This window comes from Vidua chalybeata, chromosome 2 (assembly GCF_026979565.1).
Source record: "Vidua chalybeata isolate OUT-0048 chromosome 2, bVidCha1 merged haplotype, whole genome shotgun sequence".
Lineage (NCBI taxonomy): Eukaryota > Metazoa > Chordata > Aves > Passeriformes > Viduidae > Vidua > Vidua chalybeata.
The window spans coordinates 13,512,731-13,583,087 of record NC_071531.1 but is presented as its reverse complement, the minus strand read 5'-3'; the positions used below and the strand labels follow the sequence as shown (position 1 = coordinate 13,583,087).

The 70,357-nt window shown below is 42.7% G+C and overlaps 3 protein-coding genes and 1 long non-coding RNA gene across 14 annotated transcripts; 2 read left to right on the top strand and 2 right to left on the bottom strand.

Annotated features, from left to right (window-relative positions):
* The first annotated feature begins 11,238 nt into the window (after positions 1–11,238).
* On the top strand, positions 11,239–19,187 carry PRDX4 (peroxiredoxin 4). Of its 2 annotated transcripts, XM_053936239.1 has the most exons (8): positions 11,239–11,502; positions 13,263–13,380; positions 14,329–14,445; positions 15,000–15,122; positions 15,738–15,868; positions 17,470–17,504; positions 18,694–18,740; positions 19,064–19,187. In XM_053936239.1, the coding sequence occupies exons 1-8, from the start codon at positions 11,286–11,288 to the stop codon at positions 19,065–19,067; spliced, it is 792 nt and encodes a 263-aa protein (XP_053792214.1). In that variant the 5' UTR covers positions 11,239–11,285; the 3' UTR covers positions 19,068–19,187. The 2 variants fall into 2 exon arrangements, with proteins under 2 accessions (XP_053792214.1, XP_053792213.1); XM_053936238.1 differs by lacking the exon at positions 18,694–18,740 and having other exon boundaries at positions 11,242–11,502.
* Positions 19,188–22,700: 3,513 nt separating this feature from the next.
* ACOT9 (acyl-CoA thioesterase 9) lies at positions 22,701–46,270 on the bottom strand. Of its 8 annotated transcripts, none has more exons than XM_053936231.1 (16): positions 45,931–46,270; positions 44,379–44,470; positions 42,789–42,815; positions 39,832–39,877; positions 36,080–36,250; positions 35,960–35,997; positions 33,817–33,900; positions 33,125–33,228; positions 32,246–32,319; positions 30,134–30,201; positions 29,089–29,200; positions 27,960–28,050; positions 26,757–26,842; positions 26,009–26,096; positions 25,671–25,821; positions 22,701–25,411 (listed from the first exon to the last, which is right to left on the bottom strand). In XM_053936231.1, exons 1-16 carry the CDS (start codon positions 45,942–45,944, stop codon positions 25,353–25,355), a joined length of 1,305 nt encoding a protein of 434 aa, XP_053792206.1. In that variant the 5' UTR covers positions 45,945–46,270; the 3' UTR covers positions 22,701–25,352. The 8 variants fall into 8 exon arrangements, with proteins under 8 accessions (XP_053792206.1, XP_053792207.1, XP_053792204.1 ...); XM_053936232.1 differs by lacking the exon at positions 45,931–46,270 and adding an exon at positions 45,276–45,493; XM_053936229.1 differs by lacking the exons at positions 42,789–42,815; positions 45,931–46,270 and adding exons at positions 40,310–40,394; positions 41,196–41,355 and having other exon boundaries at positions 44,379–44,412.
* A 1,926-nt stretch (positions 46,271–48,196) lies between these two features.
* Positions 48,197–51,338, bottom strand: LOC128784540 (uncharacterized). 2 transcript variants are annotated; one of them, XR_008429520.1, is made up of 2 exons: positions 50,759–51,338; positions 48,197–49,274 (listed from the first exon to the last, which is right to left on the bottom strand). It is a non-coding gene; the product is annotated as an uncharacterized LOC128784540 (long non-coding RNA). The 2 variants fall into 2 exon arrangements; XR_008429519.1 differs by having other exon boundaries at positions 50,967–51,338.
* Positions 51,339–51,520: 182 nt separating this feature from the next.
* Positions 51,521–54,237, top strand: SAT1 (spermidine/spermine N1-acetyltransferase 1). Of its 2 annotated transcripts, XM_053936243.1 has the most exons (6): positions 51,522–51,800; positions 51,911–51,962; positions 52,047–52,130; positions 53,294–53,395; positions 53,481–53,521; positions 53,725–54,237. In XM_053936243.1, the coding sequence occupies exons 1-6, from the start codon at positions 51,735–51,737 to the stop codon at positions 53,893–53,895; spliced, it is 516 nt and encodes a 171-aa protein (XP_053792218.1). In that variant the 5' UTR covers positions 51,522–51,734; the 3' UTR covers positions 53,896–54,237. The 2 variants fall into 2 exon arrangements, with proteins under 2 accessions (XP_053792217.1, XP_053792218.1); XM_053936242.1 differs by having other exon boundaries at positions 51,521–51,800; positions 51,911–52,130.
* The last annotated feature ends 16,120 nt before the right edge of the window (positions 54,238–70,357 follow it).

Sequence of the window (70,357 nt, the reverse complement as noted above, 5' to 3'; positions counted from 1 at the left end):
ATCCCTCTCATCATGACTCTCCGCTAACACTCCAGCTTTTTTCAGCAGCTGCTCGGTTCTGTGAATTACTTCCACACCTTTAGTGCCCAAAACACCCCTACAGAACAATCTTTCCCTCAGCAGCCAGACCTCTCCTGCAGCCAGGCTGCACCTTCCTTGTGAACTCAGGCCTTTCTGGAGCTCACGGAGGCGGCTGGGATCTGCTCTCACAGGGGAGAGGCCCTTGCCACGTTCAGCCATCCCTGATAGAACTATCTTTTAAGAAGGTTTAACTAAACTCCGAATTCAAATTCATGTGTGTTGCCTAGTGAGGAAAATTTTGAAGCCACAGAACTATACTGGGGCTTCCTGTTACAATCAGAGATTAATCATCTTAGTGTTATGGCTACTCATGTAAAGTCTGAGGCATTAATTAAATTAATGTAAGTGACAGAGTTTGCCTAATAACATTCAGCTATTTGACAACATATCTGGTAGTTATTTCAAATTATTGTGGTTATTCCAAATAAAATTTTACGATGCAAACACACTTGGTTTCTAATTTTACCTGATTTTATGTTAATAGGCTTATTCTTATCCTATTCTTATCCCTTTTCAGTTTTTTCATTTAATGCCTTGGAAAATATAAGCATGCACATTTCAGTGACAACTTAGCTTTTCAGAATATATCACAAGTTCTTAGAGATATATACATAAAATTAGTAAAAAATCCACCAGGATCTTAGGCACTGCTTTGCATGTATGAGGTGCTATCTGTAAAAGAATTCAATCAGAAAATTCATTACAAAATGTGAGAAATGGCCCAGAACTTTCAGTCTAGTGTATGTTGAAATTTATGAAATGGCGTTAAGGGAAAATTGTTTCCAGAAGGCATCAGATAAGACAGCAAAGATAAAGACTTCCAAATAAGGAATTTGAAAACAGACATACACAGTGATGCCCAAAATATGCCTTTTTAATTCCAGGTACCAATGCTCCAGTTAACAGATAGATCTGTATTCACTCATGTGAGGCGAGACCAGGGATTTAAAATTTCCTATCCCTGAAAACAGTTATTATGAAGTATGTTAATAGTAATGGAGTATTCTCAACTGAGGAGGTGAAACTTTTCAGTGGAAGAAAAATACTTAATTTGACACACTTAGGTGTCTGTGTGCATACATGTACATACAGAGACCACGTGAGCTCACGGAGCACTGTAAAAACACAGGCCCTGAGTTTCTCAGTCTTTTTAATACTGGAAGGTGAAACAGCTAAGGTGGCACTACTTTCCTGTTGTGAAAAACCCTCAAATGTTTCCTTTCACATGAAATGTCTTTTGAGCTGGACCACTTAAGTCCCTGGGGCCACAGTAAGTACCACTAGGTAGTAAATGGTATAATTTACTGCAAAATTTGTGTACAAAAAATCTCCCTCCACAGCAGCCCAGAAGCCAGAAGAACACATGCACAATGAATATTTCAGGACTTAGAACTCATAAAGAAAGGAAAATTCAGAAACTATAGATCCCAAACCAAGCACATTAGGACAATGACTGCACAGAAATCGAGCTTGAATGAACAGTTTCCAACTAATTAAAACCTAATAACCATAGTAATGTTTCCAGCTCTGCATGCTTCATTAAATGTTTAAGTTTTTCCAATGACTTTCATTTCATATATTTTAGCAATATTTGTGTCTCTTGATGCATTGCTGACACTCAGATTCAGTTCAGTTTTCCCAAGTCTTTATTCCACACTAATTTCTGAGTCAACCTTTCAGAGATGATGTTCCTCCAAACACAAGCCTGGTCCAGCTGTTTTGAGATATTTAACCAGGGCAGCAGCATCCTGTGGGCTGAGTGGGAGCAGGGTAAGGCCAGATTTCTCCTGGTGATGCCTGTAACCTCTTCTCCAACCAGCCTCTGAAAACAGCCCTGACCCTGCTGCATCACTCAGCAGCAGTTTTCTGCTGGGGAAGGGAGGGTGGAAGGAGCTGCTGGCCTCTCCCTCAGCCAGCCCACAGCAGGAGAAGCCTGCAGGCACAGCAGGGCAGACCCCACGTGCTCTGCCCTTACACAAACCTCGTGTAAGAACAACAACCAAATCTGACCCATGGCAAAAGGCTCCTCCTCACTCTTCTGCTTTCAGCCACCCAAAGGCTGGGCACAGTTGTTCAGGAACATCACGGTATTTGCTTGTTTCCCCAAAGTATTTTCTTCAAACGTCTCACAATTACATGGACACTCATCTTTCATTTAAAACAACATCCCTCTGGGGCCTCCATGGAAATCCAGACGTGAATCCTACATGCACACCAGGAACCAGACTGGTCCAAAGATCTCCAAGCCTCTTACTGCTACTGCTTTCCATCTTCCAGCCTCTCAGCATCTGGGTTTAGCAATGCTGCACAAAAGCACAGGACTCACCATTTCTTCCTTCCAGGCTTGGGGCTGTTATCTGGCTCACTGTGGGGAGTGAGGAAAGAGGGAGCATTTTGGCTGGTGTGCTGGGAAGCAATCACTGCTGCCCAGCAGAGCTCATGCCCTTCCATTATGGAAGCACTGCTGCCAACAGCAGGCTTCAAACCACCAAGGTTCAGGTGAAAAGCAAAACCTTTACAGCTTCTGAAAAACAGACAGCCCCTGGAGCTGCAGACAGGACAGACTTCTGTTTTCTTTGAGTGGGTGCAGAAGGATTTAGTACATTTACTGACCAGGCTATACATTCTGTCATCTGGAACCTTATGCCTGCTCTTTATTTGCAATTTTTCAAAGAAACCCCTCTGTGAGGCAGGACATACTGGTGACAGTCTATCCTTCCCTCCACAATAACAACCCTGCACAGCTCTCCTGCCTTTATCAGAAGCACCCAGGAGCAGCGAGTTGGGAACGGGAATGCACTGAAGCACAAAATAATTTGGGATTATAATGAACTACTGACCCTTAGCAAACAATTTGGTAAATATAAACAGTGGTTTGCTGTGGTGACCTACTCAAGTACGTCCAGGCAGCAGGCACAGCCAGCAGGTGACTCTCCAGGTGTACTGCTGCTGCCTGGGGAGGAGCAAAGCACAAAGCTCATGGCCCAGCCAAGCCTTTCAGTATCACTGCCAGCTTGCCACAACAGTTTCTAGATTGCTTTTTAGTAAGTAAATTGAACAAATAGGTAACAAAAATGAAATTAACAAAGATATTATATCAGGTATTTTTAATGAGGCATTTTTTAAATTAATTATTTCTTGCTAAACACTAAGAGGCTCCAGTCTGTTGGTAATGTGGCTGCAGACTCAACAGGACAAAAATCATCATGTCAGGCCTCTGAGAAATGGCAGCAAATGTTGCAAATGACCTTGAAGACTGCTTTCCTACAGGATGATCCGGAGATAAAGAATCTGACTTTGGTTGTTTGTTTTTTTTTTTAATGCTGCGTGTTTCATTTCCATTAAAAATACCATCTGGCAGAAAACTTATCTTAGAAATCAACACCCAGGTCTAAGAGAGGAACTCTGCTCCATGAACTATTCTGTGTTATCAGCTTTCTTAACTGGCAACTTCAGTTCACTCAATAGTTGCTCACAGCAACTATTTCAAAGCGTAGGCTTGAGGAATAATCCCTTGCAACAGCTATTTGTGCAGAAGGTCAACACATCATTTTATATATCTCAGCAACATTTACCATCTTCAAAATCTTAGAAAGTTTTAAAATCTTTTTTAAAATAGGGGGATTATTCGGCAGCACCTCCCACACAGTGAATGACAGAGATGACACAAATTTTGACAAGACAGATGCAGTTGTAGAGTGGTTCAGATATACCCATCCCTGTGTCCAGGGACAGGCTTTGGGTCATGCCTGGAGTGGCACAGGGAGCATTAACTGTGTTCATGCAGAAGTGTTATTTTATTTTCTGATTACACAATGGTGTGAACCAACCCATTCCCCTTTTCATCCCTTTAGACTCCATACTGAGGAAAACAGGCAGAGTATACTGGTTCTCATTCTTGTCTTATGATTTAAGTGTGCAAGTTGCACACTGTGCTTTATTTTGGGCTTCAAGAGCAGCAGAAAAAAGAAAAGCAGCTGCACCCAACTGTAGCAAGTATCAGTATTTTCTATACATTTTTGTCTATATTTTGATTCTCTAATGGTAAATATGATTGTAGGGTATAAACATATAAATGCTCAGCAGACAGGTAGCATACTTCTAGTGTAGTACCTATAGTACCTATAGTGTCTTGAAATCCCTATGCTTTCACTTAAGAATTTGTAAACTTGCAAACTTCTCCAAACTTTTAAGAATGATGCCTTTCTTTAAAATAAGTAAACATGTAATAATAAATAATACTCACATCTATGTATCACGGGCTTTTTTTCCTTTAATCATGGAAAAAAAACAGCACTTGATTTCAAGTTTAGTTATGGTTGACCAAATAGTCTTGCACAGCAGTATGGCTTCCCAAGGCTACTTGGAAAGTTGACAAATCAAAGCCGAGAAAGAGCTTTGCGTCCAGCAGGAGTTATTTCAGTATTAACTCAAAGTAATTTACAGTTTACCACACAACTTATATGCTATATTAGACTATTGGATTTATCTGAAGGAGACTTATGCCATATACCTATGGTCCAAGGAACACAAATATTGGGTTCATTTCACTTCCAATTACTAAGAAATGTTGCTTTGTAAGGAAATCTTTAGGTCCTTGCATTAGACCAAGCAGGCAAGCTGAAATAGTTGAACCTCTGAAATATTTGCAAAATTGAACTGGGATAGATGAGGATGTTACCATAAAAAATGTAAAGTCTTCATTTATTTACAGCAATTCTAAATGGAGCACAGAGATTTCTGAAAGAGCAGAGAAGAACCAGGGCCTGTGCACTCCAATTAAAGTAAAGATGACAGCTTTCTGGACTGCTTCTCCCAGAAACTGTGCATAGCTAGCAAAAAAGGAAGCAGAAACAAAAATCCAGTATTGATTTCAGTACTCCATAGTGACCAGGTTAAAACTCATTTTCTCTTACACACCTTCACCTCTTCCACCAGAACTTTTATGGGGTTTTTTTATTTTTTCTTCCTTTTAAGAGACTACTGTAGTATCACCAGCATCTTCACTCTCAGAGTTTGTTCAATAGAGTAAACTTTTTACTGGAAAATTATATAAGCTTGGTTGTTGTAACAAGTTCACAGGAACTGGGGTTGTTTGTGAGGACTGAATATAGATTTCAACTTACATTTCCTACACTTGTGAACCTTGTATTTTAGAGAAAAAAATACCAGATCCCAGATTTTAGGGAATTTCAGACTCTTGGAGACTATATGACTTCAGTTCTTGCCATCGGTATAACAAGCATCGTACTCGTACTGCCATCTAGTGAGCAATGTAAAAGCAACTGACACACCAAGGTGCATAAATACTTCTCATTACAAGACGTTTTTTTCTTTCATAAGTACAAATAGAAGATAAAAGCAATTTTAGGTATGGAACGCTGCTAGAAAATAGATAATATAAAAAGCTTTGCAAGAAAAAAGTGAAGAGGACAGGCAGGCCTGCATAACAAGAGGAGTTAGGAGTTCTTTATGACCATGTTATCCCACCATCCTGGGAACGCAGCCTTCTCTCCTACACAGACCAAGAGATCACCCATGCTTCAGACAGTAGGATCAATTTTTTGACAATAGCTAAATACTTCATTTTCCTTCACTGCCCAAATGCAAGGCATGTAGCACACCCATAAGCTTGAGCAAGGCTTTAGTGGCTACCCACAGAAGAAGCATCCCCCAGGTGCCACCAATAAACATTATCAACATCTGTTCCCATTCTGGTTTAAGAGAATAGGAAATTAGGTTGCCACAGGGCTTCTTTCCATCCATGAGGCTGTGGTTCAGACACCTGTGAGGACAAGACACAGCTTTGCTTTGTCTGAGCGGAGAGGTGACAAATTTTCCACCTTTTCCCAAAGGCTGACTGAGCTCAAGGCTCAGTTCAGATCTGAGAAGGCAGAGCCAAGGGTGGGACCCCGAGGGCAGGAGCCTGTGAATGTCACTGATGGAGATCACTGCACTTGACACAGTGGGGTTACTGCTCTGTGGGTGAAGGTCTGCCTTGGTCAGCATCACCAGACAAAGCTAGCAAGATGATTTTGGCTAGCAAGCCCCTGGCTGTGATGGCCTCAGGGCACAGCAGCAGCATGCTGCCAACAGCAGGTCCAGACGTCCAGCATTGGCTTTCCAGTGTAATTCCTCAACTGTCCTTCACAGTTCACTGACTTGCAGAGAACAGCATATGTCTAACAGGTGCTGTTCAGCACTGACTTATCAGTACAGCTGTCCAAAAATTGTGCTAGTGCACATAGGTGTTTTGGGCACTTTCTTTGAATACAGACTTGTTAAAGGAAGAAAAATGAGATAGAGCATACACTTGTAACCCATCCCCAGGTGACTGCCAAAGGAAAACTGATGAGATCCTGCAAGGACTACATGATTTGTCAACTCAAGAAGGTGGTTTCACAATGTTTGTTTTTATTCACAAACTTGCAGATTCTGTCAGCCCTTACAGAGGCAGAAGAAAGCTTGGAACACAGGTGCTTTAGAAACCTTACTTCCCTCTCACCCAGTGACTAGCAGTACCAACCACCCTTTGTTGCCATGCTCAGTCAAACACATCAGTAACCTGCTCTGCCCTGCTCCTGTCCCACAGGCCCTGCAGGGTTTCTGACACCAATGACATAGGAAGCAGAGCTGGCTGGAGGAGAAAGAAAAGAAGTAGAACTTTTCTATGGCAGGTGGGTCTGCAGAGGAAAAACATAAATTCATCTCTAAACATTAATGCATTCTCCAAAGAGAGGCTGCAGGAATAAACATATCTATGATGCTTCTATAGTATAAAGGGGCAGATTTTACACAGTCTATGTTTATGTTTACTCAGTCATACTGCTTCCACTAGCTGACAACACAAGCAGCAGTCAGAAGTCAGGATGTGTTGCCACAGCTCTCTCCACAGAGAGCAGCAGGCATTGTCCTGGTGAAGGCTGTGAGAAGATCAGAGAAAAGAATGAGAAACAATTCTTATCTTCACTTGCTGCACCAGTTGTTGTGCACATGTGGAATGTGTTATGGAGATTTGTTTATCAAAGGGTGATTTCTTAATCACAACTGGTGATAGTGTTTGGATTTCAAGGACCAATCTGGTCTGTCTGTATCAGACTGTCTGCAAGGGTCATGGGTTTTTCTTAATAAGGGATGGAAAGGGAAAGGGAAAGGGAAAGGGAAAGGGAACAGGAACAGCCTTCTGGTATCATGGAGTCAATGCTAATTATTACCCGGTGGGGGACCCCTGCTATGATAAGGAGGCAGCTCTGTTAAAGCAAATGGCACCACCTAACACTTCCCAGCTTGATACATTTTTTCTTCAAGGCCCCTTTGCAGCCAACACACACACAGCTGACCCCACCAGTCTGGCCTTAGCAAGAGCCAAAGAAAAGTGTTCTCTAATTGTTAATTTTAATGATGATCATTCTGTTCCAATCCCTCTCACAAAACAGATGTTTTCTACCCGCCTTTCTCCAGCAAAGTTTCCTATGCTATAGATTTTTTGTCATGCACTATGAGCAATGCAATATATTTGTTAAAATGTCCCTGTAAACCATGAAGAGGATAAAACCAACTGCTAGTTTCAGCAGCACAATATTGAACATCTGCTCCATCTGTTCCAGGAAATGGTGACGGGTATCTTGCTACAATATATTACACTAATTTTTCCAAGATATTTTTATGTTTGGTCATTTAAATTGCAGTGAGGTATTTTATTACCACACAGAACCTCCATAACCACTTCTAAACTGCTTCAGTAACCTAAATCACTCCTTGCTTACATAACTTCAGTGCCACTGTGGCAATGACATCCTGCCACTATCAAGCCCTTTGCCAAAACTGAACCTTCCTCATGGGGCTGGATAGGGCATGACAGGAGGAATGCTGCCTGGGTGCAGTGGGAGAAAGGAAGGATTTAAGAGATTTCCCCTTACATGTGCTGAGCCTTCCCAGCTTCAGAAGAGCTGTGTAACAGGATGAATGTAGCAGTGTTTCTCTAACCACATTTTAACAGCATCACTTAATATCACCAATTCAAATACAACAATCAGCATGTAGTCAAGTATTTAATCACTGGGAAAAGAAATACTGCTGCTCATCTTCTCCATTTAGACTCTGAAGAGTGATATATATTTGGATTTCATCATGGATTCCATTTATGAATTGCTTTCATTTTTTAATCCTTGCAGAAATCTTGAGAGTATAGCATCAGCCAGAAAGTCTTTCTTGTTGCTCTTTTGAACTCTGTTCCATGCCTATATATACACTTAATCACATATGAACCTCAAATTAGTACTATTAAACTAACATTATATTCTGCAGATAAAACCTTTTTTCGTCCTTCAGCATTTTCTCCACTCACCAGAGGCTTGCTTTTTTTCTATTTTTACTGCATTGATTTTACTGGTTTTCTCTCACATTTAGAAATACATAGGAATATCTTTCAACTGAAGGGTGTTAATATTATGCAAAGTCCATACCTTGCAACTGCTCTTTTTTTTGCAACCTTACTGTATGTATACCTTTCAAATAATTGCCCTATCCTACAGCTCAAAACACCAGCACAAAGAAAAGAGCAGGGTCAACCAAAATAACTTTCTCTGTGAACTCACAGAGGCCAAGACTGTCACTTTTCTTATGAGCACTGAGACTGAGGAAAACTTGATATTAAATTCAGTGCTACTAGAGTTAAATCATGTAAGACAGTAATCTATCAAAACATTTTAGCAAGCTTAAATATAAAGCTTGTCTGATTCTGAGATCAGTGGGAACACACAGATTAAGTGCTTTTTTCCACCACAACCAGAGTGCTTAACATGAGCAAACATGTTTCTTCATCCCTCTTTTAATGACATGACCTTGATAGGGGTGGGGTGTCAAACAGTAGCACTGAAAAGAACAGGTTTTATCCTGCTTTCAACACTTGGGGAGGTATAAACAGAGAATGGCCACCACCAACTCCCTGTGAAAAAAACAGGACAAGGGAACCTCGTGTGCCACCAGGTTAATTTCCTCTTTAGGCAGACATTTGATACATTTTTTTTTATAATTCCACACATGCTGATCAAGCCTGGCAAATATGCAGGTGTTTTGCTCCTGTATTCATGAGAAGGCTCTTCCAGAGCCTTACACTTCTGACCCTCAGTAATCTTCAATCCCTTCCTTCAGGTGGGCAAATGTGCCCAAGGAAGATTTTTACTGTGGCAGTAAGGATATGAGTGGTGTGACCCTAACTTGTATAATCTAGACTGGAATTTAAAGGCAAATACCACAAGAGACAGGAAAGAAAAGGAGACCTGTCTGGAGAGAATTCCAAGCTTTGGGAGAAAGGAACACTTAAATCATAGGTTAAGAAGTCCATGCCCGTAAAATCTTGTTTCTCCCACTCCTGTGAATTTAATTTTGTGAAGTATCTTTCTAAAGAGTGAAATCTGTTACAAGAAACCACAAAAATATTAGGATTTTTTCAAGACACAATGTATAATCACAAGTGCCTTGCTAATGCTTTTCTTCTTTTACAAAGCCTTTATTCTTTGAAAATGGCCCTCAGCATATTCTTTTCCCTTTGCTCTTTACGTGCCTGTTCTGTATCATTTGAGGGAAAAGGGGAAAAAAAGATAAATTGTATTGTCCATTCTGGCACAGGTACCACAGCATCCTGAAGCATTTATCACACATCATCTGCAGAGACAGGCTTCAATGCAGACATTCCTGACATCATCAGTCTGGAGAGCTTTTACTGGACCACCAGTTTTCCCAGAGGATGGCATCCACAGTGCTCAAAGCACAAAAGGTCAACACTTCTGATAAGGGACAGCTCCAGCTCTTTCACACCCTTATTTTTAAGGATCCTGGGTACAATTTAATTGATACACTTGACAGATGACCTGACCTGTCCCTGTCCAATAGGTATGCCTAGTTCAACCAGAAATTGTGCTGCAAAGCCTTACCAACTGCTTGTCAAAGCCTACTTATGTCTTCAAAATCTTGTTATTAAATGCACTGTGGAATTACATTCAATCTATGCTTATCTGTGACATACGTAATTTTTTTGTGATATGAGCCACAAAGCCACTGAGAAAAATGACCTCTCATTGGGCAAACTTGAACCAAGGCATCTGGGTTACAGAAATTATCGCAGTGCTGGAGCATCTCTTCTGCAAATGTTGAGGTTGTTCAGCCTGGAGAAGAGAAGGCTCCAGAGAGACCTTAGAGCAGCCTTCCAGTACCTAAAGGAAGGAAGATGGGCCTAATGTGATAAGACAAGGAGTAATAGTTTAGAATTACAAAACAGTAGTTTAACACTACATAAAAAGAAGACATTTTTTACAATGAGGGTGGCAAAATACTAGCACAGGTGCATGCCCCAACTCTGAAAACATTCAAGGTCGGGCTGGACAGGGCTCTGAGCAACCTGGTCTAGCTGAAAATGACACTGCCATTGGAGGCGTATTAGAATAGATTATCTTTAAAGGTCCCTTCCAACCCAAACCATTTTGTGATTCTGTGAATTAAGGCACTTAGTATTTCATTTCTGTCTAACCACACTCTTAAACAGTCACCACGTGCACTACATGCACTACATGGGCACCACGTGTCCATTCATGAGCTGCTGCACATCTGGCAACATTCAAGGGTTTGGGCCTGAGGCAATACCCTCTTCTGCATTTCCTGTACTCATGAGGCCAGAATGCACAATCTGCATTTGGCATAGCTGGCTATGGCCGCGAGTGGTGCCGTGCCCACAGAACCCACGCTGCCACAGATGAGATGACAGCAGATAGGGAGCCTCTCACAATCATCGTTTCCTCCTGCAATCCGGATACGTGCGCGCTCTCTCTCCACACACACGCGTTCCGTTCCCCTCTTTCTCTACACACGTCCATCACTCCCGTTTCCTCCGAGCCCGGAACACGAGCTCGCAGCCCCGCCGGCACTGCCCGCTCTGAGCGCCCGGGGCAGCTGTGCCGGACCCGGGCTGGCTGTGCTGTGTCCCGGGGCGGCTGTGCCGGGCTGGGGTTCCTATACCGGACCCGGGGTAGCTGTGCAGGGCCCGGGGCTGGCACAGCCCCAGCCCCTCGAGCCGCCGCCCGCCCCCCTGAGCCCCGGCCCGGCCCGGCCCGGCCAGGCCATGCGGCGGGAGGGTGTGCGGGCCAAGCTCCTCCCCGCCGCTGCCGCCCCTCGCCGCCCCGCGGGGACGTGCAGTCGCTCGGCGGGACATGGAGGCGGGCGGCGGGGCCGGGGCCCGGCGTCCCGCGCTGCTGCTGCTCCTGCTGGCGGCGGCGCTGGGAGGCGAAGCGGAGGCGGAGGAGCCGCGCCCGGCGCGGCAGCGCGGGGACGAGCAGTGCCATTACTACGCGGGCGGGCAGGTGTACCCCGGGGAGGCGGCCCGGCTGCCCGTCTCCGACCACTCGCTGCACCTCAGCCAGGCCAAGAGTAGGTGCCGGGCGCGGCCGGGGCTGCGGGGAGCGCCGGGGCCGGGCGGGGATGTGCCCGCAGTGCGCCTCGGGGCTGCGGAGCGGGGCGGCGGCAGCGCCACGTCAGGCGGAGCGCGGGGGCTCCCCCAGCCCTTCCCGCCCCACGCCGGCTCTGCCTGCGGCCTCCGGGCCGGCCTCGGCCGGCGGGGGAGAGGGAAGGAAGGGGAGGGCGGACCGGCTCCTTGCAGAGCTACATTTCATCGTGGTCCCCGCCGCCGTCTCACGGCCGTCCAGCGAGGTCCGTGGTTCCAGAAATGGCGAACGAGTTCAGGGAAGCGCTTCAAGGGATCCACAGGAATGTTTTGCGCTCGCACTGCGATCAGAAACAATGAACGGGCGCCGCTCGTAACCCGCCGCCACCGCGCTGGGTTTGGCGCTGCTTTCGTGCCTGGGCTCTGACGCGGTTTAAATGCTTTACATGACAGACGTGGGGACAAACACCGTAAATCGCATCGCTGTGAGATGTTCAGGGACACCTGCTCAAAGTCCTGTCCTGCAGGACGGAGAGTACAGAGAAATCACACAGATATTACCTTTTACCTTCCCTGTGAGAATTTAAAATCCTTTTCCTTTACGGAGCCAGGGCATACATTCTGTTTTAAACGTTTGCAAGCAGATGCTACAAAAAAAAAAAAAAAAAAAAAGAAAGAAAGAAAAGCAGCCAAGATATTTGTAACCGATACTGTTTGGGTTTTTCTCCCTTTGCAATGTAAGTTATTACAGCCAGATGTTTATAACTGCAAAAACAACTACCTTAATTTAGAAGGGGGTCAAGATAAACAGTATTTCGTTTAATATCTTTTCCTTCTCCCTCCTAATCTGAAGGTCCTTATTGTACATCCTTGCAGCTGTGGGTTGTCGTAAGGAAAGGAGAGCCAAACAATCCAGGCATCGTCCAGATAATATTTAAGATTCCATATATTTTTCTCAGAAGCTTTTCCCTAATTTGTTGGAGATATGTGTCAATGTCCTTGACATGGCAAGTGTATTCACAGCACCTTGTAATTCCAGCATATCCTATCCTTTGTCTCAGAATTCACAGTGGTATGAAAGTAGTACCTGGCAGATTAATTTTTAATATTTTAAATTCACGGTTAATCCCTTCTGATAGGAATAGTAAATATATTTCATGCTTTTCAACTGGATATTTTTTAAAAACATAGCTGTCTTCAAGTTAAAGTTTGCTTAGGAGTTGTAACAATAAACATATGCTGCATTTTTAGGCATTTGTCTTTAACCACGTTGTGGCATATATTTTTTGTGGACCAGAATTCCAGACAGGTTTCCATGGCTAAAAAGTAAAGTGAATTTGAACTATTTTGTGCTTCTGGTTCCCAACAGCTATTTTTAACAGAACAGTGAGAGTACCTGAAGTATTAAAGAGCTTTCCCCTGCAGTCTAGCAGGTGCCTTGAGCTGGCAGTGCACACAGGGTTTGTTCAGTCGGCCCAGATAAGGTTTGTGTGGCCTTGATCATCAGTGATCAGCAGGGCTCATGTATGAGCACAAGTTGGTCAAACTATTTACTTTGTATGTGTACTAAAGCCTTCATTTCTTCATCATTCTGTACCCTCCTGTTTAGAGCTGGAAAGCAGTTTCATCTTGGAACTGTGCTGCAGGTTGTTTTTCAAGCAAAAGGAAGAACAGCTGTCCTTGGGCAGCTTGGTTTGAACACAGGTGTTATATTCTGACTTTTAATTCAACGTTCTTTGCATTTCAGTCTCCAAGCCAGCACCTTACTGGGAAGGAACAGCAGTCATTAATGGAGAGTTTAAAGAGCTGAAGCTAACAGATTATGAAGGAAAATATCTTGTCTTCTTCTTCTATCCTCTTGACTTGTAAGTAGGAGCACTGTAGGCATACAACTGAGTGCAGCTACACTAGATTCATAATTCATTAATTCTTGTCTTTTTTTGAGGTCTTGTATTTTTTGTTTGGTTGAAATTTGGGAGAGAAGAAAGGACTAACAGAAGAAAATATATTCTTGGCATTTGTTTTCTTATCATGCATTGGTAAAATTGCAACACAGTCTTTGTCCTAGTAACTGTGTCCACTGATTTGTATCTCCACAAAAAACAAATGACTGCCTAACCTAGTTAGGCAGACTCTATGTTCTGTTTCATGGTGTAAATCAGTGCTGCAAGTAGAAGAAAGCACCCTTTCTAGAGTGTATACAATATATCCAAGAGGTAGCATTTTCTCTTTAAGCTCATCCCATAACATCCTGTGAGCACTTAGCATTAACCTCCTTTATTTAGAATGCAGTAACTTCACTGATTGAGTGATAACATCTCTGCTTTTTAAAGGACAATCCCATTCTTTTCCACAAAATGAAGAGGACAGAGATGCATAACTACTTTTAATATGATAACATCATTAGCTTTACTACTTCAGTTCTTCTGTAATAGAAAATGTTGAAGACAAATCAGTTAAAACTTGCAGATTTGCACAGTAACAACAAATTATGATCCTCTGAAAGAATCGGTTTATGGTGCTTAAATTCAGCCACATTCGTAAAGTCTAAAAGAAAGTAACTGTACAAGCTCTGAATGCAGAATGTAAAATAACCGTAGATTTATAGTCTTCAGAAATAATCCATTAGTAACTAAGCTGGAGTCTGAGGGTGGAGGATTTGTCAGGCAGCATTTTGGTTAAATACTTGAAGGAGCAATAAAAATAAGCAAAAGCTGAAATAATTTATGATAAATACACCATTTTAAGTTAGACAGAGAATTTACTGGCTTTGTCATGAAATTTTGACTTTTATCTTGTCTTAAATCATCTAGTACATTTGTCTGTCCAACTGAGATCATTGCCTTCAGTGACCGAATTGAAGAATTCAGAGCGATAAATACTGAAGTAGTAGCATGTTCTGTGGATTCAAAATTCACTCACTTAGCATGGTACGTATCTTTCTCTTGTCTTTCACCAAACATTATTCATTATTCCAACTTAGCAAAAGAACAGTACTCCCCAGATTTTTAGCCTGTGGAGGTATATCATAATGTGTGAAAGTGTGATGCTATTGACATAAATGTTTAAAGTAAATTTTAATCCTAGTGTATGAAAGTACTTTTATTTTTAAGCTTGTTTAATGTGTATTGCTTGCAATATGTCATGTCTCAGTCCAAAAAATACTACTAATAGAAAAAGAAAATACTAATGAAACTATCAGTAAATGCTTCACTTGTCCCAGTTCATGAGCGTGTTGGCATAAAGCAAATGGAACTGATAAGAAAAAGGTCATCATTAACAGATGTGGCCAAAACCTGCAAAAGATCTACTGAACATTTTGTTCAAGCCACAAATACTGTTCCATCTCCTTTGTGTGCAGAACAGAAAAAATGTCACTTGCACTAGATCCTTCTGTCCATACTGATGTAGCTTGTGATTTCTGACTTGTGTAGGGAATAAATATCTGTATGAGAAATACATCTATATTTCCTTTCCTTCAAAGGATTAATACTCCTCGTAAACAAGGAGGACTTGGACCAATGAAGATTCCCCTTCTTTCTGATCTGACACACCAGATTTCAAAGGATTATGGAGTGTATCTGGAAGATCAAGGACATACACTTAGGTATTTCAAAGGGTTACAGTTTGGTTGGGTTTTTGCTGAATACTTACTGTTTCATATTTAAAGAAGCATTTGAAATTTTTCTTTTAGAGCAGCATTTACTTGGGGGTTCATGGTGAGTAGCAAATATTGAAGAACACAAAAAATTTAGTCATAATGAGTCAGAAGAGGGATCAAGGTTAATACCCTGTTTAACAGAAGGCATCAGTAGATAGCTAGAGCAGGGCAAGTGAGCAGGATTCCCCAAAACTGCAGTTGCTCAGGGACCTCCCAAGTCCAGGCAGAGTCAAGACTAAGGTTACCTGAAGAGATACATTTGCCTAAAACTGAGTCGTTTCTTTTGTGATCCCTGTGATGCCCTAGCATCTGCAGCATCCCCTGGCAGGGCCTGTGAGAGCTTAGTTCTGTGTTCTGCAAAGAAGTATATCTTTTTGGTTTTAACTGGAGCTCAGCTCATGTCCTCTGATACCCAGGAAAAGAGTGGTAGGTTACTGGTAGTATTATACGATGTTTGCAGAGATCAAATTCCTCCCATCCAGCAGACATAAAATAGTGCATGAAAACACCACTATTATTAATTCTGTTTCCTAACACAAACTCATTTTTTTTTACCCACAGAGGCCTTTTCATTATTGATAATAAGAGAATCCTTCGACAGATCACAATGAATGACCTTCCTGTTGGGAGATCAGTGGATGAAACACTTCGTTTAGTACAAGCATTCCAGTACACAGACAAACATGGAGAAGGTGCTCTTTTAAGTATTGCCATATTGAGGATTGTTTTACTTAGCCTGGAAGCTGTGTTAGCTTTTTTTTGAGGAAGGATGTTCAGTAGCATTAAGGACTGGCCTCATACAGTGACTGAAGTGGTTTGATTGCCCTGCTTGATTCCATGGTCCCAGGTCCTTAGGTTGTTTCTAGAATAGTAATTTATATTTTGTTTCACTTCCATGAGAATGAGAGCATAAAGCATTCCTGTAGTCTGAATTTTGGCATGATGTACCATGTGTCACAAGCATAAATTTGTACAAAATATGAGGCTGTGAAGAATGAGGCCCGATATTTCAGTACATTTTTGCATACTAAAATAATGGAGATGCAGGCCATCCTTGTCCTGTGTCATTCAGTGAGGACCTGTGACAAGTAATGAGTGTTTCATGGCAAGATACATGGTGATCCTGTGGAAATTATAGCACCATTACTTGTGGTTTTTGTATAAGTGCTGTGTGATCATCTTTCCCCAACAAAGAAATTTTACTGTCTTCAGATCATTACTTTGTATCAAAAATTCTTATTCCTCCAGTCCAAGCATGGGGTGAACTTTTTCACATTTCTTTAAATAACTTATTGGAAGATTTGTTTAGATATGAATACACATTTAGCAACCTAACTTCAGTTCAACTCAATGTCTCCAAGCATTTGAAAGTACCTTTATGTGAAGGTACAGATCATTATTCTGCTGTGCTGTACACACTTGAAAAAATAGATGCTGATACTTAGGCTATGCACATCTGACTAAGGAAATTTACCCACATTTAGTACAAAGCCAACTTACAGAATGTTGGTTTGCAGTGTTTCCAGAATACCACTTTTTTCCCCAGCTTTTACATGAATGTTGAGGAGAGCTTCTGTAGAAGCTCTCCTTCTTTGTACAGGAAAAACTATTATTCTGTATTCTTCTTTGCACAGAATAACAGTTCTCCACAATTCCTTCTAGCATTTGAGGTGTTTTGTCTGCCAGCCTGTCTTAAAGCAGTGTAATATGACATAACTGCTTGGGCTGAAGCCTCAGAGGGAGAGCTCTGAATAGATGAGAGCTTTACTCCAGAATATGCAGCTGTTCAGGTGGTCCCAGGGCTCCCAGCCACACTGTGGTAAGCACATGCTGCAATCCCTTTGTTCCTAAGCAAGGTTACAAATAAAATTAGTCTCTTGTGGAACCTTTGAACTGCTCTCTTTGCCTCTAGTTTTGGTTTTAAAGAAAAAAAGGTAGATCTCTGTGTAGTCACCTGAATTTTATTGCAAAACTTCTGTTTTACTAGAGTAGGTGTTCATTCTCAGATACTGCTTTGCCAGTACTTTGTTTAGAAGGGTACAAGAATTAAACTGAGGCATAGGCATCCATCCAGAGATCTACAGTTTTCAGGTAACTGAAGTGATGGGTGGTGTCAGGTATAAACTGCTAGGTCACCATCCCATGTGTAAAGAAAACTGCACATTTAATAGTTTCAGATATTGACATCTGACATTTCATGGTGTTTTACTTCAAGGTCAGAAAGAGAATATTAAGGACACAAAAGTCTGTGTGTGTAAAAATACTTGAGCTAACTTTGTCCCCTTTTTTTCAGTTTGCCCTGCTGGTTGGAAACCTGGCAGTGAAACAGTAAGTCATTGTTTATATTAACATGCATGTAGTACTAACAAGCATTCAGTTACCATTTCTACTAGAGCCAAATCCAAAATCTCCACAACTTTCAGTGAGAAGGTATGAGTAATGTTGCATTATTAACTTAGACCATTTGGATTACTATTGATTTCATTAGGGGATTTTTTCCCTCACACTAGACATCTCCCAGTTGTTTCAAACTCCTGGTGTGTGAACAAAATTCACTTGATCAGCAGTGACTTTGTGATCAAGAACTTTTTCCTGTTAACAGCTGATGAGGGGAAGTGCAAAACTCTTGAGTTTCTTGTATCTTCTTGGTTATTTCTCCATATAAATTCTTGGTGGTTCTTACTGCAGATCCTGGGCACTACTTAAAAAAAGTTCCCAGGCTGCTGTGGTATGTGCCAGAGCCAGTGCCACTATCAGCATTCCAGCAGGGAGCACTGCTTTGCTGTGCATTTGCCCTCTCTTCTTTGCTACTCCTGGGCTCCATGTGACTGGAGGCAGAGGAGCCAGAGTTCACATAAACACTCATTGAACTTGTTTGTGTTCCCCGGCCCAGAGCAAGCCTCAGCAGAATAATGAAACTTTCACCAGAGGTCTGAGCTGCCTTGTTCAGATGAGATCACTGTCACTTATTTGAGCATGTGGCTTCCTCCTGAACCATCTGGTGATGACAGAGCACTGTTGTTAAAGAGCTGGCTCAAGAAAAACCAGGCCCCAGCAGCCTCTAAGCAGAGTTAGTAAGCATTGTACTTAATAGTAAAAACCAGTGGAATATTAAACCATGTTTCTTTGCTGGATGTGAGTTTCCTAGGATGACTTGAGGCTGGGAGTCAATTTTTTTCAAGCTAGCAGAAGAGTATCATAATGGGGGAAGCTGGATATTAAGACTATAAAATGAAAGAGGGCAGGCTGGCCCAACATTCGTATTTTGGCGCTGAAAAGTTCTGCCCTCCATAGCTAGGATCACCTAGCTAACATGACATTGATGTATTTTCTAACAAACAGCCTTAAAAATGCTGATATTAACAGCTCCAACACTCACAATTTAGTAATATAAAACAGTCCAGAAGCATTCTCCACCTCCTCTGTGCAAAAGATGCAGACAATAGCAGAGTAGTTGAAAAAGCCTTTCTTTTTCAAAGATGTAGTCATGCCTTCTAAATGTGTTTGATTTAATTAGATCAAACCAGAGGAAGCCATGAGAGTGTGGTGGCCAAGGGAAGAACTGTAAGTAAATTCTAAGCCTCTAGATTGCAGATACTAATTTACCAAAATATCTTGCTTTTGGGGCAAGCTGTCAAACTTCTTCCTTTGGTAGGCTGCACTCTCTCATGCCTCAGTTGGTTGAATCTCTCTGCTACTGCTGTTAGGCACCTTTAGAGATGCACAGTAATCTAGTACCAAATCAACTGATAAATTACTCTGCAGTGTTGCAAGCGAGTTGGCAGTAGCATCTTACTGTGAAATACTGTGCTGTTCTAGCTTTTTAGTTTGCTGTGTTTTCCTGGCTTTGGTTTTTGACTAACATTTTAATTTTCTTTCTTGCACAGATAATTCCAGATCCAGCTGGAAAACTGAAGTATTTTGATAAACTAAACTGAAGCTCGCATCTGTTGAATTCAGTAGGTCACATTCAACTTGATTTTTGCCAATAAAATTTCATTAATTTTGGTACCTTTGTGAGTTTGATTAATATGTAACAGTAATAAAACATTAAAGGGCTCATTATTTAAACAGAAGTCTAACCTGTGTGAAGTACAGGTACCTCATTAGTTATCAGAGAATATTCTTATGAAATACATGTTTTCTCTTTACGTTTTATTTAAATGCTCAGTCTTCCCCAAATCCACTTAGCATCATGGGCTTAGATTCATCACTTTTGCTATTAATAGATTTCTTAATTTCTGCAAAAATCTTGTGTGTTTGGTCACATTCTAGAAACTACAGCTAGAAAAAAGCCACTTGGTTATGATACATTTGTCTGTAGTCCAGTGGCAATAGCAGCTAATTGAAAAGCCAGGAATTAGTTACAGTTGCTGAATTAAATTTCCAGTCTGTGTAAAGCTTGAAAATATTTTTCAACTAAGAACATACCCTACACTATATAAATCAGTACATCTGCACTGAAAAAAACACACCTCTACCACCAGTTCATGTGATTCAAGGGCTGAACAAGTAAATTTTTCTATGCTTAAATTTGTAGTGTATTTGCTGATAAGATCGATTCTGTTTCACATTTTCTGAGTTTTGTCCCTGTCCCTACACTGTTAACAGATGGATGTGGGGGATAGTGTCCTGTGCCAATCCACTCCCTAACTGTGGCTCCTAGTTTTAAGGGAGTAGTTGCAGTTTTTCCCAAGTACTGACATGTGATCATCAGAAACTCTTGTGGCTGATGGACAAGAATTTCTTCTATAAAGTGAAAAGAACATCTCCATGTAAGACACACTTGTGTGCACTGGAGAACGCTTTCCTGAGGGTGTCATCTTGCTTCTTCCCACCTCTTCTGTTTTTGACACGGTGTTCTAGAGTCTGTGCAACTGGAAAAACAGCAACTGAAATGTGTGTCAGCTTTTCACCAGGGTCATCCTTGAAAAGTCAACAGGCACCTTCCATCTCCAATCTACGCCACTACATTATTACTCTTGGGTGGATCCCACATGCCTGAAAACTCACTTTCCCCTTCCCTCACCAAACCATACAGTTCCCTGCCCTATACACAGACTCTTCACTACAGGTCTGCAGAACCAAGCCAGGACTTGCATTTGCCCTGTGAAGTTACATGATTTTGTGGACTTGGAGTATTGAGCAGCTCTCCGTGTTAGTCACTGCAGACACAGAGCAGGAACAGCTGCTTCCTTCACTTCAGCTCTGATACAAGTAACACCTACACACATGCCCCAGGCAGAGGGAACCACAGCCAGAGCAAGTAGAGCTTCACTGAGCCTCAGCCTTCATGTTCCTGTGAGGTCTGGGGAAAGGAGTCCCTCATCCCATCTAGAGGGTAACAGAGGCAGAACGGGATCAATGCCAAACCCCAAAGGCTCTTAGTGTGCTGCTCCAGCCTGTGATTGCAAAGACCAGAGGGCAGCATGTAGAGAGAGGTGCCTTCTCACATGACTAGAATGTAAATCACCTTGAATTTTACTCTGGATTCTGTTTACATCAACCCTGAAGCACCCAGAACAGCACACAAAACGTTCAAATAACTCCAAGCCACTGCAGCATGAGAACTGGGGGCCCAGCTATCACATGGATATTCAGCAGCAGCCCAAGGCACAAAATGAACACAATGTTTGTGCCCCCTTTAGAACTGGTGCCCTGCTCCTGCAAGGCCTTGCCCACCTCTCCAGCCAGCTGTCTCTCAGTCACACCTAATGCTACCCCAGCTGCAGGAACCTCTGGCACTGAGCCAGCCAGTGACACCTGATAAAGACAGAGATGAGTTATCTGCCATGTGTTGAACACACTCCAGCCAGCTCATGGCTCCCTGCAGAGCCCAGTGAGCACTGAGTTACAGCAGCCCAGCCACAGGATCGGTCTCTGTAGCAGTCAGCACCAAGAGCAGCAAACTATAGCAGATGTCAAAAGCTGTACAGAGCCTGAGTCAAGAAAAGAAAACTGTGCTGAGAACACTTAGTGACTGAAGAAAACTGAGACCATCTGCATGCTTTGACCATTGCAAATTTAAATCACAGCAATGTAGCTGAGTAAACTTTCAAGGTTTTTTTAAATGCACATTTATACTTTAAACATGTGGTAAGGGATGGCATAGGGTTGTTGGGATTTTTTTAATGCAGTTCAGTGGGGATAAAAAGTATTGGGAAAATAGGGACATAGTCCTTAAGCAAAGACTTGAGTTGCCATGTGATTGTACATATTTGAAATGAACAAATGACAAAGCAGCCTGTTCTTCCAGTGCTCCACCTGAGGTTTGAAATAGTGGAAAACTTACATTTCATACATTTCTGCTTTCCCAAACCCCAGGATATATTCAGGGGCCTCTTGGAAGTGCATAAAATGCAGATGCCATTGTGACCCTGTCTTCTACAGAAAAAGCAAAAATGCTCCTGCAACACAAGTAATGACTAATAATGAGACACAGTCTTCAACTTCCTCTGCTATTTTGGGCAAGCATCCCACACCCCTCTACTGCCCTCTCAGCAATTTAGGTGGTGGTGAGGTCTGCAGATGAAAGCCACCTCTCCAAGCAGGATGGATCTAGCTGAGACCTGGATGTCACTTCCAGAAGTATCAAAGCATCAATTCAGATTATAATAATAATGGCACAGATTTTTGATGTTATTAGCTGATGTAGCCCTCTGCAGCCTTCCTGGGTTATGACCATTCCTGGCCCACAGAAACCTCTTCCTATGCAAACTCAAGTATAGCCAACACCACATTGCTGGGAGCCTGTACTGGTATTAGGTTTACAGTTGGACTCAGTGATCTCACAGGTATTTTCCAACCTGCCAATGCCCAGCAGTGCCTCCAGCCTCATAGACAGGAGCCCTGCAGAGAGGCCCTGTTAGCGTGTGCCTAGCCCATGAAGAAATTATCTCTCCCATGCCTAGTTAAGAATGTATTCAGAGCAGGATCAGTAATCAAACCAGTGTCACCAAACAAAGGCTGGACCAGACGTGCAGTAAAACCAACTGAGCATACAGTGAGTTTAGAGCAGGTTTCTGAACTAGAACTGTTGCTCTATGGCCCACATTGCACCAGCTCCTACAAACTTCTTTCCAGAGTGCTGTACAATGTGACATGGCTGCAAAATTTGACAAGGCTGCAGGAAGGAATGGTTCCTATTTGAAAAAGGGCTATCAGAAGCTGTTACATGAACTTTGAGTAATTATAGTACTTTTTTAACCACAGAAAAATAAAAACATTTGAACCAAGGCATTCCTTTGGGCACTGAGTTCACCCAATCCCACAGAAATCTCCTTTTATATCACTATTAAGTGAAAGGGTAAGGGGAGGCAATCCTGCTCCTCCTCACTGTATTCCAAGAAACAATAAGCACAGACATTTGCTTCCTGCTACAGAGCCACAGTCAATTAATTATATAGTTAAGCCTACTATAAATAAAAATATTTTCTAGCAATTCCTTTAGGCTTCTGTGGTAATGGTTAGTCACCTACAGCAGTCACAGGCTGGATATAAGTTGCAACATAAACCCAACATGAATTACTGTGTTGAAATATTTTAATTCTAAATGTGAGAGCTGAGAACATTTTTCTCACATACACACAAAGGCACAAAGCAGCATGCATACCCTTGAACAAAGATACCAGAGAGGGTGACAGCTTGGAGTTACCATCTCAGAGTAAAAAATACATGAGTACGTATATATAGCAATAAACTGAATAGCATGTATCTTTTACATATGTGCTTATACACACATTCTGTATGGCTGCACATACATTCTGAAACTACTGTCATTGTGGTATGTTATTAAGTTATCATGAACTTTGAGAACACATCAATTCTTCTATGCATTTTCATTTGTGGCATTCATTTTCTTCACTGTGTCCAGGAGGTTCTGATGTCACACCTTCCTCCATACTCTATTACCTCTTCTTCTCTCCAACCGCTTCCCAAAGGCTGAATTATCATAGAAATTATGATAAATTCATCTTTAAATGCAGGTGAAAAGTCAGTAGAGAATGAATTTGGCATCCCCTTAACTTACGTGTGTTATAAAAAAGTGATCCGGGTAGGATCACTGGGTCAGTGATAAAAACCTGCAGGTACTCAGGAGTAAAACATAGTTCTGAAATAGATCCTTTCACTTCCTGCCTTCCTATTTATTTTTTAACAGTCGACATTGATCCCTGCAACAAGGGGGAAGAAGCTGAGATATACAATTTCAGTTCTTTATATGTGTGGTCAGTCTAATAGAGTCAGTTTCAAAATGGAAAAACACAGAAAATACAATTTATCTCCACAGCATCACAACTATAATCATTAAGATTTTAATGTCATAGAGCTGAGTCAGCACTGGAGTGTGGCTGAACAGAGAAACTCTATGGAAGGAACCAAGAGCTTACCATCAGAGCAATGCAAGAATCTGTTCTGGGTCAGGCCACAACCCTGTACCTCCTCTGGAGAGCCATCTAACTTACCCAATACAGCAGCTGAATCTTAAGAAGGAAAGGCTGATGTGTAACATGCTGATTATTACAATTTCTCACAGGAATAGCAAAGAGCTGCTAGGGGTCATGAACTTCATGCGATCCTAGCACCAAAGGAAACTGCTCCTAACTGTGACTGTCTCAGGCTTTCTTACTCAGAAATAAAACCTCAACATGCTACTTTATCAACGTGGTTCATGCATCTGTGCTGATTGACATCATTACTATTTGCTGCATCCTCTTTTCAAAAGATTTTAAACTTCACAGGGAAGCCAGAATCCATTCTTGCATATTGTAAGACATCACATTTCATCTGTTTAACCCCTGAGCCCAACTGTTCTTTGGGTGTCCTGATAAGTTGGGATATCAGTCTTGACCTGAGGTACCAGAGATCCAGTTTTGTGCTTATGACATACTCACTGCTAAAAGCTGATGCCTCCCATCCACTCAGCTTCCTGATTTCAAGAAACTGGGCTTTGTGGTTGAAATTTGAGATAATTAAAACTTTCTCCATTACATGAGAAGCACTTCAGTACCAAGTACTCTCTTCCTGTTATTTATTTGCCATAGTTATGACCACCATGGTGTCCCTTCTTTGTTGGGGAAGTTCTCTGTCCTTCACAAGTAAACTTGACAACTTTTAGAGCTGTGCAATACTCATACTGCACTTCTGTCCACCAAGGGAACAGATAAATAATCCAGCTGAGAAGAAGATTGTCCTCTAGCTGTATCAGTGGGATGAAGATCCCATCATTCAGCAGCTGACCTGGGAGCTGTTCAACACAGATTCTCAGGACCCCTAACTGCAGCACCAAACATCACCATTGCCATTTGGGCAGCATTTTACCTTTTTTGTTCCCAGTCCTTAATAAACCAAAATGTTCTGTTCTACAGCGCCATTTCCCAGTCCCACCCAGTCTCACCAGTCAGACCTCTAGTTTCCAAGCCATGAGAAATAATTCACTAAGGAACTCACAGTTATATATTAAAGCAAACAAACAAAAAATTAGAAGAGACTGGCACGGACACAAACAGAGTGCCAGAAAATACCATTTAGCCACCTCTTTTCATTGCAAAAATCAGTTTCCTCCCAAGGGAACATAAAAACCACCCAAACAGAAGCTGCAATAACCTTGTAAAATCCCCAGTGATGGGAAACACCTGCTTTCCATTGTGCACACACTAGTAACTTCTGAGCCTCATCTGCTGCTGTTCAAAAAAGAATTATGACCCTTAATCTAATTTACACAAGAATGTAGGTCAAACTGCCTCCCCTGTGTGTATCTACTTACTGCACACCTTTTTTCTGACAGAACTTCTATCCCTTATCAGGGAAATACAAAGGAGAGCTACTAAGGGAAAGACAGCAGATGGTGACAAGACAGCAAAGACCGTAATGAGATCTCTCAAAATAGACAAAGAGAATCTATCCAAAGCCTCAAACTGCATTTTTTCAGCCTCTTTTCCTAGCGTTGGCATGTAAAAGATTTCAACAAATTCTAGCAGTAAAGAATAAAAAAATCCAAATATATGCAAATACATGAAAGTATTGAAAAGACAGGTTTTGGTGTGGAGTTTGGGTTTGGTTGGTTTGGTTTTGGGTGGTTGTTGGGTTTTTCTTTGAGTATTACAAGCACCTGTCCATTAGCCACTTCTAGTGACAGCTCTTGCCAAGACAGCATGCTGCTGCAGCACCCAGTGTCTGTCAGATTTCTTTCATGACTGCAGTAAAGTGTCGCTTCCCATCTAAATACAACATGGACTCTGAAATAAAGAGGAGAAAAGAGAGAACCACATTAGTACCTTAGTATCAATACTGGGCAACTACAACTTAACATATTGGCAAAAGGAAGAAGTAATCCACACTATCATCAAAGCATAAAATCTATGTGGTTTGCCATGAAATTCTGTTGAATTATTTAAATGCCAATAGTTCATCTATTAAAATGACCAGTGTTCCAAGAGAAACAAATTCATCTTTTTTTACAGAATGATGATGAGAACATATTAATAAGATACTTGCCTCCATATGTCTTAGGTACAATTTGTGGGACCTCATTTTCTGATATAAATGTAAAATGGAAAATATTGGTAGTATGGTGCTCCCTGGTATTTGCATTGTAAACTTCACTGTGTACTCGAATTTGGATGTAGTTTTTTTCTGTGTAACAGACCTACAGAGTTAAAACAAGAGTTAGAGACTGTAATTTATCACCAGTGCTGAAAATTGTAACAGATTTCATTACACCGTTTAACAAGAAAAGTCCCACACTCTCATAACACATTGTTCATTATCAGTGAGTAACACTGGTGACAGCAAAGACAAGGTCTGCTCCTTTCCAAAAGGAAATCAACTCCTACCTGTCCAGAAAGCAGTAGTAAGGATCCAACTTCAACTGGCTTCTGAAACATGATATCATCAACAGATACGATAAAGGGTCTGGAACCCCTGAGGAAGCAATAGAGAAATTTCTTCTCAAGAATAAAAGGGATGTTTGCAAAAATTTAAAATATCTACTTGTCAGCATTTTAATGAAGGTTAGTAGAGAATAAATCACTTCTTAAAGAGAGGCTACAGGAAGTGTAAGGAGTTATGTCATCACTTGAAGAAATCTCTCACACCAATGAAGTACACACTTTCTAAGGATACATTATTGCACCATTATTGTATCTTATGACTTACACTTTCTAGACAATCTTCATTACTTCAGTCACACTTCCTAAGCTCAAGCAGTTAACAGAAGAAGTTTAGAACCCACTCCTCTTGTGTACTGAATGCAAAGATGTAATAATTGTTTGATATAATGAATATGTTATATGGTTAAAAAGTCCATCTCAATAGCTTGGTAAGATAAAAGAAAACAGAAAATGGATGTATTTTCTGTCTTGACAAGTAATGCTTAAAATCCAAGCTCCAAGGAGCAAGATGCCAATCTCTTTGTAAATATGACAGATGCTCCAAATAAAGCAGCACTGCACACTAATAGTGCACAGACACCTAAATTTTTTTCAGCTCAGATTGCCATTAAGTTGGTTAGCTCGGGTTTCCAACCTCTGTGTATGAGCAAAATGCTCTGGATTATATAAATATTGAGGGTCGACAACTCACCCATAGCTGCAAGCAGTTGCCCATCCCAGTTCAAATGCCTTTCTCATGAGAAAACCCCCAAAGATCCTATTGAAGATGTTCCGTTCCTGTACATAGAAACAAATACTAAATTATTTTCAAAGCCTTGTGCTGAAGTCTGCACTTCAGTTCACAGTATTTAACAGAAGTCCCAACACCTGAATATATAAAAAGCACTAATGAAATATGTATGTAAAATTCAAAATGTCCATGGCAACTTTATTTAATAGGAGCTCATCTGACTAATTTGATAGCATAATATAACAATGTAAAATTGTATCAACAACCACAGGCCAAACTTTTGGAAACACTTTGCAAAGGAATTTCTTTACACAGAATGAACAGTCTGGTAAGAAAACAAGGTCATTAAAATTGTCCATTTTGCAGTGGTAATCCATATAAATAGCAAAAGAAATTAGGCTCTAAATTGTAAGGACTGCAGAAGCCAAATAAATAATGGTTTGACTAATCTTAGGCAAAAATTCACAGTCGTAGAATGGTGTGGGTTGGAAGGTGTGGCAGCAGCTCTCTCCACAGAGAGCAGCAGGCAGAACTTTCCCAGGCATCATCCTGGGGAAGGCTGTGAGAAGATCAGAGAAAAGAATGATAAACAATTCTTATCTTCACTTGCTGCACCAGTTGTGCACATGTGGAATGTGTTATGGAGATTTGTTTACCAAAAGGTGGTTTCTTAATTGGCCAATGGTGATGGTGTTTAGACTGAAGGACCAATTGGGTCCACCTGTATTGTGACTGTCTGTAAGGGCGATGGGTTTCTTAATAAGTATGATATAATAAGGTGATAGATCAGCATTCTGAGAATCATGGAGTCAATGCTAATTATTACCCAGCTGGGGGCCTGCGACAGGAAGGGATCTTAAAGACATCTAGTTCCAACCTCCCTGCCATAAGCAGGGACACCTTGCTCAGGTTGCTCAGAGCCCCATCCAGTCTGGCTCTGAACGTTTCCAGAAATGGGGCAACTACAAATTCTCTGGGCAACCTGTTCCAGAGCCTTACCACAATCACAGTAAAAAATTTCTTCCTAGTAGCTAATCTAAACCTCTCCTCTTTCAGTTTAAAGCTATTACCCCTTGTTCTGTCACTATGTATCCCTGTAAAAACTCCCTCTCAAAGTTACTTCTTAAGTAACTTTCTGTAATTCATTATTATTTTTCAAAATACCTCAGGATGGCAGATCTGCAGGCCTTTTAGCTTTGCATCTTCCATCCACACTGAATTGGGTGGTAATTTACGACTCCGGAAACTCACTGTCCTTTGGAAGAGACAATAAACTTTACAGTCCACAGAATTAGCAGAATTCAGTAATCCAAAAAAGCAGAAATAGCAAATGCAGACACATAGTTTAAAAACCCACAAAAATATAGAACACCAAAATAAACCCAAAACAGAAATGGTACCACTAAACACTGTTCTAGCTGACCTTGAAGCCTTATCTAAAGCTGTCCTTTGATTTGTTACTGCAATAAATTTATGCTCCTGATCTTTCAAAAACTTTTGTTAATGTACAAGTTTATGTGAATGAAGAGGATTGAGAAAGGTACATGAAAGAAAAGATGAATCACAACCACAAAGTGCACACTTTGTCAGAAAAGCCTTGCTCCGTTTTTTAAGTCATAATAGGTAATAAGAGCACACAGTGAGCTAATAGAATAATTCAACATCAAACAGCAGACAGTTTTTGAAGTTTTCAAACCCAGACAGAAGTACAACCTCTAAGAGAAAGCAGGTCTGTCTTTGGTAAACAGCTTTAAAAATAACAATTGTATAGGCTAATAAGTTAAAGAAATTATAAATTATCATAAATACAACACTGCACTAATGTAATTAAACATTGTTCTGTCACTGTTGGCATCAGATGACTTCACACCAATCTCAAGTATAAGAGAAGGATGCTAACAACTCCCTCAAATAACATTGTCAGGTACTGTATTTAAAACACATTGCAAGGTTATTTGGTTAAAAGGTGACCAATTCCTGCCCTCAGTTTCTTTAATTAGATATCATGGCAGAAAACAAATTGTGCAAGTCATGACTGAAAAAAACATTCCATTCTCTTATCTGGTTAAACATTATTAACATTTTCCTCAAAAATATTCCTAACAGCTTGTTCAGAACAACAGAAGACTGTTCTAAGAGCTGCAGATGTTAAAGTTTCTACCTGCCTTTCAAATAAACTGCCACAGAATTTAAATGTGCATTTATTCCAGACTACTCTGTTACGAGCACCCACTCAAAAGGCAATTTTCTCTTTCAGAAGATGTCAGTTCTCCTTCACCCCTCCCCTTCTTGCCTTGTGTCCAGTGTATTAAGGAATATGTCATGCACAACGTTTCTTTCTTCTGCAGTGGGAGCCATTTTCAGTAAGGAAGCAGTGCTGAATTCAATCCTCTTCAACTTGTTCACTGAATAGCAAAAAAAAATAGTATTAAAGTTCAAAGAAAAAACAAATAATGGTTCTAAAGATTTTAACCTGAAATCAACCATCTTTCCATTTATTTTTCCTTTTCCCCCATAAGTTAAAAGCTTCATGGTGCTATAAATCCAAAGAGAAATTTGGCTTTTATAATTGACTGCAGTGAAATAAAAATAAAGCAGAAGTTCACTAGTACCTCACCAATGAGATGAAGAACTTCTACACATATTTTATGACACCCACACACTGTTCCTACTCAAGAAAACTTGAGTACTGCCCTCAAAGTACAGAACATATCTAACAAGAAACCCTACAGAACAAAACCCTTCAGGTTTTGCCAATGGTACAAAATGAAAGTTTATGACAGAACTCATTATCATAGGCTGTAATGACTGAAATTTTAGCTTAAAAGATCTTCAGTCCAGTTTATTCAGTCTTCAGTGTTTTTCTAATTCTCCATTTTAAAACTCCAGCTTGAAACAAATGAGGATGTAGGTACATGCTCCTTCCCCTGTTCTCCCACTTTTCCTAAGTTTCTTTCCAAAAGGAACATGAGCACCCAGACAGGTGAGGAGCTGTGAAGTCCTGCAGGCCCACCATGGGGTAATCAGTTGGCCAGGGTATTAGGAGGCCCTGTGCTGAATTCAGATACAAAGCAGATGGAGCATCTTGCCAAGGGAGAAGTCCAGAGGGTGTGCAGAGCACATCAGGAGTGTCTGTCAATTTAGCCAAAGAGTTTCAAACATGTGGTTGCAGGCTTTTCAAATCTCTTACTCTACTGACACAAATGAGACAGAACCAAAATCTGATTTTAAACAAATTAAGAACATTTCTAAGTAGCATAACTCCTGAACTTTGCTTCCTCCCAGTTATTAAGATGAAACTGAGGCAGATGTGCATACTACCAGGAAATATGACATACATTCCCCTTGCTTGAAGATTTCTTCCTCCTCAGGGCTCTCAGGAATGAGTGGATTAACAAATGCTGGCCTGTGGACAGGAAGTTTTTTTTAAGGTACAAATTTTAAAAGAATTTGTCCCATAAATACATTGTAACAGTCTTTCATTTCTGCTTACATACACAGTACAAGATGAAATTACATACTATAGGTTATATGATAAAAATAAATATAGCTGCCAACAGACTATCAACGTTAGCTTTAAGTCTGAAGGGGCAGTTAAGTGATCCAACCACTGCCTAGTGCAATCAGGAAAGAGAAAGTGACACATCTATGGTTCTTAAGAAGCTAAAATTGTACCCATAAATTATAATGAAAATTGTTCAAGATAAAGATGTTCAGAAACTCAGCAAATGAAACAGGATGATCTAGGATAGTCTAAAGCGAAACTTGACTGGTACCATTCTTCCTGGAATAGAAGAACAGTGCTGTAGCCAGCAAGTGTTTTTATAATCTACATGCTCCCTTGACAGCCTTATCAACAGCCAAAAGCTGTTTACCACATGTACCACTTAGCAAAGATTATGACATGCCTTGAGCACAACATTTCCGTGTTTATTCTAATGCACAAATAAGGTTACTTTAACCTAATTATATAACATTTAATTATTTGCACAAGTAAAGAAAAACACTTATTTTCAAGAGTTGTTCTTCCCCATAGTTCCAAATTATTATTTTTTAACTTTCAACATTTATACAAATGCTGAGAACAACATACATATACATATATGCACACACACACAGAGACCTGCTGAAAAAATTCACCTCTACCCCTAGCCTTTACTTGGGCTGGCAACAAGAGGCAGAGAGGTGCTTTTTTCTTAGAACAAACTGATCTTTCCTGGTCTGCTAAACCTCTGGATTTTGGACCAGCTCCTTCTCCATCACAGAGCTCATTTTCCCTCAGCTCAGCACACATCTACATCAGCTCTCCTGGCCATGCCCCAAGCTGCCGAGATGCAAGTTTGCTATGGTCCCAAAGCCACACAACACTGTTTCTGTGGGGCTACAGCCAACCTAACATATCCTGTTCCTCTGTGAAGGGTTTTGACCTCACATAAATACCCCCCTTATATGGACAGAATGCTTCTACAACACAGCTGGCCTGTGGCCAGCTAGCTTGTACAGCCATGGAAGTTTGCAGCCATCTGCACAAGTCCATGTAGGCTTGTCCTCAGTCAATATGCTACTGTGTAATTACATCAGATTTTATGTCCTTATTTTGAAAAAATAGTCTTTAAAATGGGAACCATAATATAATTTGTTTTCTTAATGTATAGTATATTCACTGGTTTTAGAAAAAGTCTGAAGAAAAACCTAGAAACTACTTCTAATGTTATCAGGACCACATAATTATATTAAGTAAAACCCCTTCATTAAACTCATCTTTGTTAAATACAAGCAATTATTTAAACTAATTAGAAAGAGAGAAATGTCTATTACTTGGGCAGGCTATATAGGAAAGAGGTAAGAATTACAGCCAATTTTTCTGATGCTGGAGTCATAAATCTAAATGGCAACTGAGCAGCCTTTTATTCTAATAGCTAAGTAATTCTAGAGAAAGTAAAACCAGAAAAATAACAAAATAAGTGTCTGGGTTTTTTTTTATGTTCTCTGGGAATACTTACCAGTTTTGTTTTATTTATACAAGCAAGTTTTAACCTGAATTATTCTGATTACATCTATTAAGTGCCTATTAGGGAATTAATGGTATTAGTCACTCAAAGACTATTTAACCACTGAAACTCAATCAATTCAAACAACTACTAGAATATAGGTCGGTTTCTGGCAGACTCATTCACTTCTGCTTTCATTCAGACCAGTCACTCAAACACACAGAAAAAGCTGTTTAAAAAAAAGGGTCAGATCCCAAGAGTACCAGCAATTCCTGGTATCATGACTGCTAAAGTCTGAAGTTTGTCATAGGAAAGTTAACACTTGCCAGCAGAAAGCATCAGCTGTGTGGTTTATTTACCACCTGCATTATATGGCTCCTACACATACAGACCATGCTGCCATGCTTGCCATTTTCAGCATGGCATGAGTCAGGAAACTTTTCCTGTCCTACAAATTACCGTTTATTCTCTGGGTCCCGGGCCACCATGACAAAGGTTGCATCTAACACAGGGCTGTAATCACCATCATCTAGCTAAAAGAGACAGGGAAAAAATACATTACTGAACTCTAAAATTGGGAATGTGCTTAGCAAGCTATTTAGTTGACACAAACTACTCAATCATACCGTTGATTCTGCTTACTTCCATATTCTGTCATTCCTTCCAACACCTCTAACAATTGGTCAAAAATAAGGAAATAATTAAAACTTTCATTTCAGGAATTCTGCAATGTAAACATTTATCAGGGAATGCTTATTAATAACTTTGAGCAATGGGGGAGGAAATCAACACAGTCATTGTAAAAGGACCCACTTAACCTTTACTCTGAGAAATGCCATAGCTTTTTCTTTATATATACCACTAATTGTCACTAATGCCAGCACTGCAAGGAGTTCAGAACAAAAAGGTGTAACATTAGCTTCTACATCAGAGACTTTACTTAAGGATAACAGTTGAATAAAAAAAAAATGTACCTGTTTACCTGAATTGTCACAGAATCATAGAATCACAGAATAATTTGGGTTTGAAGGAACCTTAAAGACATCCAGTTCCAATCCCCCTGCCATGGACAGGGACACCTTCCAAGATCAGGTGGCTCAAAGCCCCATCCAACCCAGCCTTGAACACTTCCAGGGATGGGGCATCTCTGCTTCTCTGGGCAACCTGTTCCAGTACCTCACTGTCCTCACAGTAAATAATTTCTTCCCACTATCTCATCTAAACCAGTTCTCTCATGTTGAAGCCATTCCCCCTTGTCCTGTCACTATATGCTGTTGTAAGTTCCCCCTGAAGCACCTCATGCTTATTGTAAGACAGAGAGAAGTCACAGTAACTAACCTGCAGCATGTGCATCCTCACTTCCATGGAGGTCTTCCCAACCCAAGAAACATTGCCTGTGAATTTGATGTCACGGTCTGGATGTATAATCTTCTGGCACAAATCTACAAGGCAAACATTAAGGGTTACTGGAGACAGATCACTCAAAACTAATACTAGACAGGCCAGATTTTCTAGGACCTTTATGTGATCTGAAAGTGGCAACACACACAAAGACAACCCAGAAAAGACAGTAGTTGCAAGGGACCTCACTGCTTTTCTGCAGTTTCTGGCTCTGCAGACTTTTGAAGACAGAACAGGAGTAGGAAGCAGGCACAGAGGTGGACAGACAGCAGACCCAAGGGAGTGTTCATCAGAACAGGCAACACAAGCAAGGTCCAATTCACCAGAACAAACACTGTTCAATAATGAAGCTAAGAATCTGCATGCCAAAATAAAACTACACACAAAAGCGCAGGAACCATATAAGTTGCATTTTGAAGGGAAATGACATGAAATGCTGAGAAGTATCTATAGAAGCCTCTTCCCACCTCTTGTCAACAAAAGCCAGAAAACTTCAAAGCTAAAACAAGATGAAGAGAACTAAACAGGAGTGAAAAAGGTATCCTCAATAACAACTATGGAAAGGCAGTAGCTGATGAAAGAGTAAGACAAGGAGATGAAACTATTTTATTTACTAAATTGCCACTTACTGATTTTATCCACCAGAGCTGTAACTATGGATAAAGGAGACCTTTGCTGCATTTCCTGCTTGGTGTGAGTGTAGCAAATAAGAACTGTGAAGAGATCAAAAATGGAGCCAGCTCTTTAACAAAACCATAAGTGGAGCAGATCAAAGGCATCTTTGCAAAGCATAAGAGGTACCTGGAAAACACAAACTAAAGTATCCTACTATGTGGAGCAAAGCTTCCACATCTTCATGTATGTAACACATGGGATTGCTATAAAGAAAACAGCAGCAGCTATCTCAGTTTCATGCATATTTACTTACTACAAAGCTAAATTTAACTAAGTATTTTAAACCAGCTCATCACTTGACTTCCAATCCCACATAATCTCTTTGCTCTACCTCTGCAGCTCCCTGTCTCAGACTCTTCCTAGCTTCTATTTTGATTTCAAGAAGGCTGTCCAAGGATACATGCTATCTGAGGACTTTTTAAATACTGATTCCTTTAAAGAGGTGGAGATTAAATAAATTACGCCTTACAGGCACAAAACCATAGTCAGAGGTATTTATCACACTGCAATTACTACTAGCCAAACTACTATTTAAACTAATTAGCTTTGTTCATAAGAGCACATTCAAATAAACAGGCTCCTTGGAGTAATTCAAGGCTGCAAAGATATGGTTTTTTTCTAGTGTTCATATAATTTTCACTCAACACAGATCTTCATTATCAAAACTATCTGTATTGTACTTAATGAGATAAGACAGAACGAGTCCCCATATGGGCCATTCACCTCAGAGTTGGACTTAACGATCCTTGTGGGGCCCTTCCAGACCAGAATATTCTGTGATCCGTGATCTGGAAGATCTCTATCCTTCCAAGTAATCTAAGATGTTTTTTCCCTATGTTTACTGAAGTCACAATTCTAAAACCTGTTGTATCAATATGACTACCCTGAATATTGTTTAACTGGGACAGAATCTTGATTAACCCAAATCAATACATCCCCAGTGGAACTGACTGAAGCCCAGTATGACTGTAAACAAGGCTAAGACATTCTATGCTGTCACAGGAAAAAAATTAGATCTTCACAGATTTCTGGGGGAATTAAACAAGGCACAGAATAAAAAATAGGCTCATCTCATCTAACAATGCAGGATAACCAAGAGTTTGAAATCTCCTTTTCTAATTCAGGACAGATACTGGAACCAGTATCTTCCATCTCCCAGGAAGAAATATCAGTCATGCAGCTATTTCATCTATCCTCAATTGACATGCATCCACTTCCTTCTCAGCCTTCCTCAATTTTGTCCATCTGGACTCTCAGAAGGAACAGAAAAAAGATGTTCTATTCACAACTTCCCCTTAATAAGTACCTAATTCTTTGTCCAAAACCTCCATCAAAAAGCTCCCAACTAGCTACAGAATTAGGATGAAGGAGGAAGTCACCTGGTGATGTTTTATGACAAAGTATCTCCCGGTTTTATTAACAACCTCACATTTATTACACAAAAGAAAAAGATGGTGAACTTTTCAAGACCACAAATAAATAAAAAGGAGAAAAAAAAAAAAAAAAGAAAGCTAACTCATTAAATAACTGAGTTGGTTTTACCCTTAACAACAATTTGCAGAACCCAAGAACATACACCAGTTGCTTTTAATTTGTTCTCAATGGACACATTACATTCTTTCCAGATTATACTCTCTTCTCCCCAAAGGAAAGATTAAAATATTTGCATCTCATTAACTGTTGGTATTTGTGGCAGTTGTGGTTGAGATTTTTTTTTTTACAATTAAAAAAATCCTAAGTTTTCATTTTCAATATGCACACCACAAATTTTCTCTGAGTTGACACTCAATCCAAATTCATAATCTAGGATCACTTTTCAGGAAACTTATTTTTGTAGCCGGTCCTTTAAAAATCTGACAGAGGCAGGAAGCCAAACAATTTTGCTTCCATCTGTTCTTTATCATCCTTCCTTCTCTTTCAGTATCAGTGTCTTCTTTTTTCCCTTCCCTTCTGAAATGGTAGAATTATGTGTTTCCCCATAATTCTACGGGTTTCTCCATAATTCTGTTCTCCAAGGTCCTACTGTGTCACATCAACCAGTGCTCAGGAGTAATCAAACTCACTTTGTGCAGCCTTTACAAGGGTATAGGTACATACCTCCTAAACTGTCAAGATCTTCAAGTATCCTTCCAAACCTGCAATGTAGGGGGTTACAATTAAATACTTACATACATGGCAAACAGAAAGTTAACATGTTCCTGTAGGTTGCTCTGTTACCTTACGCTGTTGTGAACATTCAGGTATTTTTCTCTTATTTCAGGCTGACTTCCTAGAGGCAGAATAACTTCCAAGTAGCTATCCTTCATTCTCCTAGGAGGAAGATCTTCCTGCCGTTTTGCCAGTAAAGTATGAAGAGCTTTTCTTTCCTGCATTGCTTGCACATGATCCCTGGTAAGAAAAAAACCTTTATTCTGACGTACATCAAGAGAACTGAAACCCTAACTAAAAGATGTCACATCAATAGTAGAAATAGCAAGACACAGTGAGCCTTGAAAAGAATGTGAAATGCACAAAATGAGAGATGCTAAGCAAGACTACTACAGAAATTTTTTAAATAGTTTGTGTACAAGTGGCAAGCACACACTTCACACTAATGAGATTAACAAAATGCATCTAATTCTGAATGCTACTAAAATCATTCCCCTTGAAAAGAACAAATCACACATAATTTAACCTATGAGGTTTTGTGCATATTCATGTCTTCCAAAATTACAGTATCACAAATCTTCCACACTGCCAATTTTAAAGGACTGACCATCAATTTACAATCTCTCCCAAGAAGTAAAGTAGATGCACAGTGTTGGCTACCACTACTGACAAGTGAACTAATCTGTTAAGACTTGCCATCATCCACAGGTGAGTTCCCCCTTTGCAGCGTCAGTTCTAACAGCAAGCTAAAAGACAAAGAGAACTAACCTACTTTTCTCTCTTCCTACACAGACATCTTAAAATTACAGAAAGTTACAGAAAGAAACAACACAGAAAAGGAAGAACAATTCTTTCAGAGTTGCTTTTCCAGCACCACCAAATCAGAGGGGCTGCAACTCTCACAATGGAGAAGGGGCCAGCTTACTGTCACTTCTTTACAATCTACCATGTTGATTCCTTGCACAGGTATCTACAAGATGTAACAGTCTTGCCCAACACGCTCTCTTACCTGTTCCAAAGTTCTCTCCCCTTAAAAGTGCAACCTGACTGAATAAAACATTTCAAAACATCCCTAGAATCAATACCCATCTATTAAAAACCTAAGGATTAAACATGCAACAGTTCTGGTATAAAGCCAAGCAGTAAGCAAAAATATGGATCCATTTCATAGAGAAAGAGCATGCATAAAACACTAAGCAACCAAACTTAATGGTAAATTTCTGTATGTGTGCCATTCCTTCAAGTTGTGCTTGCTGCATTGCTGAGATTTCAGTGACATTGTGTTTAACAAAACCAATTTAAACAAACAAAAAAAAAAGAAGATGACATAAAGAAAACAACATAAAACCTTTTCACCAAAAAAAATATTTTGTCTTAAGTTTTGACTTGGGATGAATTCTGGGTATTAGCCACTTAATATGAAGACTTACTTGGCTGAGTATTATTTCAGATTATTTCAGAAAGTCAAGCTTCAACATATTTCTATTACCTCTTTTCTGTTTTGGGGAAATGTAAATAATCCACGATCAAAGAGAGTGAAAGTCAAGCAGAAAACTTCAGTTAGTTTCATTTGTTTGTTTGTTTTAAACATGAGATGTGGTTTACCTTATCAGGGAAACATGATTACCATGCAGTTTAGAGGAAACAGAAAGATAACAACTTCCTGCAGAGGGTTAATGTTTTAAGTTATGCCACTAAACAGAAATGGAATATTACTGGATGACTAAAGAAAGATGCAAGATCCAAGATGATGCATCTTAATGCTTTTTTAAAGGATTTTTTTTCCAAGTTCTTTCAGTGAAAGGCTTAAAATAAATTAATCAGAAAGTAAATCAGAAATTTGTCTACAAACATAGAGAAACCTAACAATAAAAATTTAACTATATTCTGTTTTCACCAGCTCCAACCTGGCTCCTCTGAGGTCAGCAGCAGAATTCTGCTTGACTTCCACTTCAGAATGTGCTCTTCAATATGCAGAAGTATTAGGCTCAATGCAGTAACATTTTTCAACAGACAAATACTGTTACACTGCAGTACTAGTCATGAAGTAACAATAATTCATCTAAATACTAACTAGCACCTGCCCTAAACATTCTGAGGAATGTTTATATATTTCTGAAATAGCCACAACTCCATCTAGACTACATTTAACAATGAACAGATTAATCGTTTTAACTACAAGTACAAAAACAGAATAAACACATAAGCAAGATATTTCTTTTTCATAACAAATACAAAATGCCACTGGCCTTTACAAGAGAAATCACAAACCAAAGTCTCCTTTTTAGCAAAATCAATGGTTCAAGATGTTCCTCCAACATGCATTCCTCCTCTCTCCCAGCATTCCAGATATGTGTCCATCAGTTCTTCCCCAGCTCCCTTTTCAGGATCCCTATCAAGCTGTTCCTCAGATTTGTCCTCTTTAGTCATTCTGTGGCCTAACTCAGTTAAATTCCCAGCTGCTCATTCTCCACATGTATCAACTCTTTGTCACTCTATTTTTAAAGTGTGCTCTCAACGGCTACACAATCCACGTCCACCCAACCTCTCTGTATTTAACCTGTCATTCTCAAGCACTCCCATCTGTGATCTCCCTGGCTTTACTTCTTCACAGTAGCAAAAGGATTCATTAATCTGCAAACCATTTCTGCTGTATTTTGTACAGCATGAGAGAAGTACCTGTCTAAGAAAAACACTGCTGTGGTGATCCTGGCCTCAGTCTGCTCTCCTTCCAGGATGGGAGCAGTGGGGGAAAAAAATAGATCGAAGATCAGACTTGACCAGAGCCCTCTAAAATCTCAATTTTTGAATGGCATTTCCATATGGCATCTCCATATGGCATCTGTCCTCCTCAGCCATTTAGGGATGTGGGAAAGGTTTTTACATAAACAATTTCTAGAGCCCTTTCTAGCTGACTTGATGAAAAGTTCAAGCCCCCTCATGCTTAGATACTACTCTTACTAAGCAAAAATCAGGTTCCCAGATTCAGGCATTTTTGTTAGAATGACTGAAGTTGTGTTTAGATAAACTGAGTCAGAAGGCCTGGATACATCAGACACTTCACCCAGGCATGCCTTTCTTCATTTCCCTATCACTGCACAAAGTAGGAAAAAAGAGCTCAGCAAACACAGCCAAAATTAACAAAAAACATGGGACCAACCAAACTGCAATGAATAATTCCTCCAGACTGCTAAATTGACTTTTCCAGGCTGTAACAGCAGAGGGTTACAGTCAATTCTGGTTTATTCAATGTAATGGGGGGGGGGGGGGGGGGGGAAAGTAACTTGAATAAAGCCAAACTAGCAATTATTTAAAGTCTATGTAAATTAATCAAAAATTAAGTTTGGGCAGACAAAGGAAATGCTCAAGATGCTCCTGATTAAGGAGACCCAGATCCCGAGCTGACAATTTTCCAAAGAGACACAGGTGCCATTCATTGGTACACAGTGAACAAGCTCAGCTACCTCTGAAACCAATGCAGGATAAGCCCATGTAGGCAATCCACCTAGAGATAACTCAGCAACACAGCATTGACAGCCAGACTCCACAGCTCCTAACTCCCACTGGATTTAAAGCTAGTGGGACAATCTTGTAAGCACCCGATATCTGATCTTGTAAGATCAGCTATTTTGTTTCTACCAGAGAAATCTTAGAAATTTGTGATCCACAAAGTATCAATTCAGAAGCTTTGTTTCAATTACCTTTTAGTGGGATCTTTACTTCCCCTGATAACAAGCTAACTACTGCTAACTTCTACTACCACAACCCTGAGCTCCATGTTGGTTTCACAAATGAAGTAAAATACATGTAATGTACTGTACCTCCAGTTGGTAGATGCTCCCACTATATCCCTCAATTTGCTCCGCACTGGGGAAAAAAAAAAAAAACAAAACAAAACAAAGCAAATCAAGCTTAGTTCTGCAAGTGATAAACATGAGGTTGCCTGGTGTTAAAGGCACAATCCTCATCCCAGAACAGGAAAATTAAGCAAATCCATGCAAATAGCAGCCCAGAAATGAAAGTTAGGCCAAATTCACTGCTGCTGTTAGTAGGCATATCACAGTAATGGGCTGAGTAACATGATGCAATAGCTTATTGCATATAGACAACAAAGAGTGTTTGTTAGTGCAGTCACCTCCAGTGCTAATTAACAGCTAATCATGGATCAAGATTAGATTGGGGAATTTTGATCTGAAAATATTAAGCCTAAACACAAACTGTGGAGATAACACAAATCAGAAAGTCATAAAAGAACATAAAAGGGAACAGTACAGCTGGGAAATTGAATGAGGAGAATACCAATTAAATAATCCCACCCAGGAAGGCAGGCAGTATCAGCAGACTGGTTCTTGCCAGCAGTTTCATAGCCCAAATTTTTAGCAATCTGAAAGAACACAATGTTACGACACTGAAGACAGGCCTGTACAATTTACTCTGTTCACACTCTCAGAGTTAATAGTAGTTCTGCACAATTTTTTCCTAAATTTCAAGAATAATCTACATAAGCATTTTTTTCTACTCTTTCTCAGATGAGATTATTAAGTGTACTAAGGTCCCATCAAATTTACCAAACTACTCCATGACTGGTGAATGTTGGCTATTTGGAAACATCTGAAAACAAGCAGCAACAATTCCCAAGTTCAGAATAGAAGCTGAGAATTGTAGAGAAGGGATCCCTTGCTTATATACAGAGATCTTTTATACCAGGAGGTTCAAATGTTAGGGACACATCAAGAAAGAGCAACCAAAAAATATCCAGAATTTCACTGTGAAATAGAAAGAGACTGATGGTGAGTCACAAGCTGATTATTTGTCAGGCTTGGCATTTTTCAAACGAAATGCCTCGTCAGAGTATTCACAGTGATCAGCAAGCTGGCCTATAAACCCTGGAGGAACCTAGCTGAATTCCTAGGATTGAAATCACATTCCACTCTCTCAGTCAGATCCACTCAGCTCTGCTCCCCTCCTCCTCAGTCACTTCAGCTTCTGCCCAAGTCCCCCCACACCACCACTACTGCTATACCCCAAACCTCCCCTTCCCTGCTCCTTCCCCTGCAGCACCCTCGGCCCCTGTCCCTACACTGCCAGCCTGTTTCTGCTCTGCCTGCCTGCTAGAGAAGCACCAGCCTGAGCTAGAGGTAGGCAAGGGAATGACTGCAGCCAGCACATGGATCCAGTGACTCACCAACAGCCAGCAAACACCAGCATCTGTGACTGACCCCAGCACCAGCTCTGGCACCCTAACAGACCTCTGATTTGGAAGCAAATTTTCACAAAATTTGTGGAAATATGTTTCTCTTTGAGACTGGTGGCTCATCTATTTTGACTGACATCACCAAAAGGTTCTGGAAGATGAGGAAGACAAGAAGATAGGTAGACAAAGACAAAAAAATAGATTGCTTAGGCCTCATTTCCTTAAATTAGGCTAAAAACATGTTTTGAAATTAGAAGACTTCTACTACTAATTCTAAGAACAAAAAAAAATTCAAGGAAAGAACCTGATTGAAAATCTTGAGAGTTGATTTCTTTCAGAAACAGGGAAGGTCTGATTCCTTTTTCCCTAAGCAGCAGCAGACTTGCTTACTGAATAGGCATAACTTTCTTGTTACTCATACTCCACCTGTGAAGCTGCCATAGCATGCATTTGATCAATACAGTGTTAGCAAAAACACTGTTACAGCTTCTAGAACACAAAATCTCAATTTTTCACAGTGGGCACACTGTGCTGGGATGAACAGGAAATAAACAGCACTTTCTCTTTGTTTAAACTAAATTCATCATCCTTTTCAATTCTGAAGAGGTAAAAAGCTCTGAAAAAAATCTCAGGTCCAAACCTGCAAAAATTTATACAAGCTGTTAGTCCCATTTAATACATCTGATTTCAGTTTTAGGTATAAAAATACATATTTTCCAGGCTGAGAACATATTAATATGCTTATCTTAACAATAGAAGGGACAAAATGTAAAGCATTTCTAAATGTTGTCAAGCCAAATCTAGTTCATTTTATGGTTCATAAGTACATGGTTTTTAACTTTTTCCTTTTTTTTCCTCTTGGAAAGACTATCCTGCTCTTCTAGAGATTAGAAATTTAAGTAAATAACAACTGAAATTTAAGTAAGAAAATTAAGCACAAAAATCTATAAGCTATTTCTTTTCTTATCTGGCAAATGTCTTAAATTTGCAAAACAGTTATAGCAAATGGGACCCCTTCATCATGCTCACATAGCATATTGCAGAGTATCTCCTAAACTGGCATCAGTGGATCATCAATGCCAGAGCAGCAGGGTCTGAGTTTATTTGCACTGTGCTGTGGAAAAGGACATGAGGAGGGCAACTGGACAAGATCACTGCATTCTTCTCTACCAGTGAGATCCATGCCCCTCGTGCTGATGCCTCCCCAGCCGCATCCAGGTTCAGGGAGACCACCAGCTTTGGTACACAGCTTGGTCTGGACTTAGGTGAAGGATGCAGATTCAATTGTCTGAAATGAAGCCAAGTACTGCAGGAGCTGCTGCCGTGAGAGATTTTGTACCCCACAAGCCTCTTAGAAACGTTTTAACCAGCACTGTAGACAGAGTGTGCTGACAGAGATTTTGTGCAACACTGCCGCAATTAAGACCAGGGCCATTCACCAAAGGCAAAGGGGCTTTAAGCAAGGCAACAGAGAAGAATGATGGCACTTCATTTTTCATCAACGCTAAAGTAAGGAAAAACAGTAGCTGAGTAAGTTTAGTGTTATAGCAAATATTTTAATATGTACAAATTACCACAACACACCATTATTCACATGAATGGGTAACTGTCCTGTGGAGTACAAAACACAGGTTAGATTAACAATGAAAATAAACAATTCAATTTACATCTAATAAGGAGTTACTTGATTATTCTACCTGCTTCTGTTCTGTTTAGGCACATGTTCCTTAATTTTAGTAACTGCAGGCAATCTATTTTCTGATTTACAGTCAGTGTCCTTTTGTTCTCAACTCACTTTGTCCTTTCCTTTCAAACCAGCTTTCCAGTTCCCTGTCCACTGACTCTGTGTAGTGTCGGCTTCCAGTGTAATCCTAAATAGTTCTTCAAACTTGGGGCTACCATGTACAGTTGACAAATACTGTTAACTTTGGAAAGACTATCTGTAGCATTTTTCAGGAAGTGGGATGAGAGTTTTGTCAGAGGAAAATTCTAAAGTCCTGCTTTATGTAGCCTTTGGGAGAGCCATGGAAGAAGTGAGGGCATTCACAATGGGAACCCAAAATTGTGAAAAGGAAGCATGTGAAAAACTAGTAAGAAAAAGTATTTGGTGTTTGGTGAAAGCATTGACACCAAATTGAAGGTATAGTTTGCATAACAGTAGAATAGCTTACATAACGACAAAAACTTTAAATTTGAACAATTTTGAAACAGAATCTCAAATGTTTAGTTACTGTAGTCCACAAAATATTAGTACCCCTTGGAGTACGAGGATGACCTCACTATTTCACTGTCTTTACTGGCCTTCTAGATGGCATCATTTTCAAATATTCCAATAAACACTCAGTGCAAACTGCAAGTATGCAACATCATGTATCCTACTTCTCTCCTTTAACCTCCTAAATTGCCATTTATTAACAACAATGAAAATAAGTTCGCTAACAACAAATAACCCTAATTTTCTCTTTTATTGAATAACCAGTAACTGTTGGTGCCTTCTGTTTCAAAGGAAAAAAGAAGATCTCAGAAATAAGCAGAGCTCCATAAAGGAATTACTTGTACCTGGCTCCAGCCCTTTTCCTCCTGCCCTTTTCAAAGTACAAGGGATTAGAATGCAAGAAAATCTTTTTAAAAGCTTCTGAAACAGGAGCATTATGGCTTATTACTATTAGAGCATTGAAACAAACTTTCAACACAAAGCTCTATTGACAAGAGCAATTTCACGAGGCAATGCTGCTGAACTGATTAAAAGATTTCTACAAGTTTGCAAAATTAACAGGATTGACAGATTAAAAGTTCTGTAAAGCATTATTTCCACTCCATTCCCCATTTCTTGGCTGTTCTCTCCAGTCCCATTGTACCTATCTGCACTATGTGGGCTTTCTATCAAGACCCCAGCTGAGCAGCAGTTATCCTGCCATTAAAGAACCAAGCTCTGCCAAGGCTGAAGAACCAGAGGAGCCTCTCAATCTGCAGTTTCAATGATTATGCATATTTGTACCATTCACCTCCAAACACAGTGATTTTCTGCTGCTTCCTGAACACTTCTACCATGAGCTAACAGACAAGGACACGTTCATTATCCAAACCATATTAATACATGAAGGGACACCACCTGAAAAAATAAACTCCTCAGTAACATCATTAAATCTTCCAAAGCACAGCTATCTACCTTACCTTCAGACATATCAGGAAACCCTGGGGAGGCATTAGTCCCAGAAGTTAGTGTCCTAGCCAGAACAGAAGGAAGCCTCCTCATGATGCACAACCTATAGGCAGAGCAGAAGAATTTAGTGTCATTAAAAATAATCCCATGAAAATAATTTAGGATTTAATGTTGAATTTATGCTGGTGACTTTAGAAACACTGGTCTTTATTTTCAGCTTGATTTTTAGAACTAGATACTATCAGTGCAACAGCTCCACTAATTACTTGCTACTAAAACAATAGAGGTGTCCTTAATGCTGGTAAAACTCCAGTTAATGCTGCGGATTCTCCAGTCCAAACAAGGGTCTTATTCCCCTTGAAATTCCAACTGACACCTTTCGTTATCTAAAAACAAGAGAGAAGAATGCTTCACTGGCAGTAATTGTTCTCTTCACTGACTATTCAGATGCCCTGAGACAACCAACTTAGACTCAACAGCAGCTTCTACCCTGTAGCATCTTAACAAAGATGGGATCCATGCGCCTCTAGGAAATCATCCATGACCCTAACCATACACTTCTCCTGCACTTGGCTGGTGTGCATAGCAGTGGCAGGAGGAATATACCAAAAGGGATTTCACAAAGTGTCACAAGCAGTCCCATGCAGCTAAGCCTGGTTTTCTCCTCCAAAGCCTAAAGTGCAGGATATAAATCTCTTAACCATTAAGCAAGAAGGGACAACCATGGAACCCTTCAGAGAATGCAATCCACCCACAATTCACTAAATGTTCTACAAGGTAACTAGCCAGCACTACTCCTCTAGGCAAGCATAACTGTGGTAACACAAAAACACACAGAGGGTGTGTAAACGCCCTTGTGACAGTTCACAGCATCATCCTAACAAGGAATATCGATTGCTGTCCCTTACTTTTCTTCCTCCGGGACTGGGGTTCCATCTCAAAAAAGGAAAGGTGGCAGGTCCTCAGGCACCAACAGAAAAGCAAGGCCATTTACACATCTCTCTCCCCTCTTCACGTATGCCTACACTATCTACACATATGTATCATATAGACACATGCCTTCACTGTCTGCAAATACACATGGAGTCCTTAAGAGAGTAAAAGTGAAAACAAACACACACACCAAATAAACAGACAAAACAAAAACCCAAACAAACTAAAAAAAAAAAAAAACTTTGAAGGCAGCGGAGTCCCGTATGCACAGGAATGACGTGAATGGCGATGGTGAAACGCCTCTGTGACTGGTGCAGCCTCCGGCTCGGTGTGTCACGGCACGGCCAGCAAACGCCTTCCCGCTGCAGCCGCACCCCGCGGGGCTCCCTCACGCCCGGTGCCCCAGACCGGCCCAGGCGCCGCGCCCGAGGCCGCGCTGCCCGCGGCGCTGCTCAAGTTCTGGGGTGCCCCGCCCTGGCCGCGCCCCGAGCCCCTCACGGCGGAGCGTGGCGCCGCCGTGGAGCGAGGGTCGGGGCACGGCCTCCCTGCCCGGGCCCAGGCCCGCCGGGGGCACCATCTCCCCCGGCCGCCATTCCCCACCCGCGCCGGAGGACGCGGGGGCCGCCTTACCGGGTGGGCAGCATGGTGCTCGCCGGGGCTGTCACCGCGGGGCCGCGCCTGCCCCAGCCACACGGTCCTCCCGCACCAGCGACTCGCGGCTCGCCGCGCACAGAAAGGGCTCCGGGCCGCCCGCAGCTGGAGGCCCTCGCGCTGCCCACCGGGATCCTCGGACTGCACGGCCCGGCCCCGTCCTGCCCCGTGTCCCTGTGGCAGCGCGGCCGCTCCCCGGGGCGGAGGTTGGGGCAGGACGCCGTTAGTCGTCGGGCGGGCCCGGCAGAGCGGGCGGGCCCTGCCGGCACTCGCTCGTAATAAACATCGTTACTTTTCTTTTTAATGCTCCATTTTTTCACTGTGCCGTGAGGAAGGTGGGCTGGCGGCGCTCAGCTGGGCACTGTGCCCGGAGCCTGAGGCGGGCCCCAAGCCGTCACACGGCCTTGGGGAACACGGCCTCCTGGTCCGGCCCGTCACTTGGTGGCACTGCTAGGGAAGGTAACTGAGAGCCTCGGAATGTTCTAAGGAGAAGAGGCTTAAAATCTTGGCACTCTGTGCCATTCCCTGAAAGGAGGGTGTACCAGGTGGGGGTCAGCCTCTTCTCCCAGGCAACCAGCGACAGGACGAGAGGACATAGTCTTATGCTGTGTCAGAGGAGATTTAGGTTGGACATTAGGTAGAGCAATTTCTTCACAGAAAGAGTGTTTAGACATTGGAATGGACTGCCCAGGGAGGTTGTTGGAATCACCGTCCCTAGAAGTGTTTAAGGAAAAACTGGGTGTGGTACTCAGTGCCATGGTCTGGTTGACACCTTGGTGTTTGGCCACAGGTAGGACTTGATAATCTCGGGTTGTTTCCAACCTAATTAATGTTGTGAAAATACAGCTGTGTGCTTTGCACAGGTGAACAATCAACAAGTTCAAGTAATCAGAATTTTTTTTATTCTTGGGAGCTGAAGAAACTTAGAGCAGCGACGACAAGGGGCCTGCACTGGGGTGTGTGGCAGAGGGGCAGCCCTGGCTCAGCGCCAAGACACCACAGAGCCACAAGGACCAGAGCACTTGCCATAATCATGTCTGCACCTCCTGGGGACTGGGATATATACACGTGTCCAGGAGCAGCCCACGGCTTCCACACCAACCACAATGTTTGTGGCTCTCACTGGCCATTTCAGCTTGCCAACAAAACAGTGTATACAGGAGGTACAAGGTAGCAATGAAGTTGCTAAGCACACCTTGCTGAAGACTTAGCAAATGACCAGCGAGATTGGATAGGGATATGAGAAAACATGTTCTGGCAAACACAAAGTACATTAACCAGAGTATTCAGTATATGTAAGGGTAACACCTGAAAACTAGATGGTCTTTAAAGTGCCTTCCAAGTGAAACCGTGCTGTGAATCCGTGAAATAGCTGAGGGCGCTATTGCAAAGCTTCTCGCTCATCTGGTCATGGGAAAAAATGTGGAAACTTGGTATGCATGTGTGCTGAAAGTTCAAAAATCAAGGTGCCATGAAAAGAATCACCTCTAGGCAGTGCAGAAGACTGTGCCAAAGACAAACTGTGACTGTGACACATAATAAAAACACCTACTCATTGTGCAAACCCCCCTTAGTTATAAGGAAATACTTTGATTTCATAGGTTTCTTTTTAAAGTCTGAGATATTTCCCTGATTTAAGTACACTGCAGGATCAGAGCCAATTCTACTGTATCCAGATACAATACTTCTATTGTATCCAAAACTGAGGCCTGTCTGGATTCTTTCCCAACATTTATTTCTATAACTTTTATACCCCAAATCATTTGCACACATGATATACATGATTTTTGGATTCAGGCAGATAATTAGTTATGTCTAAATCCCAAATTCATTAAACTGCATAATTACAAATGGCAAATAAGATGTATTAGCCTGCAGGAATAGGGTTCTAATGATCTAAAATATGTTTTCAAAGATAATAAGATGCATATTGCCAGCATACAGAAATTCATGTAGCTTATCACATGAAACTGTTAATTTTGCATTTGCCCTGAATTCTGAGCATTGCTCCTGCAGTATTTATTTAGTATTTGGACTATTCTGACAGAGATTAATATTTTTTCTATGTACAGCCTAGTGCTGATAAACTGTAATTTTAAGTGGCTTGAATAAAACATCAGAAGCAACTGTGAACTCATAAATATCAACGCAAGGTTTAAGGATTAGGAAGAAAACATTCAGTTGAAAACAAAAAGACAATCCCAAATGTCCAAAATCATGAAAAATTACAGGTCAACACTGAATATTAATTGCATTTTCTGTATTTTGCTCCAGAGATTTGACAGGACATACACCTTGGATTGAAATACTTGGAAATATTTATTAGTACAATAAAAAAGTCCTTAACTCACTACATTTTAATGTGGAATAAGGATTTTTTTTCTCCTTCTCCTCTTATTTATTACAAACAGAGAACCTCTTAGGCATGAAAGAGTCATTCATACAGGAATGCAAGGAATCTTCCTAGCAAAGAAGGAAATCAAAAATTAAAACAGGGGAAGAGAGTTTGATTAGTTGAACAGTAAAGAAAGAAAGTTGGTGGCCTCTTTGAGCCTTTCTGTCCACCCTCCAAGCAAAGAGAAAATTAGAAAATTTAGATGCAAATAAAAACATGCTTTTGATACAAGTGCAGATGGGGTCCCATAACTCTCTGAATAAATTGTTCAGTTGCATCGCCGTGAAAGGATCTGGGGGAACTGGCTTGGCTATTTCCTGTATCTTCAGACTAGAAAAGACCTCCATCTCTGGGCAGGATGTGGGGAAAACTTGCCTCAATCACTACATGCACTTATTAACACATGCTTTTATTAACAGCTGTTTATAAAAGCTCCTGTTGCATGCTAAAAAAGAAAGTGTCACTTGCTACTTTGCACAAATTTTTCTGTTTCTCTTATGAATAATATTTAGGGGAAGATACAGTAAGAATAGGAATTATGCACATTTGAAATAGTTCTAAGCATTTTACCTTCTCAAACTCCAAAGTCCAACCCTCTTGGAAATGTAGATGGATTCACAATCAGCAGGTTCCACATGGAAGCTGCTGGCTGGTACAGAAGAGCTAATCCAGACTTCGGTGCATATTTCATTATAACTGATTGTTTCAACATTGGTTTGCCTTAAACTCGTTTGCTAGCCACCTGCCAGCACACATATTTAAACAATTTTTAAAAATGTTGATCCTTTTCAGGAGACTTGCCATTACTCATTCCGTGGAGAGAAGGGCAGATCAACAGGCTGTGACCACTGAAGGATAAAATCCAAGCCCTGTGCGGGTCATTAAAGATTTCATCATTGGCCTCAGCTATGTCAAGATGACATGAAACCTGCTCAAAGACAAACAGACCAGAGACAAAAGGAAGAAGCTGTAAAACACATGCCAAATCAGTCTGATTAATTCACAAACTGAGTTCTTTTGGAACCTTTTTGTAAAATATTCTTAGCATTCTTATTAAACTTATCTATTCTAGAAAAATACCCCTAATAATACATAACTAAGTAATTATACTATAGTCTCTGAGATCTAGATATCTTAGCTATTTTTAATTTTCCTTTTTTTTTTTACTAAATTCTCTGCATTTCCTATTGTTTCATGAAACTTTTTTTGACACATCATGATATTTTTAAAATATTTTTCTTTCTGCCTTGTGAATTTGAAAGCTAAATCAAATGAACTGTATTATTTAAAGCAACACAATATCAGCATATTTCTGAGCAAATTAAAGCAGGACTTTCAAAAACAGTCAAGGGAGAAAATGTTTGGGTCTTTTTTTGCTGAGACTTCAACTTCTAAATCATGTGACTTTTCTGACTTGAGAAGAAAGAAACCAGGCACTTTGTGTTTTTACACAGCAGTAGGTTTCCTGATAGTGTGACTTCCTCTTTGTCAAGAAATGCAAAACAAAGAGAGTTGAGACAACACAAAGGCTTTTGTCTTTCACAGAGACAGTATTTCCCACTTCTGATCCCAGTCTAATCATTTCTAGGGAATGAAAATATCTGTATTCATTAAAGGTATGTTGTTAAGTATAGTCTGTTCCTTGGTAGTTTATTCAGATTCAGTCTCCCTACTAAATACCCTGTCCTGAGGGATTTTCAGACTCACAACCCATGAAATAAATTTTAACTTTTCTACTACTAGTCACTGGCAGTTGCTTAGTGATATGAAAATTATTCTGTTCTTTGGGCATCTCTATTCTTGCTCCAGTAGAGGGTAAAGTGAGCCAGTTAGGGTGTTTGCATAAATCCTAAATTACTCTCCCAGGCCTTCAGGCACTTTCCACTGTGTGCTAACACCAGCCACCCGAACACACGCTTTATACACACTTCTTTATACAATCCTCTTGCAGTATCATGTTCCATGCTGGTCCTTCTGTCTAAATGTAGGCCAACCTCGTAGCTTGTTGGATACATGAAAAAATGGGGGTGTGTTGTGAGAGTCAGCAGCATGGCTTAGCGTCTTCCCATACCCCAAATCACTCTTAAAACAAATCAAATAACCCTAAATGATAAGATAAAGAGCCCCTTTACAATATCTAAGAATGTACATGACAGTGGCACAGCTAATAGAAGACGGTGAAAAGAAAACCACACATATGGCAAAGAGTTGCACTTCTCTGTGTGGCCCAGCTGTAGGTCCATGGACCACATGGTCATCGAGATCGTGATCCAGCTCATTCCTCAGCATACAGCAGTATCTCTAGGTAATATCCAGAGGAAGCACAGGGCTGAGGATAATTCCTCCATCCTTTCATACTACAAAGTCATGTTGTCGCATCTACTCAGATGGAATTTTCCTCATCACACCCACCTCTCTCCTCAGTGACATCCATACCTCCATCGGGATGGCGTTGGAGCCTCCCTTACGGCAGACTACTGGCAAATCCCCCTGCTTTAACCTCACTCCGTGCTTCTCCCAGCACAACCCCTTCCCCTCCAGTCAGGCGGGTTACGGTGCGTGTGCCAGCCTGGGAAACGTGCGTGTGCCAACCCCAAGGTTAAACTTCAGTGGTTTGAACCTTTCTCCGTAGGGACGCTCCTGCCCGGGATTGTGCTAGACACGCTCCCCCGCACCCGGATCACTGCTGCGCGTTTCCCGCAAACACCGGGGCTCTTTTTCACTCTCTCCTCACAGCGGTGCACGAATTGCCCCGAGCGCCGCCCCGCGCTCTGCGGCCAGGGCGGCGCCACGGCTCACACGGCGCCCGCGCAGGGAGAGCCCCGAGCTGAGGGCAATGTCGGGCTCGGTTTTCGGGGTCCCGCAGGAGCTGGGGCCGGGAGAAGCAGGGCCGGCGGTGCGGGAGCAGCAGGGCGGGCGCTGCCGCGAGTCCCTGAGGGCCGGTCCCGCCGCCCAGGGAGAGCCGCGGGGTCTCTCCCTGCAGCGCCGCCCGGCCCCGCCAGGGGGCGCCGCGCGCGGCAGGGGAGGGCGAGTCACGAGACAGCCGCAGCTGTTGCTGGCAGGCCCGGGCAGCATTCCGGAGAGGGGCGCGGCCATTGGCTGAGGGCGAGCACTGCCGGCGCTCCTATTGGCTGATGGTCGGGGAAGGCGGGGCGAGGACGTCTTTAAATAAGGCGGCCGAGGCCACGGGCTGTATTCTCTGAGCCGGGGAAGCCGCGGTAGCGAGCCGACAGCGCCAGCAGCCAAACGCCGCCGGGACATGCTCGCAGCCTGACTGACCGCAGGTGGCCGCCGCGCCCGGGACACGAATGAAGAAACAGCTGCTCCTCCTGTTCACACACCGGGGACTCGTCAGCCGAGGGGGCCGCAGGGGGAAGCGTCGCCGAAAATGGCCTCGTTCAGCATCCGCGCCGCGCGTCCCGAGGACTGTCCCGACCTGCTGCGACTGATCAAGGTGCGGGCGGGATGCGGGGGGGCAGCGCTGCCCGGTGCCGGAGCAAAACAAACTGTTGCGCAAGGGATGGGGGGCGGGGAGAGGTCGCTCACAACCTCCTTCTCTTCCAGGAACTGGCGAAATACGAGGACATGGAGGACCAGGTGGTGCTAACTGAGAAAGGTACGGAGGCTGCACGAGGTCACCCGGTTGGCAGCCGAGTGACAGTGCCTGTGACTCAGGTGCGTGTGTTTTCTGCTTTTCTAGAGCTGCTTGAGGATGGTTTTGGCGAGCACCCTTTCTACCACTGTCTGGTTGCAGAAGTGCCAAAAGACCAGTGGTCGTCTGAAGGTGAGGCTTCCTGATACTTACTTTTGGACGTTAAATACAGAGAAGCATCATTTGCTTAATATTAGTGATTGTAGATGAGGTTCTGCCAGTGGACTGGGGTAGGAGGACTAGGTTAACTGGTAAAATTCAATCATGTATAGTGATACTCTGCTGAAGTGGTTGCTAATCCTGAAAACATGGGAGGTCAGGTATAACATAATGTGCTTGACTCCAATTATTAAATGGCTTTTCTTGTTTGACCCTGACTTACCTTTATGTAATTCTGTTGAATCACATTTTTTTCTTTAATTTGTCCCCAATCTTCAGGTTACAGTCTCTAGCTTCGCCATGTACATGGCCCTTCTGTGTACATGGATGGGCGGGGAGGTAACTAAAAGATCCGTTACACAATAAAGTAGATGATCATAATATGAGGTAAGGCCTACAGGGACAAGTGCTACTCCCAAACCTTTACCAAAGACACAGTAGATGGCAGAAACCTGTTTGCACGCTTCTCTTACAGTATGTGCAGAGTGTTACGGTAGATGTAGTTAAAATACTCAGGGCTTATGTTTGAGTGGGCTGTTGGAAGAGTTGGTTTCTCATCTCTCTTGAGCCACAGAGTTGCAATTGAAGCTGCAGCTTTACTTATCTTGACTTCCTGGTGCTGAAGGAAAAGAAAACAGTGTGATGCTCAGTGGAAGTGCTTGAAATGCTGCTGTAAAGGTGGCCTGTAAATAGGCCTTCTGGCACAATAGTTACTGAGAAATATACATGCAAAGATGAGTGTTTTCCAGAGTTTGACAGACGATTCCTAAGGAAGCAGAGCTAATTATCTAGATTGTGAGCTGTTGTGTAAAATACTTGTCTTCCAGACTGGAAATTAATCAGTAGGGTGTGCATTATTTTGTAGAAAAAGGCCATGTTTGCACTTACTATGACAGTGCTTTTGAGGATTTCAGGGTATGGACAGAGCAATTTTTTATTTTTTTAATTAAGCTGATACAAATTTGTCAGAACTTGTGTTTTCAATTGTGTGCTTATTTGCAAACTTAATTTTTAATTGTATCCTAGTTTCAAATGTCTGCATGTCCCAGAAAATCTGTATGTTTAAACATGCATGTAAAACTTAGTATTTTTACCTTGTAAACTCTGACTAGCTGAAGTTACACCCTTTGTTTCAGAAACATGCATTGTGGGCTTTGCCATGTATTACTTCACTTATGATCCATGGATTGGAAAACTGCTGTACCTTGAAGATTTTTATGTGATGGCTGAGTACAGAGGTACCTATTGCAGAATTAGATGAGTTAATACCCATAGGGCTTCTGTAGATTTAAAACTTAAGCTTCTTGTTTTTTGGTTTTTTAGGACTTGGTATTGGGTCAGAAATTCTGAAGAACTTGAGCCAGGTATGTCTAAGTGATAAGTCTAAACAAGAATTAGAGGAGGTGGCTGGACTCTAGACAGCTTAAAACATTGCCTAGAGTCTGGTAAGCTGAGAAGTGCTGCAGTGGCTCCTGGAATGAACTCAATGATTTGTGGTGGTGTGCAGTTGCTGAGTAATCTGGCTGGTTGTCACTGGGGCTGTGACCGTGTGGCATTGGCTTTGCAGGTGGCTGTGAAGTGCCGCTGCAGCAGCATGCACTTCCTCGTTGCGGAGTGGAATGAACCTTCCATCAGGTTCTACAAGAGAAGGGGTGCCTCAGATCTGTCCACTGAGGAGGGCTGGAGGCTTTTCAAGATTGACAAGAAGTATCTCTTGAAGATGGCAGCAGAAGAGTGAGAGATTATTCCAGCAAAAAAAAAGTTTTCTGAGAATATATGTGCTCTCTGAATAAACTTCTTGCTTTCTGTGTATGTACAGTTTGTAGTGGAATAAAGTAGTGTGGATGCTAATAATGGCAGTGCAGGTGTGGTTATAGAGTAATGGTACTGTGATCTGGAGCTGAGGCATCTGTGAAGTTCAGTATGTGCTTGTGTGCATCCTTTACCAGTGTGGGCTTGTAATCCCTGTATATGGAGACTTCATTCTTGTAAGTGTCATTCAACTGTGTACAGTGTACACACTGGTAGGGTTTGTTTTAATTATTGCCTTTTATAAAAATAAAATAGTGTTTTCACTTCATGGCTAGTAGTTTTGACTTCATTTCTCACATAAAGTTTTCTGTCAAATAACATGCAGATTAATAAGACTGGTTTGACATCAGTCTTCTCACAAGTTAAATGATTTACTATGGTCTCCCAGGGGCATAAAAAGGCACTTGGTACCTGTGGGACCTGGTGGCAAGGTTCTGAGCACCTGACTGTTTGAAAGAGTTTGAGATCAACTCTTGGTGGCACAGGGCATCCTGCCTTGTGACCTATATTTTTAGGTATGGTTGGAATCCCTATATTAGGTTGCTGCTCTCTGGACAGCTGTCCCAGAAAGTCCAGAGCTTGGAACTTCCACTTGCCTGCAGAGCACCTCAGCTGGAAGGGCATAGCCTTGAAGGGAAAGATGCATCCTAGTGTGCTTTTGAGGCCTGAGTATCAAAAAATTGGTTCAACTGGTTGTGTGAAATGAAAGTATATTTACAAACCACACAAAAAGCTCCATTATGTGACTCCTAAACCACCAAACTCGAATGCTTCAGGTGGAATGTGTTTCTGGTCATGATTTCAGATCAGGTTCAGCATTTGTGCTGAGCTGTAAGTGCTGTGTTATGCAGTAGGAAACCAGTAGGCTAAAACCTCTGGTTTTTAGCCTTTGCACAGTAGCAGGGAAAACAATGCTGCTCATCAGTTTTTTAGTTGTCTTTGAAACAAATTAACAACTTTGCAGTACTGTGTTTGCACTTCCCATAAGCTTATGGTGAAAGTGGATGCATGCAAACTTTGTGCTGCTCTCCTCTCTGGTAACCCTGCAATAAAAGGCTTTTTTTTTGGCCAGCATTACTTTCACTTCAAAGAAAAGAAGAGACTTAGCTGCCTTGTAACATAAACTGGTGTAAATAAAACAAGGTTTTAAATCCGTTGGTTGCTGCATAAATTGTGTCACATGGAAGATATTTCATTATCCTAGAGAGTAGTGGGCAGTGACTGTTTGAGTCATGGGAAATGCTGAACTAATTGTAAGAATAAGGTATCACTCTGCCCAGAGCCAACAGAGAGCCGTACGTGACACTGTTCTTATTTTCTGTTTTGTTTTTTGTTTTTTTTTTTTTTAATTATCTGTAGTCAGCAGTGTGCCAGCTCTGCCCAGGTGTGAGGTTTGGCTGTCAGAGGTTGCTTCAAGAATGAGAACACTAATAAAGAATACAGGAGCTCTTGGAGGAAAGCAGAAGGTAGCTCTTCCTTGGGGGGATTGGTGGACAAGAAGCTCAACTTTGTCTTGACAATGTGCACTCGCAGCCCAGAAAACCAACTGTGTCCTGGGCTGCATCCAAAGCCCTGTGGGCAGCCGGTCAAGGGAGGGGCTCTGCTCTTCTGCTCCACTCTGGTGAGACCCACCCAGAGTGCAGCATCCAGCTCTGGGGTCACCAGCATCACAAGGATGTGGACCTGTTGGAGCAAGTCCAGAGGAGGCTGTGAAGATGATCAGAGGGCTGCAGCACCTCTCCCATGAACACAGACTGAAAGAGTTGGAGCTGCTCAGCCTGGAGAAGAGAAGGCTCCAGGGAGACCCAGCAGCTTTCCACTACCTAAAGGGGAAAGCTAGAGAGAGACTTTTCACAGGTGCAAGAGGGCTTTAAGCTGTAGGAAGACAGGTTTAGACTAGCTAGTAAGAAGAAATTTTTACTGTGAGGGTGGTGAGGCACTGGAATGGGTTGCCCAGAGTTGTGGATGTCTCATTCCTGGAAGCATTCAAGGCTAGGCCAACCTGGTCTAGTAGGTGACATCCCTAACCATGGAGGAGCTTGGAAGGAGATGGCTTGTGAGGTCCCTTCCAACCTAAACCATTCTGTGGTTCTGTGATATGGTTCCAGTGCTTATCTGGACTAACTCCAGATGGACTGAGAATGGAATCTGTCACAAAAATTACCTTGATTGAGCAGGTCATGCATGTTCTGCATAAGAAACATCCCTTTCCAGGACTGCCCCTATCTGTGCAGCACCTCAGCTGCTGTGGCAGCATTCATACCACACACAGCAGCCTGAGGCTCAATCCTTCTGTCCAAAGGGAGTGGAAATCTGTGTTTCTTGCTTGGCCGAAGATTAAATGCCAGGCTACAAATCTCCCTACCTTTGCTGAGCCTGTTCTCTTCTGGAATTCAGGAAGCCAAAAGAAGTGAGAACAAGCATACCCAAGGAAGCAGCCCAAGAGCTGGTGATGGAGGCAGACTGGGAAAGAGGAGATGGTCTCTAGCAGTTCTCAGTGAGCATCAGGGTGCTATATCTTCTCCTTGGTGAAGATATACCATTCTCTGAGCTACATTTATTATTCTCTGAGCTACATTAACCATCTCATCTCATCTCATCTCATCTCATCTCATCTCATCTCATCTCATCTCAATCTCCTGCATCTTATACCTACTGCATCTCAGTCCTAGTGCAATCTGTTTTGAAGTTATTTTAAGCTTGTGCTCTGGCTCCATTTATCAGACCAGAAGGTGATTGCTAGCAGAGTAGTTTAAGAGTGGTTTTATTTTAAAATTAACAGCTCATTAGATATCTAGGGCAGGCCTGCTTAAATCTCAGGCCCCAGACTTCTGGAGCACAATAAAGCTATCAAAGCTGCATGACTGAATGGAACAAGCTAACTAATTAGGCATCATAATTAGAAAAGTAAGCAGCTTAGTCAAATTTTCAATCAATTTAAAATTGTTTATCATATCTTGTTCGTCTTCTGCCAATGTGGCTTACCATTGCATTTTCTAAATGAATTCTGATGGAATGGATTCCCAGGCAGTCACAGAAAACAAGTGAGGCAGTGCTAAATGAGAAGACTTTTTCTAGCCAGTGGGGATAATTTTAAACGTTCACACGTGAAAGGAAATACAAAGATGAACCTTTCAGATATGACTTTTGCTGAAATCCTACTATTAGGCAAGCTTTTTAAAACCAGCAGAAGTATTCTCACAGTTTTGATAACATCCAACAGTGATGTGGTAATGCTGTGGGTCAAGAACAGACCAATTTTAAATTCCCTCAGTAACTTTTCCTCAAGCTATGGGAGGACCAAAGTGCCTCTGGAACTACAATTGACACATACAGCAGAGTGTTTTCTGTGGCTTTAGGTGCTGGAGAAACCTCACCTGGTGTAACTTTCCTCGGTTCCAGGACCACAATCACATCGCCTAGCTGAGTGCCAGCCTATGACGGGGGCTGAGCCACACCAGCTGGCTTTGAGCAGGTCACTGGTGTCCCACCAGTGGGAGCCCATCGCAGCAGGGGCACAGGGCTGGCGTGTGCCCTGCGGGTCAGCCAGCGTTGCGCTGTTCCCCTGCTGCAGCGAGCCTGCCTCCGGGGAAGAGTTAGGGAGCGAGTGTTACAGTGCTGATAACATCTCCAGGGAGCCGAGGCGCAAAGCTCCTCCTCGCTCTCCCTCTCAAACTCATGCCCCGGGAAGTTCTCCTCACGCTGAGCCAGCCAGCGGAACATTTCGCAATGGCAGAGTTTCCACATTCCCATCGGGTGGGGACAGAAGGGTGGCCTTGGACAGACTTGCGGCCGGAGAATACGTCAGAACCATGCAGAGGGAGCGCCGGGCTCGCCGCCCCCTCTCCGCTTGGCCTTTTCCTGTTCACAGGCTCCTGCACAATGATCCGAGCTGTAGCCATAGCGACGACGTGGAAGGAGGCTGGCTTTGTCTACATAAGTTAGAACAAAATATATGTGAGAAAAACAACCCTTCCCCCTCCCCTCATCTTATAAAGAGCCTTCGATGTCGATGTAATTCAAAAAGCCACTGCAAACTTTTCCTGTGAAAAAGCATATGGGGGCTTTACTGCATTCCTGCTCGGTGTTTTGTCTTGGGAGAGTCGCCCGTCCTGGAGCCTGGCCCGGGGGAGCCGAGTTGTCAGCTGAGGGCAGACGCCAGCTCCGTACGGAGCGGGACTCGGGAAAGCTCGGCCTAATTCCCCGCCAGGCTGCGCTGCCTCGGGCTGGAGACCAGCCCAAGGGTGTGTGTCGTGCCTCCCTTTCTTTGAGTTGAGCAGAAGCTTTATTTCCTTCGGCTTGCTCAAGCTTCCTCCCCACAGCGCTCGCTCCCGGGGCTCTCCCTCCGCGTCCCTCGGGGAGCGAAGCTGAGCTCCGGGCCTCACACGGACTGACGGATGGCAGCACCGAGGGGCCAAACCTGCGGGTTTAAACAATTCACCTCACGCAACGACTCGGTTCTTTTGCTTGCCTGGGCAGGATTGCTTAGTTGGGTTTTTTTTTGGTGTTTTTTTTTGTTGTTGTTGTTGTTGTTTTTTTGGTTTTTTTTTTTTTTTTTTGGTTTTTTTGGTTTTTTTTTTTTTTTTTTTTTTTTGTTTTTGTTTTTTTTTTTTTTTTTACCTTGGGGGTCAGAGATGTGGCTGCAATTCAAAGGAAGGCCTCAGCTGCACCGAGCCTCCTGCTAATGTTTAATCTTGCTGCAAACTCAAAGCAGACTCTAACTTCACCATCCAGGCAAGATTCCTCCCCAAGACTCTTCTTTCTCTCACCAAGAGAGAAAAGAACGTTTTTTCCTGTCCAGACGTTTTTTGGTAAAACAACCTTGATGGAGGGCTTCAGAACCCATCAGGAGCACAAACTTGTCCCCACAGGGAGCTTGTGGAGGAGAGGGTGTGAGGCTGAGGACAGTGGATGTGAGCTCTGGGGCGGGAGCACAGCCCAGCACCAGTGCAGCACTGGGACATGTGCCTCTCCCGACCCTCAGGCCTCGCCCTGCTGAGCTCTGACTTTTTCTGCAATCAGAAACACTCTGTGTTTGATAACAGAATAAAGTACAGGTACACACCTCAATTGAAAATAGTGAGAGAGGGGAAAGAAACTCCATCTTCAAAGCAGTTTCAGTTTCATTTCACAGATTTACTCCAGGCTAAAACAAGAAACAAAAAGCTCCAGGGGATAATTAGCTTGTGAGGATGGAAAGCAAACACCGTGTTCAGAAACTGCTCTCAGGTAAATAGTTCTGTTTATTTTGTTTGGAACTTTGCGTATTTCAATTGTTGATATAGCAGGTGTCAGATGACCACATCCACTCAAAGGAAGTCTCTTCGCCACAGACTAAAACAGACTAACAATAACATGCTTTCGTAAGACAAAACTAGGCGCCCGTCCACTCCTGAAAGTTTGCTGTACAGTATGATGAGGTGGGTTTACATCTTTAGAATCACCTCCCAGGAACCCACTGTGCAGGGATGAGACATGAATCCCTGGAATTCCTACTAGAAAATTTCCTCCACACAGCAAAAAAACGTGAGAGACACAGTAGCTTTCCACATGAAAGCCCATCAGTGTTTCCAAGTAACTGGATATTGCAGTGTTATTTTCAAAACACTCTGATAAAAATGCAGGGTGAGACTTTGGAAACTGGTTACTATAATTGGACACCCAGATACCACTGTGGAGGTACCTTTGAACAGACTTTCTTTATTGCTGTCATAATGAGCAAACTCCAGTCTGGGCTCTCTGTGATCTTCCTGAACTTCCAGATTTGGCCCCTTGAGTCACCGACACACAAACACCACCACACACCTTGTGCAGGAGGAAACAAGACTCGTAGTTTTGGTCTGCAGTCTCATGCCTTTTGCAATCAGTTCACATGATAGGACTTGGGTTTCTCCCCCAGCCAGCTTCCTGCTACGGCCTAGCACAAATGTAGGAGAACATTTCAACCACTGCCTCAGTGTGTTTTAGCTACAGTTGCAGCTACATGGGTCTTTTTCAGAGTTAATGTAGAGAGATGGATCAGACTCTGCATTCATCACTCCTAGAGGTCATAACCTCCACACAGAGGTGTAGCTTTGCCACTGGGGCAGAAAATGTAAATTAAAAAGGAGGCAGGAGAAGAGATCTGCAACAGTGCAGGAGGCCAGGTGCAGGGGCTGACCACAGCCTGCCACAGGAAGTCACACACACAACGGAGGAAGCAGCATCAAGGGAGACAGTTTAGGTTTTTTTCTTTCCAGAGAATGTAATCAGAACAAACTGAAAGACTTATTTCACAAAATCAGAAGTCTGAGAGGCAAATTCTTGGGATACATTAATAATTTCTGGATTATTTTTACCTCCCATTGATGTCATTAGCCATAACTTAATGGATTAGCAAGTACTAATCTTGGGTTTGGTGGTGTAGGAGCAGGAATTATTTGTTGCTGAAGAACAGCAGGCAGAACTGGCAGATGGAGGCAGCAACAAGTGCTAGGATCTAAGAAATAACACCTTATTAATCTAGTTATAAACAAAACCAAAACTAGCTGAAATTTTGAGGGATAGTGGCTATTCTTTAGCTAGGCAAGAAAGCACACCCATTTTATGTAACTAAATACCTCTGAAAGCTGTAAAGCTGCCAGACTGTAAAACAGGGTGATAAACCAAAGTCCACTACATTACAAAGTACAGCTGGTCCAAATGACAGTGAAGTCAGGACAAGGCTAAAGCATCCCAAAGGAAAACAAAAATAAATTACGTAAGCAAATACTCAGGATTTATAGGCATGAGTTGATTACCTTCTCAGCACAAAGTAATAAAATTATTGTGTATTTGCATGCCGGGTTTGCCATCACCACAATTTGAAATTTGATTACAGAAGTCCTGTAGGGACTCAGAACTCCAGAGCTCCTTTACTTGCCATTTGGGCTTGGTGTCGGCAAGCTATTTTCTGCTGTTAAAGCCAAAGCACTTTTCACCCCCACAGCTCAACATAATGAGACATCCCTGCTTCACTCCCAGGCAGGGCCAGGTTTGCTTCTAGGCACCCATAGTCATGTGCCTCTCCAGCAGTCTGGGCAGCTGGGGCTTCCCTTACACAGGCTTACATCTGGTTTCTCAGCTGGAGTATTTTCTGCAATAAGCACAGGATTGAAAAAGTGAAAGGTCCTTTTACACAGGTCTAAAAGCAAGTAGAGGTGTAGAGGAGGACATTATCTTCTGTTTGTTATTAAAGAAATTGTAGAGCCTTTTGGATCCAAGCAGTGATGGTCCTTTCATTTAAGTTATAAAGCATCAGGTGCTCCTGTTTACAGAAGTAAAGAATATAAATCAAATATAAATGCACCTCAGGCTCTTGCAGCTTGCAATAAAATGTTTAGAAGCACCAGCATGCTGTGGGCTGTGCTGGTCCACCCTTCACCCCTTGCCAGAGTGCAGACACAGCTCCTCAACTGGCTGGGCTGCCCTGCACGTGCAAAGCCCCAGCACCATGGGGACAGTGGCACTTGCAGCTGGTCCTTCTCTTTCATTATATTTTCCAAGCTCAACCATGGTGACCTTACACAGCTCTAAATAGCACCAAGCTCATCACAGATGCTGCAGGATGTTTCAGAGGAGTTTCTGTGGGAGCTGGCACAGAACAGAGGGGCATGGAGGTGTCCCTGAGCCGCTGGAAGGTCACAAGCCCTTGGTGCCCAAACACTTGCTCTGCACTGAAGGTTGCACTGAGTACTCCACAGGAGATGCCTGGGGAAACAACTACACACAGCTCCAAATGTCAAATCCTCCTAGTGTTGTTTCTGGTGAGACTGCAGCCAGCAAAACCTGCCTGGCTGCAGCGTAAGGAACACCTGCAGGCTCAGCACCTGCCAACACACACACACACACATGGGCACACACCATGCCAGCCAATGCCAAGACTGCACCCTTTTCCAGGAAGGCTGAGCCCCAGCAGTCTCATGACATGGCAAACAGTGTTTGAGGAGAACCTGGGTTTGTCTGAGGCTGCTTCTCTGCAGTGGGACTGAGCTGGGGCAGTCAGGATTTAGTGCCTGCTGGGACACCACAGCCAGAGTCACAGCTGTGGCCTCAGTGTGGCCCATGGTGGGAGCATGATGGAGGAGAAACCTGCTGAGGCAAACACAGGTAGATGTGGGGGCAAGCATGGGTTTGTCCTTCCCCAGGCTTTTGGGCATGCCAAGGGCAGAGCAGGGCTGGCAGTGGGTCTGCTCTGCTGCTGGGCCCCCTCAGCAGCTACTTTGCATCACAGGGAAAGGAAGCTCAAACTTCTCCTTCAGAGAGGGAAGTGCCTTGTCTGAAGAGGCTTTCGGACTGGAACGTGAAGGCCAAGGGTGTGTTACAGTGCAGTGGACAGCAGCACGCTTGGCTGCTTGTCTCACACGGGTAAAACATACACTGAGTTTTGTAAGGGAAGAAATACAGCACCCTGCGGTGAAGCAGCAAGTCTTCCCAAAAACAGCTTTCTGCAATGCAGCTGGCATGAAACATCAATATTTTTTCCAGAGAGGATCTTTACCAAAACACTACAAACTCAGTCACCATCCCAGGCCAGGTAAGTACAGCCAGGATGTCCAGGGCTGACTTCAAATCAGCCTTCCCTGTGACACCTGAAAACAACCTCCATGGGCATCCAACAGAGCTGACAGCATTAACTAAATCCCCTTTTTTTCAGAGTAGTTTATTTAATCACATAGTCTCAGAGTTATGTGTGACTCACATCACGTGTGAGTGAGCACACGTATGTGAGTTCCTCTTGTTCTGCCCCGTTAAAGCCATAGTTAAAAGACTTTTCCCACAGACATAGAGTGGACTTTGACCTCATTCACAGCAAATACAGTTAGTACCTGAGTGATAATGCGCATAAACAGTACATGAGTTGCACCTGATCATGGTAAGTTTTTTGAGTAAAAAGGTGTAGCAGTGAACTTACAATACTTGTGTCCAGCTGTGGGATGAGTGGAATTGCAGTGGGCTGGGTGAAAAGCTGGCTGAAGGGCAGGGCTCAGAGGGTTGTAGTGAATGGGGCTACATGTAGTTGGTCACCAGTGGTGCTCCTCAGGGCTCAGTTCTAGGGCCAGTTCTGTTCAATGTTTGGATAAAAGGAGGCTGAGGGGCAATCTCATTGCTCTCTACAGCTTCCTGGGGAGGGGAAGTGGAAAGGGAGGTGATGATCCCTTCTCCCTGAGATTCAGTGATGGGATGTGTGGGAATGGTTCAAAGATGCATCATCAGGGGAGGTTTAGACTGGATATTAGGAACCTCTTTGGTAGGAATGTGATCAAACACTGGAACCAGCTTCCTACAGAGGTGGTCAATGGCCCAAGACTGTCGGTGTTTAAGAGGCATTTGGACAGGGCCCTTAACAATCTGCTTTGACTTTTGATCACCCTGAAGTGGTCAGGCTGTTTGGCTAGATCTTCTTTGTAGGTCCTTTCAACTGGAATAGTTCTGTTCTGTATCACAAGGAAGCCAACAAAAAGTGTGTTGAAGACACTAAACACTGCATTTTTATATAAAATAATATATTGTAAGTGTTTTATTCTTGAGACAACTGTATTACTAGAGAATTAAATAGGAGACTGTTACAACCACCAGTAAGAAATGTGTACTACACCCTCTGTTTTGGAAATTGCTGCCCATTGCATCCAAGTGCCCTGTTTTGTGTCCTTTGTCCAGCCAAAAAAGACATGCTCCACCAGGAGCCCCTATGTGCCCCTGACTAGCTCCCAGCAGGGTGAGGACCTGGTCCCCACAGCAAGCACTGGCTGGTACCTGCTGGCTGCCTCCCTGGAGGTGTTACAGGGGGTTTGGCATGGCAGGAGAGCCCACATCCCACAGAGTCCCGTGGTGGGGCTGACTAATGGCTGAGCCATGTCTCCAGTGCAATGAGCCTGTCTCCTCTCTTTTCCTGGAGAGCAGTGGCTGAGTGCCATGTGGGCTTTTCCCCATGCCCTTTATTTTGTGAAAAAGGCAGGAGGTCCTGTGATCCTCTGGGCTGCCCATGTCACCTGATGTGTGGGTGTGGGGGCTCAGCATCGTCTTGAGACCACCCTCCTTGGGCCATCTCCTTCCAAGATGGCTTGGTGCAACCTGACCCTGTGAGCTCACACCAGCACTGCTGGCAACACCTCTGGTTGGGCACCCAACACTTGCCAGTTTCTTTTTAGTCAGAGGCTCTGCAACGCTTGGTTTTATCTGTCCTTTCCTGCCCTGTGATAGCCCCTCATCCCACTGACTCATCTGAAGGTAAATAGTGCCCAGGGAACTTGGCACTTGGCAGGAAACCCTCACCTCTGCTGAGCCTGATCAAAGGCAACCTTCAAGAATGCCCCAGGAAAAACATTTGGTGCACTTCTCCAGCAAAGTGTTTAGTAACATTTATCAATCCAAAACCATCACTGCACTGGGACTATCATATAACATATTGGTTGTGTCTTTCTTATGTTTTCAGTAAGATAACAATGGCTCAGGCTTGTTAAACTATAAAGAGAATTAGGGCACTGTAATAGCACAGGCATGCTTGGAAAGGTCCTGATAACTTCTTTCTTATAAACACAATTTTGCTTGTCTCTTTCCTTCCTTTTTTTAGGACAAATGAAATCGATCAAGTGAATAAATCAGTGCCTAAATCTTCATCCCAGAAGCAAGGACCCCTTTTGATTGCCTTGCTACAAGTTCTCTATGAAATTTATTTAAAATCTCAAATTAATTTCCTTTTCCTGAAGTTTAAATGTTTAAACACCAAAATATTTAAAGAATGTATCACCTAGAACAGTCAAAAAAAAAAACCTCATTATGAAATGATAAGACTTTTGTGTTACTGAAGCACCTTGAGTGAAATCAGGGCTTGGAGGGCTGTGCTACTGGGTGCCTTCCCACCTCCAGCTTTGTGCATCCTGGAGAAACAGGTTTTCCTCTTACACAGCTGCAAGTTCCCCACAAAAATGTCCCTTAAGCTTTAACCCAGGGAGAAGTGAGTGGCCCCCTCCAACTGTACGGCTGAGCTGGGAGTAGGAAAGGGGAGAAAGGAGAAAGGGACTGGTAAGAAACCAATCCTTACTAGTGCAGGGAGAAAATCAACAATGGAGAGCATGCATAAAAAAATCCACTGTAGGTTTTCACTGTGCCCTTCTCAAACCATAGTGCACAAGAGTGCTTGCTCACTCTTGTTTTGATGTTTCTTTTCTTTTTTTTCCTTGTCCCCATCCTGCAATCACTGTGGAGGGAAGGTCAGGTTTGAGGAGCTCACCTGGCCACAGTGTTCCCCCAGTCAGGACAGCTGTCTCTTGTAGCTGCCTTCACGTGAGCAGGAAACAAAATGTTAGAAAAACAAACACGATGCCAACCTCTTCATAAATAAACACTCATAACCTTGAATAGGTTCCTGTTATGCAAGGCACACCCAACACCCTTTCAGGGTGTTGCAGGGCAACAGAAGTGCTGCAAAGCTGCTGTTTCCAGGATTTTAGGTAAAGCCACCCAGATCTGCAGCCTCTCCCACAATGGGGGAGAAGCTGCTGCTGTGCCAGGGTGGGGAGACAATCTGCAGGCACCTGTGCCAGCACTGGCTGATGTGGGACATCACCCATGGCCCCACACACCATATGTGCAGAAATAAGGGCTCCAGGAGAACCAGGAGTGCTCCAGACACGCTGGTGCAGAGCTGTGGTCCCCTGTACTGGGTCAGATGTGGCCATTGAGCCAGCACAGCCATCATCACTAAAAATTTACCTGGCTCACAACCTTGATGTTTAAAATAAAGTACATTTTAAAAAAGAGTGAGCCTATTGTTTTCCAGCTCTCAAAATAGTAATTGACCAGGTTTTAAGGAAACACTGTTCCAAAATCCCAAAGTGATAAAAGCTCCTAGTGATAATCATATATGAGGAGCTTGAGCATCTGTATATGAGAAACCTTGAAAGCAGGGATGATGAGGTGCCAGAATTCCTCAAGAAAATTACTGAGGTGAGAGAAGGAATGTAAAGAAGACCTCAGCAGGACCCCAGGCCAGGGAGGTGCTCTGGGCAAAGCCAGGAAAATCCACCAGAGAGGGGGATCACAAACACAGCAAGACAAAAAAGCTGAGAGAAAACAAATTGTTGCAGAGAATTAAGGCAACAATCAAGTATGAAAACATTACAGAATCTTCTGCCCAGGAACCCTGCCACTGATCCTGCATGGGTCAGAAAGACTCCCACTTTTCCAGTCAGGAAGGATGTTGCAGAACTCTCCTGTTCTCCAGGAGCATCCCTCTGGGGCTGGCAGGTGAACTAGATGGGTCTCACAATGCTTCTCAGCCTTCCTGCAGGCAGAGCAGTCTTTCAGCTGCAGGCAGAGAGTGGAGAACTCTTGTGCAAATAAAACTGCTCCTCTTGTGCATTTCACTCCACAAGGAAAACACAAACATACAGGAAGTCCCACAAGACTACTAATTAAAATTACTGCCTCACACCTTCTTTGTGGTTATGATTTTATTTATTGCAGTTTACTTACAAGTGGTGGCTATAGGTTTACTCGTGGTAGTAGCCTTCCAGGACAAAAATCAGGCTTGGATCACAGCACATTACAGTCTTAGTTCAGAGACTTGTGGCCTGAGGTATGTAGAGTTCTACCTGCACATCTATGTTGCACTTTACCTCACCCACTGGAGCCTAAAATCATTTGGGTTTTTTGCTCCCATAATTCTGTTACTTTTGGGTGTGAGTCACCCTGGGCTGGCTAGCCCAGGGCAGAGAGTACTTTTATACCACTGCTCCTCTAACATTCCTCAAACAAGAGACTCTCCTTAGCAGGCTAACCTCATCTGCAAATAGGACAATACTGTAAAAGCAATAATGGTAAAAAGCAACTGGTGAATATCTGGTCTTTTTAAAAGTTCAAGAAGGGTTGTGGTAGTAAAAGAGGGTGCACTCACATTTATGTTACCTCTTTTTTCCACAAGTTAAGCCTCCTTCCACTTTACTGTTTTCTTCTTGGTCAAAACACAGTTGCTGATTTTAGCATCTGTGTATTTTGCTCTCTTGAACAGCGAGAGATCATACTGATCTTACTTCATCAAGGCAGAAGTACAGCCAAATTTTGTTTGACCCCAGGGACGTGTCCTTGTACAGTTGGATGCTGTGCAAAAGCTGCTAAATGGCAGAAGACTCCAATATTATGTACGAATTGGCTCGCTCTCTCTCTTGGCAGGGATAGAGAGAGGCGAGTAGTGCACATTTCTTTCTTCTTTCAGCCAGTAACAGCTCATCCCTTTCATTGTCAGATGAACCCGGAGGCGAGTACAGGAGAGATAAACACAACAGACCGTGCCTCACTGACCTCCCAGTGAACCACAGACAGGAGAGCGAGTCCTTCGCTCGTGGCAGAGCTGAGTTTTCCCCAGCACCTTCGCCGAGCTCGGTGTGAGGCGCTGTGCTGAGCCCGCCTGCCCCGGCGGGGCTGCTGCGTTCGCTCCCCGCGCGGCGCCGCCGGGGCCGAGCCTGACTCAGTGGCAGCGCCTGATGCCATTCCTCGTCTCTGGCAGGATATGAAAAATGTGTCAAGCCTGGCACACGACAGTAAACATAATCCTTTGGGCTGGCTTTGGTGCTTTCACCAGCCCGTTTTAGTGTGGGCAGTTTGTAAACGATCCTTTTTAGACAGAAGACCAAAACCCCCCTTGGCGCGGCTCCTCAGTAAATGCAAAGATTACTTCAACGCGCGCTGCGCTGAATTACAAAAGTCCTTTTTTTTTTTTTTTCCTCTCTCTCTCTCTTTTTTTTTTTCCTTTTGGTCCCACGCCGAAGTATCAGCGCAGTGCTTTGAACTGAGGTTACCTTTATGATTCACGGCATGAATGAGCACTTAGTGTGCGCATACAAGAGCCCTGTACGAATCAGGAAATGGCTCTTTCAGGTCTCCTGACAAAAGGAAGTGAGTCTGAAGCTTGCTAAATTTACAAAGAGGACGTTGGTGAACTTAATCTGGGGCAGAGGGTGGGGGGAAGGGAAGAATCTCTTTTCACTGAGGTTTGATACACAAACTCCCCATGTTTCTGTACACCATTTTTAACAACAACAACAACAAAAATAAATTAAATTAAATGGGCTAAAACTGTGGTGGTGAGGGCCGTCTCCAGCTGGCTGCCTGTGATCGCTGGCTGGTACGTGCATACAGCCACGGAGACATTTCTGGCTTCGTGCTTCAGCATTCCCCCCTTCGCTGGGGCACCCCCCCATCTCTGGGGTGAAGATGTGAGCTGGCAGGGAGGGAGCATCGCGGTGCACCCCTGCTCGGGGCGTCTTTTTCTCCTCTGCCCGCGGAGCGGGGACACAGCCCCAGGGCTCCGCCAGGGCTCCAGGGCTCCTCAGCGCTCCCAGCCAAGCGCTGCATGTGGCTCGCTTTCAGTTCAAAGAAACCGACTGAACTTCCCCAAAGGCACGGGTGCTGCGCCCTGGAGTTGAATGAAGGTACTCCAGATAAAGACAGGGAAGATTCAGGTGCAGTGGGACACAGAACAGCGGATTTTGGAAGATTTTGGTATGGGACGTGGTGGGTCCTGTGGCTTCACACTGTAACGGCCAAAGCAGAGAGAAATTAAGTTCTCCTTGTGAGGTTATTCTTTTATTCGGGCATGCAGGGGCTGAACTCACTACTCCCTCAAAATGCACATTGCACAAGACCCTGGAAAAAGATGAGGTGCTCTCTGACAGCCCTCCAGTACTTGTTTACACAGCCCCAGGGGTTAAAGGACTGCACCGACAGCCTTCCTGCCACAGCATCTGCCCCCCAGCCAAAAAGCATGGAGCAAATGACCCATCCTGTCACTTCATAGGCTGTCTTACCAACTTCAGGTTAGCTTTGCTGAGGAAGAGCTGGACACTCAGACTAAAGTGCATCCTTTAGCTTTAGTCTCGATCAAATTCTTGAGTCTTGTGAATGTTTCTAATCACACTATAAACAAAAAGAGAAGTTCCCTGACCAAGTTGTCCAATTGTCCCCACTGCTCCTTTCACAGTGGGCGCAAAGGCTCTGGGATCACGAGCACAGCTCAGGCTGTGCTCAGGCACACTGTAAGCAAGTCAGCTGAGATCCTCCTCTCTGCAGAACATCCAGCAAAGCTCATCCACTACAGGATCATGCTGAGGCTGGTGATGGAACACTGCATCCAGTTTACCTGCAGGACACAGCACATGTGACTGACTGGCTTTGTGTGTTGGTTGGTAGATTTAGACCTTAAAATGCACACACACACACACACAAAGAAAAAGGGTAAGGAGGAGTCAAGAAGCTTAGTCTAGGGCAGGCATTGTAGGTCCATTTCCAATGGAGCAGAGGAAGGGAGGAATCTTTTCGAGAGAGCAGACTTGTAACCAGCTGTGAGACATCCTCAGCCCACCTTCAATTTTGCCAGCTTTCAACATCAGTGCAATGGCTACCAGAACACCAGCTTGAAAATATGGCAGTGAGAGCAGCACTCCAGAGGAATCCATGAACTTCAAGTGCAGCCCAGACTTTCATCTTTAAGCAGAGATAGCCAGTGATGTATTTCACTGTCATGAAATAGGAGAAAACGCTCCAATTGCATCAATACACCAACATTTTCTCCAGAGGGACCCTAAGAAAGCTACCAGCTCCAGTCAACTTAAGAACCATATCCAGTCAAAAAATACCAGAATCAGCTAATGATTCAGACTTAAGAGGACAGAGGGTTGTTGCACAATTAGAAACATTTTTCTACTCAAACAACTTCTGCTTTGTAGTTTAGATATTGTTATCAAATGTCTTCCTTGTAAACAAGAAGCTTTTGTACCTGTCAAAACCTCTCTGGAAGGGGGTTAACCTAGGCAGCTGCCAGGCCACCCAGGTGCAACAGCCAACACTGCTGTGAGAGGCTACATCCAGGAAGGTCCAGTGGGAAGCCATGCAGGCCTTCCCAGCACGCCTAAATAGCCAAAATGCTCTTTGTCAATAGCAGTTTATTGTGATTAAACTGGCTTTAGAAGCAGCTCAGAATTAATAGGAAGATACAGAAATAATCATAACAAAACAAAACAAAAAAGGGAAAAAGAACCAAATGCAGCAGTTTATATTTGTCCGGAAACAAATGCACTCACACTGAGGTTTTTCTGCCAAAAAACAGCAGTAACAAGTCCGTTCAACTCTCAGGGCACTGTTTTCTCAAGGGGTAAAATGCAATTCCCTCCACATCAATCTCGGTCTTTACTGCTCTCCTTGAAGGTGACAGACACAATGACAAATGCTCCAAAACATTTTAATTATGACTACTATGAAGTCTGTGTCTGGGGCCTTCTGCAGTCACAGGACTGAGTCTAAACCAGAGTTTTGCAATGAACATTTGTGAAAACCTGTGTGTTTATTGAAGGCTGCAAGACTGTGCACATTTA

What these genes read in the sequence shown, in the direction of transcription:
- PRDX4 (XM_053936239.1), top strand. Translation starts at nt 11,286, where the DNA reads ATGGAGGCGGGCGGCGGGGCCGGGGCCCGGCGTCCCGCGCTGCTGCTG. An exon ending in TTCTTCTATCCTCTTGACTT is followed by an intron (nt 13,381 to 14,328) that starts GTAAGTAGGAGC and finishes TAAATCATCTAG; the next exon opens with TACATTTGTCTGTCCAACTG. An exon ending in CACAGACAAACATGGAGAAG is followed by an intron (nt 15,869 to 17,469) that starts GTGCTCTTTTAA and finishes CCTTTTTTTCAG; the next exon opens with TTTGCCCTGCTGGTTGGAAA.
- ACOT9 (XM_053936229.1), bottom strand. Translation starts at nt 41,327, where the DNA reads ATGAGCCACCAGTCTCAAAGAGAAACATATTTCCACAAATTTTGTGAA. An exon ending in CTGGTGTTTGCTGGCTGTTG is followed by an intron (nt 40,395 to 41,195) that starts GTGAGTCACTGG and finishes GTGTTCTTTCAG; the next exon opens with ATTGCTAAAAATTTGGGCTA. An exon ending in AATGTTCACAACAGCGTAAG is followed by an intron (nt 35,998 to 36,079) that starts GTAACAGAGCAA and finishes CCTACATTGCAG; the next exon opens with GTTTGGAAGGATACTTGAAG.
- SAT1 (XM_053936242.1), top strand. Translation starts at nt 51,735, where the DNA reads ATGGCCTCGTTCAGCATCCGCGCCGCGCGTCCCGAGGACTGTCCCGAC. An exon ending in AGACCAGTGGTCGTCTGAAG is followed by an intron (nt 52,131 to 53,293) that starts GTGAGGCTTCCT and finishes CCTTTGTTTCAG; the next exon opens with AAACATGCATTGTGGGCTTT. An exon ending in TTCTGAAGAACTTGAGCCAG is followed by an intron (nt 53,522 to 53,724) that starts GTATGTCTAAGT and finishes TTGGCTTTGCAG; the next exon opens with GTGGCTGTGAAGTGCCGCTG.